Consider the following 72,089-nt stretch of genomic DNA (forward strand, 5'->3'; position numbering starts at 1 on the left):
TGTAATTTTTCCATTATTATATTCAATTAATATATATATATAAATAAATATATACTATGTTTTAGAAGCGTATTAAAGTTTATGTGGGAATTAGTTTCCGTACATAAAAAATGTTAGCAAGAAAAGGAGATATTGTGAACCTTTTGCAAGATGACAAATGTTTTATTTTGAATGGAGAAATAATTTTCATTAAATCAAATAAACTAAAACTTAAGATTTTCATTAAATAATTATATGTTAGTAATATTATTTTTGATTTTTTCTGATATTATAAAATAAATTATATATCTAACAAGATCCATTATGTATGCATTAAAATTGTATAGTAATATCAATTTAATCTGATACTATTTAAGATCAATAAATAATATATTAACTTTCAATTAATAGAAAATATCAAGTAATAGAAAAAACTTAAAATTTTGAAATCTTAATAAAATTATCTGTGACTATTGATTTCTTCCTTATATGTATATTTATCAAATACCAACATTTTGTATTTATTTTCTTTTGATTATATAAAATGTATTGCATTATTAATATTTTATTAAAAGTATTAATAATTTGATCATTTGTATTTATTACTATTTTATTGATTATATAAATAAATATGTTTAACTCATAAATTAGTTACATTTAGAATATAATTTAATACTATGATATATTCTTTACTTAAAAATGAATTTAGTAAAAGAATTCTAATATATCAAATTACACTAATAACATTGAATTACAAAAGAAAATTAATATTACAATATATATTAGTGAATATGTTCATCATCTAAAATACATTATAAAAGCTAGCTATGAATAATAAATTAGCTTCACAATTGAGAAACACAAAAACTTCTACCCCAGAAATGAAGAAAGTGAACCTTAACTTTGTTTTATTATCTTTTTTTTCTTGGTGTTGCCTTCCGTAAGTATACTACTTATACTACTTATTACACCAAAAAAAAAGGTATACCACTTATTGTTTTTTTTTGGTGTAAATGTTAAGTTAATTTTTTTTTTAAATCAAAAAAAAAAGTATACTACTTATTGTTCATTACACAATATGATATATGCAATCGTATATCTGTTTATACATGAATATACATAAACTTATGCTATCGAAATCTCTGTTCTAGAGGCGTTTGAGGTTTGTCATGTGGGAATTATAGTTTTCGAATGAAAGAAAAGTGGTAGTAAAAGTAGAGACTTTTATTATTAATACTTATTTTTACTAATTTTTTCAAACGATATATTTGACCCAAAACATGAAAACTAGTGGTGTAAACTAATCTTTATAAATCATTTTGTTTTGTTGACAATCCATGTTTGGACTAACACATTATTCATATGCATGACAAGATCTTGCAAATGGAGCGGACATGAATCATTTAGGGAAATGTAAAATTGACGTTGAGTGCTATCACATACCTAGTTGTCAATAGGTCAAGGATATTGCGACAACAACGGAGTTTGTAAGTGTCCTATATTACAATGTCACGCAAACCCTGACTGCCTTGGCATGCGTTGTTTTCCCAGAGCTCCACCATATTGCAACAACGGAGTTTGTAGGTGTCCTAAATTACAAGCGGTGGAGACGAAGAAACGCACAAATGGAGTCGACCTGAATCATCTAGGGGAATGTGACACTGACCTTGAGTGCTATACTATGCCTAGTTGTAACAGAGGTAATGGTTATTGCGATCAGAAAGACGGAAAGTGTAAGTGTCCTAAATAGAGACACAAATATAAATAGAGACACAAATAAACATGAGTAGAGCATATATGAGTATTATGTTCCCGACTTGAAGCAATTTGTATCAAACTGCCCAAGTATGATATATGTATCCAAGAAGATAATAAATCTCCTATATATTATTTGTGAAACGTTACAACTTCTTTTTGTATCCACATGTCATCACTAGGATGATTCTTAGAATTGTTAGAGAAATAGGTTGGTCCATCTAATTATATAATAAACTTTTTATTAAACTAACCATAAATTCATTATTAATGTCATTTATTATTTCCTTAAATAAAGATTACGGAATTGCCTAATGTGGGTAAAGTATATATGACAATTAATGATTTTGAATAATAAAGATCTGATAAAAACAAATGTATCTTCTATCAATTTCGTTTAATTTAAAACTATTAAAATAATTTTAAAAAAACACAATAACCATATTATAAAAATTTAGATTTTTCTGTATATTTTATATTTTGAATTTTTAAAAATGACTATAAATTATTAAAACTGTTAAAAGTCTCACATTCAAATTTTGCGATCCATGGTTTAAAATTTTTGTTATGACAAAATACAAATGATTACAAAATCATATAAGTAAAAGTCTAATTTATTTAATCATTAAGATTTAAAATATATATGTATATATATATCATTCTAAATTAAACTATAAACCATATTGAATAAATAAATATTTTAGTTTCAAAATTTACTTTGAATAATTTTTTTTGATAAAAGTTTTGAACTAACATTGATAAATTTTTTTAAATTATCAATTACTAAAATTATTGATCCCACAATGAAAATTTTGTTATCAGTAATTTAAAGTTTTTGCTATTAAAAATACACATGATAAAAAAAACATATGAGTAGAAAGCATCATTTTAAAAAAATAAAATAGACATTAATATTAAAAATATATTGTGTATGTTAATATCATTTAAATTTAATTACATATCCTACCAAATTTTTTAAAAAATGTTTGGATTAATAAAATTGATTTATACGTTCGCACCAATTTAATTATATATGTAATAGTTACTGACTTTTAATTATTTAATATATATTTATTATTTCATAATATGTAAGAATATATAATACATAAAATAATTTATATATATAATGTTTATTCCGCGCAAGGCGCGGATCTTAATCTAGTATATTATTAAAAGACTAATCATGACTGTTATCTTTAGAATCAATTTTAGTTTTTATTGCAGTTCTTGTTGTACCAATACATTCTCTAGACATAATGGTCAACACGATTTTACTTGACACTAAAGTTCTTGTCTCCTATAGTGTTGTGTTTGTGACGTTGGTTAGATTATCTGGGTTTGGGCCCGGTTTTGGGCAAAAAGAAAATCCGACCCGACGTTAAACCAGAAGAATCTTTTCAGTAGTACATTGTTTTTAGCAAAGACATTGTTAGATGGGATTAGATTCGCACTCTTCTATTTACGGCAATAAAAAACTAAGAGTTTCCTGACATAGAAGCAAGTTAAAATCCAAAAGTCAAAACAAAAGAGTACGAATCTAATTTAAATTTCTAGTGTGAATTCTACTCTAATGTCATGAAAGCTGGCCGTTGACGAGTAAAGTCTTGATAAGCGAATCTCAATACTGGATATTCTCCAAAATCTTAAACTCCTCCCATTTTTCATTTTTCTCCGATTGCTTCGATTTCGTTTTTGATTAAAAGACAAAACGGAAGTCACTGGTAATGTCCTCATTCTGCTTTGTCCGAATCCAATTACTTGAAATTCGATTCTTGTCAATTCACTAAGTGTTTCTTTTTTGAGTTTCAGAATCTTTCCCTCTTGTAGACATGAGAAACCACCAACCATCCGTTGCAGTCCTGGTGACTCTTGTAGTAGTATTATATCTTTGTGGAGGAACAGTGGAATCTCATAAAGACCAACCTTTATCAGGAATTGCTATCCATGAAACAACATTCCATCTCAATGACAAAGCTCATGTCAAAGCCTCTCCAACACTTCTTGGATCTAATGTAATAACCATTTAGATCCTTTCATACTCTTTGATGAAAAATTCCTAAACTTCAATAATCTGGCAGGGTCAACATAGTGAATTGGTGTTGGTGGAGTTTAGCTCTCCACACCCATCAGATGAAGATTGGATTGGAGTGTTCTCTCCTGCAGATTTCAAGTATATACTATTATATTAAAACATTCCTTCTCATGAACTAGAGTTGTATGTTTTTAAACACTTTTGTTGTTCCTACAGTGTTTCCACTTGTCCAGGAGATAACAAAATGGTGAGCCCACCTAGGCTTTCTTCAGCTCCTATCAAGGTTTGTCTTCTTCTCTCATAACATTGTTTCTGCTTTTTATCATTATCTCATTATCTCTTTACAGTTTCAATATGCAAACTTTAGTAATCCAAGATACAACACTACTGGAACCGGTTCCTTAAAGCTTCAAATCATCAACCAGAGATCAGATTTTTCATTTGCGCTCTTCTCTGGCGGCTTGCTGAATGTAAACACTCATCCACTTACAATTTTCTCTAGTTTTAAAGTTTTTTTGAAGCTAACCCTTTACTTGGTATTGTGTTAGCCCAAGCTTGTGGCAGTCTCAAACAAAGTAGCCTTTGAGAATCCAAATGCACCAGTTTACCCTCGCTTAGCGCTAGGCAAAGAATGGGATGAAGTAAGATCCTCTAAAACCCTTTTTGATTGCTCAATGTTCACTTAAAAGAAGTTGAAATGAGTTTTGTCTTTTAACAGATGACAGTGACATGGACTAGTGGTTATGGACTCAAGATAGCTGAACCTGTTGTCGAGTGGGGGGTTAAAGGAGAACGTAAACTCTCACCCGCTGGAACATTGACCTTTGCGCGCAACACCATGTGCGGTGCACCTGCAAGAACCGTGGGATGGCGTGATCCTGGTTACATACACACAGCTTTTCTCAAAGAGCTGTGGCCTAATGCCAAGTATACTTATAGAGTTGGGCATAGATTGTCCAATGATGCATTTGTGTGGAGTAAAGTGTATCAGTTCAAATCCTCTCCATTTCCAGGACAAAACTCTCTCCAACAAGTTGTAATCTTTGGAGACATGGGAAAGGTTTGGTACTTTGGTCTAAAAAACCATATAAGATTGTTTTATTGTTATGGTAGCCTGAATACCACTTTTGTTGCAGGCTGAGGTTGATGGCACAAACGAGTATAATGATTTCCAACGAGCTTCTCTCAACACCACAAAGCAGCTTATTAAAGATCTAAAGAAGACAGATGCAGTGTTCCACATTGGAGATATCTGTTATGCTAATGGATACCTCTCACAGTGGGATCAGTTCACAGCTCAGATTGAGCCTATTGCTTCCACTGTTCCATACATGATTGCAAGGTTTTGCAATTTTCATTACTTTCTAATTGGCTTTCTTGTAGGCATGCGGTTTCGGTTATTTCGGTTCGGGTATTTCAGTTTCTATTTATTCTTTGGCGACAATTCCACCAAAGTGAACAAAAAAAATTCGGTTCGTTTTTGGTTAATATTGGTTTTTAATTTTATTTCCGAAAAACCATTTTTTTGGTTTTTAGTTAGAATTTGGTATAATTTTCTAAAAACGAATATTTATTTGTAAAATTTGGTTATTTCGATTAAATTCTGTTATTATTTAAAAAAATTGAAATTCGAACCAAAAACCGAATCACTTTTCAAAACCCTATGGAACCGAAAGCTAAAAAATTTGGTTTGACTGGTTCAGACAAAATCCGCATGCCTACTTTCTTGTTTATGAAGTCCTGAAAATAGACTCTATACAGTGGAAACCATGAGCGTGACTGGCCAGACTCAGGATCGTTTTACCAAGGTTTAGACTCTGGAGGAGAATGTGGTGTACCAGCTGAGACAATATTCTATGTACCTGCTCAAAACAGAGCTAAGTTCTGGTACTCAAGTGACTATGGGATGTTTAGGTTCTGTGTGGCTGACACAGAACATGACTGGAGAGAAGGAACAGAGCAATACAAGTTCATCGAGCAGTGCTTAGCATCAGTAGACAGAAAAACACAGCCGTGGCTGATATTCTTAGCTCATCGCGTGCTCGGTTACTCCTCCACGTCTTTCTACGCGGAAGAAGGCTCTTTTGGAGAACCAATGGGGAGAGATAGTCTACAGAAGCTATGGCAGAAGTACAAAGTAGACATTGCAATCTACGGACATGCACATAACTACGAGAGAACATGCCCGGTTTACCAGGTAAACATACTGAACTATTTGAATAATTCTGATATTTCTGTTTATAAATAGTATTTTTAGGATATTTCGTTACGTGAAACTAAATATAACTCAATTTTTTTAAGTATATATAATATTTATTTAAAAAGTTCTAGTACTGGTTTTGGTTCGGTCTTTTTATTTCCAGAGATATAGAATCCATATAGTTACTTATAAAATTCAGTTCGGTGTCGGTTATGTACGGTTTGGTTCTTCGGTTTTGGATGGTTTGGTTCTTTGGTTTTGGATAAATGTGTGGTGTCAGACAGTTATGTACGGTTTGGTTCTTCGGTTTTGGATGGTTTGGTTTTTTGGTTTTGGATAAATGTGTCTAGGCCTATAGTGAACGGTGGTGATTCTTTAGAAAAACAGAACCTTTTAATCTTTATGTTGCTTGTTTTGTGTGTGTTAGAGTGTATGCACGAGTGATGAGAAAACCAATTACAAGGGTACATTCAATGGGACGATCCATATCGTTGCTGGAGGTGCAGGAGCTGGTCTTGCTGAGTTCTCTGATCTCCAACCGAACTGGAGTCTGGTCAGAGATTATGACTATGGATTCCTTAAACTAACAGCGGTTGATTACTCTAATCTTCTGTTTGAGTACAAGAAGAGCAGTGACGGAAGTGTCCATGATTCGTTCAAGATATCAAGAGATTATAGAGACGTCTTGGCTTGTGCTGTTGATAGTTGCCCTGCAACTACACTTGCCTCATAAACAAGAGAATCTTGTAACTCTTTGGTTACATTTGTTTCCATTGTTAAACTGTTGTAGTGATAACTCACATCAATTATAGTTACTGGCAAAATAAGAATCATTTAATCATTTAATGATTCTTGATGTTCTCAAGTATTTACACATGAGAATCTTGATCTTCATCAAGGTTTGAGATTTGGCAATTCATTCTTAAAGCCAAACCAAGCAGAAGAAAATTAAAAACATAAGACAACTAGAAGATGAAACAAGAAGACAAGATCCTTTCATGTCAAAACGTTGAAGGAGAAGTATTGACGACGATATGCCGAAGAGGACGATCAACATCACCACCACCACCGTGTTTAACAAACTCAGCAGGCGTCAAGAAACTACCATGGCAAATGCACATGATCCTAACCTCCTCTCCTTTACCATACTTGTATAGAATCCCATCGACACGTCTTCCGTTTGGACCGTGACCTTTGGTGAACACACACGGCATGTCGAACAAACCGGTAGACGAAGCCGTCCCTTTGCCTTTAGCATTCTCGTTCTCATTCCCGTGGCTTTCGCTGTTATTAGATGAACATCTTGTCACGATCTTGGGGCTTATTTGGTCACCACAACTGTTTGATGAACCTACAAGACATCAAACATAAAGTCTCAACACCAAAGCAATGTTACGACTAATCTTGAAAACCTACCTTGTTGACGATTCTTGTTGTCCAGCTCCGACAAGCTCGACGAGCTACCTCCTCCTCCATGGGAATCAACACACACTTGTCTAGGAGAAACCAAATGTCTCTGTAGAAACCCGCTTTTACTAGCGTTGACCCATCTCTCAGACTCAAACGACGCCGTTTGGGAGCTCTGTTTCTCGCATCTCCTCCTCTTGGCTTCCATTCTCCTAAGCGACTGCATCTCTTTCCTCTTCCTCCATTCCTCCTCCATCTCCGCCGGCAGCGACGTCGTTCTCGCTAAACCCACCGTGTAATTCTCCGGCTCGACCGCCTCCTTGTCAGCTACGATAGAGCTCTCAAACGGCATAGTGCTCAAAACAGAAGAAGATCGTTTAAGCTTCCTCGGAGCCTTGTCTACTCCGAACCGACCTCCTAAGGACAAACCAAGATTCAGCTCAACCGCTGTCTCATCTTCGCAGTCGGAAGTTTCATCTCTTCCGTCAACGTTTTCAGACATGAAGCCTCGTAACAGATCTCTCGGGAACTTGTTCATGTCAAGAGAAAGATTTGTTCCTCTGTTCCATTCCCTTGCTTCTTCCCCCATTAGATTACAAAACAACACAACACAAAGCAAATAAATAATAAAGTTTTTTTTTTCGTTTTATTTCTCAGATGATGAAGGAATGAAGAACTTAACAGAGACGGTGAAGAAGATGAAAAGCTTTATTTTGAAATTGACTAGAAGAAAAAAACCCTTTCGGACATTAGAGAAAATGAGAAAGAGAGACGGACGACAACCCCCTTGACTGAGAGGAGGCAAGTGGCCGCCGAGTGAACTGTCTCAACGACACGTGGCCGGTGGATTACGTCGGCGTTCCATAATGCTGCTTCAAGAAACGTGTCTTAAAGCAACTGAGTTCGCCAGTGTCGCGACACGTGTCCGCCAGTTAAAAAAGATCCGTCTTCTCTTTTGTCTTTATGGCTATAACATAAAGTTAATGAACTTAAGAAATATTACAGATTAATTAACACAAATTCAACTTGATTCCATATCTTAAAACAAGATTATTATTTATTGCCGATGATAATAATAGAATTTAAAAATGAGATTTTGTCTGCTAAAAAATTAATCAAAATTGCCTTAAACTTTTTGATTATGAAGGAATGATTAGAAAAAAAAAACATAGTATAATTGAAACATTGATAATTCTAGCGACTCGACAACGTCACTCACGTGGGACGGTCTGTAGGTCCCATGAGGAAGCAAGTTGATTGTGAAAAAGTGACGGAGAATAACACTTCCATTGTTTATAAGTAATTTAACTACTATAAAAAGGTGAAATCAATAATTTAGTAAACTAGAAGACTAATTGTAAAGTATTAAGCTAAAAAGTTTGATTATTGACTAATCTTTTGATGGAGAAGTGATTAATAACATAATAAGGTGATTAAGTCAAAAATGTCTTGAGAGTTTCAGTTTACTGAATCAGTGATAGTTAGCTGCTGGAGAATGAAATCTTATAAATTGAAAAAGAAGATTTGTAGAATCTTTTGGTGTGTCACTTTATTGAGTCAAGTGGGGACTGAAGGAGAAGATCTTTAGACATTAACCATATAAACCAAAAATGTCGCGTGTCATTCACCTGTTGGTTTGTGTCATTATAATGCAACTGAAGAAACTACTACATGATACGAGTGAAGAAGACCCCTTATCCACTTACCCATATCCAAGCCCATAAGGTTAAAGGCTTTGCCCATTTTTGTTTTTAAACTTTAGATTTTTTTTTTTTTTTGAACAAAAAAACTTTAGATTTTATAAATTGCATTATTTGGGGGTAATTTAAAAATGTTTATTGATTTGAGCCTACAGTTGTGCAACAGAACATCAGAAGAAAAAAATCTAGTATTACAATCAAATGATGAGTTCATGGATGTTTGAAACATACCTGGAGGACTAGTTTAAAAGTGTCAGCAGATCGAATGTCACAAACCTGATAACAGTTTCCCTTTAACTGTAAAATACTATAAAAAAATTGAGTATGTTCATATATAACACATAAATGAGGATACGTCTTAGAGATACATTTAATAACAGAACTCACCCTGTAACTTCTAACTTGGATAGCATCTTTCTTAATGGCACCAAAACCTTTGAATGTTTCATTTAGCTGCTCTGGTGTCATTCCAATCTACACGACATGCATTAATTCACAAATCTCAGTGTGTCTTACAGCTTAACTATCAAGAGTTGATTGCATAACTTAAATTTATTGAAATGAGTCCAAGAGAAGCAGAGAGTCAAAGTCAATACCTTGGAAGGATGGTAAGAGAAGCACAGAGTCAAAATCTCAGATCAGAGTGAGAAAAGGACACACACGAGTGATGACCATACAAGTGGCTCTTCTAGGGTTTTACTTTAGAAATCTCCGACGAGATTTGAGATTCTTGTAGGCCTTTTCTACAGTTATTTTTCTATATTGCTTGAAATGTTTTTGAGTACGTAATAGAAAATTGTGGCTAAGAATTCAAAATGTAGTTATTTATAAAATCAAAACGAGTTAAAAAAAGGGGAAGCCTAATTACAAAATGGGTAGAAGACCTCTATAAGCCCCCGGCGAGGATCGAACTCGCGGCCTTTTGCTTACGAAGCGAACGCAATACCACTATGCTACGGAGGCTTTTGGCACACACGATCATTTGTAATTAATTTATAAACTATGATTAAAACAAAGATGATTTATCGCTAATTTGAGTATTGTATTCAGTGACAAAAAAAATGTTTAAAAAAAAAACCAGTGACAAAAAAGGAGAGTATTATATTCAAATACATTATGTGCATCTACAGTTAAATAATGTCTCTGCATATTATACATTTCTTTGCTTTTATAAATATCTCAACATTTTTTTTTTCAGATCTCAAAATATTGAGGCACACATTTAAAATTTGTAACTAAAAGTGGACAGTTGGTTAATGTTTATTTAAAAAAAAAAAAAATGGACAGTGTGGTTTTTTATAAAGACGATAAAAGCGAACATACGTCAAAAAAGTATAGAAATACAAATCAATTCAAAAGAGAGTGAAATTTATGTTTCATTTCTATAAACTTTTTACATATGTCAAATGCAGATTGTGTTTTTCCTCCACAAAACGTCAAATGTGTTGATGTTTTATTATATTGTTTAACCTCTTTTCTCTTTTTACAATAATTTTACATATCTTTCTTCCAATTGCATTTGATTTTTCCTATATTTTTTCGAGTTGTTAATTTGTAAGGTAATTAAATCAAAATTTTCAAGATAATGTTGCTAATAATTATTTTAATCCAAAATTTTAAACTACACTATAAATAGCAATGATTACTAGCTTAACTACATTATCTTAAAACTTGATGATATTAATCAATCGTAAAGTTGAGATCGAAGTTGTCATACGTCTGAGAGATCTAAATGAATAAAGTTTCTTTCTAACTCGTGCTATTGTTTTTCAGTTCTTCTTACCTTCTTCCCTAAGTATATCTACATTGCATTTCCTATATAGTTTGATATATAATACACGTGAATGCCGTACGTTTTTATATACCTGATTTCTTTCAATTGAAAAACGTAAAAGAGGTATTATGCATTACTTTTATGGGAAATGGAAAATAGTCTCGTTAAAATTGTAGCCACATTTAACCAGCGGCATTGGGCTAGTGGTACTTGAGGGGAAAACCCCCAATACGGTACCCGCAGTTCGAGTCCCGCTAGCCACTCGGACTAGGGTTAAATCCCAAAAATACGTGGAGTGCCGTGGGCCTCGCGGGAATAGTCGGTTGACCACGGTCGCCGAAAACCCGCGGTTACCAAAAAAAAAAAAAAAAAAAAAATTGTAGCCACAACGTTGCTCACATTTAAAGAACCAAATACTTTCTATTAATCTTAAATGCGGTTAAAATTTATAATTATGGCCTAAATTTTGATTTATTGGTGAATGTAACCATGTAGAACAAGATCTTGCAAGTAGTATTAAGGCTGGAGCGACAATCTCAAATGATCAATATCAGAACAATGGTGCTAGTTGTAAAAAATGCCATTTTGGACCGAAGTGTAAGATAGATGCTCGACAAAAGGATCGAGTTATGCTTTGTAAAAGAGAACTCCAATGTTCGAAACGCAAAGGTGGATTCTACAGTAACCAAAGAATTTGCGAATGTGTCAAGTGAAATCATTGAGAGAATGCAAAGCTTTGTGTAAAGAAAAGTTATATAAATGATCGAAAAACAAAAATTAGAATGTTGATGTGCCTGCACGAGTCTCTGCTATATATTATCGGCCCAATAAATAACTATCTGATGGGCTACTGTTCGCAGAGTCCACAAATCGGAGTCAGGATACTGTTTTGATTGAATACGTTGAGCCACCCATCAAACTCACAAACCATTCACTTTCACATTCACCATCTAGATACCAAAGGATATTTTAATAGTTTTTGGTAAGAACGCGTTGAATTGTACGATTTAACAGCATATTAGCGCATGGGAAAAGATTACAAAGACAATAAAACTATAGTTTCATTTTCACCAACCCGCTAAAATATCACCAACACGATTTATTTTTAAACTGGTTTTTCATATTGTATTATTATACTTTTGGCAATCTTATACATTTATCGTATTGTTCTTTATTATCACCGTTATAACAGCGTAATATATCATGAAAACTATTATTGTTTGAAATATAATTTTCTAACATTTTCAATTTTTAACATATATACAGGGGCGGATCCACGTGGAGAAAAAAAATGGTCAACTGAGACTAGTTAAATATAAAAAAATGATAAATTAATTTTCGTAAGGTGCTTGAACTCTGTTGGTCGCAAGTCTCTTAAAACTCACTAACCCGAGGCACCCCTATTTATTCTTTTTATTATTTATTTGTTTTTTTAACAAATTATTTATTTGTTATTATTTGGCGTTTTCGGATCTAAAATTCAAAATTATGACTACAGTGAAATCTTCTTATGAGTCCGACTCTGTATATATAATTATATATATATTGTGAAAGTAGTACATCCATAAAATGATAATATATATATGTGATATTTAAATATATGTGCATGAGTGTGTTTATTTATGTAACCAAAAAGTAATCCATGTACATCTTCGACTACATGGCAAACAAGGGCAAGAAGAACCACAAGATGATGACAGGGGAAGAACTATATCAATTTGGTTATGCTCAAACCGAACCAGAAGTCATAACTGTAAGATCTCTCGTTGTCCCGACATGGACTTGATTGGCCTTTCACTTTTCATTTCCTTTCATTTTTGTTGTTCTTACTTATGCCTACGCGTCACCGTAAAATCATTTTGGGTTCCATAATGAACAGTTGTCAATAGTGAAATATTCTCCTGATGTTATGTCCTTTTCAACTAAAAATGTAGAACATGCACCTTTTTCCCTTAAACTGCTTCAGTGTTTTCAAAAGTCGTAGTTCTATTTCTATGTATTTATGTATTCTTTTGGTCAAAGTTTCTGGAGTGCATTGCATAAGCTGCTGACCAATAGTTGAACTAGTTTTTCTTTGAAAATAAGTAACCTCTTAAATGTTTGTATAAGGTTGGTTTTTGATGGGGCTGGTAACGTTTAATAACGTTTAATGTTTGTTTAAGCATACAGATTAAGCAGCACAAATGCAGATCAAGCGGATCATACAAGAAAGAAGTAGATCAAACCGATCAAATAATTTATTATAACTTATGAATGACAAAATCAGTTCAAAACTATACAACATATATTAAAACAATAAAAATTACACATAGATATCTAAACAAATATTTTAGATGTTATAGGATCGGCTGAAATGCCTGTAAATATTTTATAAGATACTTATACTTTTTAAATTTTTTTTTTAGGTGATTAAGATTTTCTTGAGAGAACCGGTAGGTTACACTAATATTGAATTTTTGGGTAAATTTACCACCGGAAAACTCTCTACCAGTGGATGTAAGATATTTGAAATAGTGATTAGTCATGAAAATTATTTGATTGTACAACTCAATAAATACACGTTCTCGGTAAAGATTTCATTTAAAATTGTTGTGTTTTGTCGGCAATTGAACGTCTTGCTTATAATTTTAAAACAACACAAATAGTATTAATATAAACTATAAAGCTAATCATTGTACATATAAATATATTTTAAAGTTAAATATTTGGAACAAAATTATTTATTATCAAAAAGAAAAAAAAAACAGATCAACACCACCAAATGTTAGCGGTTGAGATCTCATGCAGATCTCCCGTTTTTTCCACAAAAAAATAAAAATATTGAACTGCATGCAGATCTCCCGCTTAAACTGCTTTTGCAAACAAAAAAACGTGAATGTTGAATGTATTCCGGAAAAACTGCATGTGAAGGAAAACTACAGTTGTCTTGTCTTTCCATTCATAACTAGAGGAACTCTTGCTTGGCCATGCGTTTTGGGTTCAGGGATTTGCGTTAGGTTCGGGATGTATTATTATCTTTCCCCTATATTTATAAGATCACGCAGTTGTCCAAAAAATATTGAAAGGTTCTTTAACAAAATGTTTATTAGAGTATTGGGTTGTGTGTGTTTCTTTTATGCTCTGTAATAAGTTGCTTTTAGCAACATTGTAAACTATTTCAGAAAATGGCAATCTTGACATCTTATCCAAAAAAAAATGTTTGTAGTAAAAAGATTTTAGATAAATCATCTTAAAGCAATTTTTAACCTAGTGGCTATTTTCTAAGCCGACATAAGTAAAAGTTCACACTTCATGCAGTAAAAGGGAATTGTAAAATCACTATTGTGCATGTTTTCAAGTTACTATCGACACTATAGTAAATGTGAAAGGGAACTGTAGACTTCGCTGTCAAATACTATATAAAATACGAAACAGTAAATCAAGCAGTAGAAGTAGCTGAATGAAGCAGGCCTACGCTACACAAGACTACATAACACATTACAAAGCTTTTACGTATAAAATGTCAGCTTTCTTCGCTTCCTGTATTTTCGTTTTATCATCACTGCCTTTTGTCTCCCCTTTTAATCTCTTTTTTTTTCCCTTTTTTACATATCATAGTACAATTATTTGTTAATTTAGTTTTCCTCTACAGTCTATATCCTGTAAAACAATAAAATTAGCAATGTAAACTGTACAATATTTATAAAAAATTAAAGAAGCACAGTGATTTTACAAAAATTACAAGGACCACGCGAGGCCTTTAAAGATAAAATCACACGGCAAAGATTTTCTTTTACAATTATGATATTGATATTGACTCCACTACCGATCTGACTCCATATACGTGTCTCATAATTTAACTCGTTTGATTATTTCTTAAAATATCGAATTGTGAAGTAAAAGCTCGAACATGTGAGCACGCCTTGGAATTAAATGCCAGACGTATTAACTCCACCTTTTGATCTAAACTACATGTATTTACTCATATTTATGAGTGTAAAGCAAAAAGTAGAACTCGAATTATTTATTTAGGTTTTACATTTTGATTACAAAAAGCAAAAAAACTGCGTCAGTTCTGTAAAATTAGACTCATTTTATTAAAATACTAGAAGTTTTCATTGAATACTTCTGGCATTCTGAAAATTTAAATGTTTTAAATAGAAGTTTTGTTACCATTTCGGTTAAGTTTTCTTCATTTTCTTTTAGTAATATTATCACAAAAATGCACCAATAAAATACTAATACATCCGTACCATTAAAAGAGCTTTGATAAGAGTGGCAAGGACGGCTGTGATTCTCATTTCTATTCTCTTCTTTAGTAAGTATCCTTTCTCTTTTCCGACAATACTAAGAGCATTATTATCCAAGTTTTTAAAGGGTCTCTTAGATTAATTTTGATTTAAAACAAAATCAAAAATAAATATTAAAACAAAAGATGTATCTTATTTAGGGGAAGCAAGGGACGTTTTTTAATGTACACGTGTCAAATCTCCAACAAAATCAATCTCTCAAAAGCCATCACCACCTCCCATATCCTCTTCGATCTCCTCTCCGACACCATGCTTTTTGACCTCGACATGAGGTACTCTCTTCTCATGTACATCTCCACCCTCCGTCTCGACGCTTTACCTCTCCGCCTCACGATTTCCGAACTCCGATCACTCCCCAACGCCTCTTCCGTCCTGATCAATCTCTCTGCGCAATCCTCCTCCGTCCCGACCTTCATTGTCATCACCTTCTTCTCACTCGTCGCAATTGAGTTTCTCACCCTTCTTCTTCTTGGACAAACGATTGTTATCAGGAAAGAGAACCTGGAACTCAGCCTCCTCTATGCAACTCTGACAGTGACCCAAATCAGGTACGTTCTTTTATGGACTAAATTGATTGTTGATTGGCCGAAAATTGATTTGATATGCTTCAATCTGTCTCTGCTTGGTCTTGGATTGTAGATCATAGGATCATTGTAATGAAACAACTTGTTCTAATAATGTGGTTTTGCGATATTGTTGTGTTTTGTTAAACCAATGGCTAATTACCTCAAGTTCGATGTGTTTTGATCTTCAGACCTTTTTATGAATTGATTGGATTAGAAGGGTGAAGCTGATATCTCTGTTGTGCTGATAGATTCAGTGGCTCCGTTACTCTCAGTGGCGGCCAAGATTGGAAGGCAACGTTGAGGGTCCCACCTCTTGATACTCGTTATCAGACTGGTGCCTTCTGCATTCCAGTTCTTGAGAAAATTGATCCAAATACCAATGTTAGTATGCTTGTTTATTGTTAGGAACTCATATATTTGAGAACAAATATAGTTACAGTCTTGACTGTGTTTATTTTTTATACAGCCATGATTCTAGTTCCAACGCATGAGCTGGCTCTTCAGACTTCACAGGTTTGCAAGGAGCTTTCCAAATACTTGAACATCCAGGTTATGGTCACCACTGGCGGTACCAGTCTGAGAGATGATATCAAGCGGTTACATCAACCTGTACATCTGCTCGTTGGAACTCCTGGAAGAATATTGAATCTTACCACAAAGGGAGTGTGTGTTTTGAAAGACTGCACGATGTTTGTGATGGATGAGGTAAGCTCTTGTACTATATCTTCGTTTTGTGATTTATTGCTAAAAGCGTGATGAAAAAACTGTAGGATTACTGCTAAAAATAAGTTTTCTGATTGATTGCATTCTACTCTATATAAAATGCATTGCTATACTTACGACTTATGTAGTCAGTTTTAAAGTTTTAAATAGAAGTTGTTTTATTGTGCCATAAGCTTCAAAGTTTTTAACTCCTTACAAACTATCTTACCAGGTCGACAAGCTTTTGTCCGCAGAGTTCCAAGCTTTAGTCTGCAGAGTTCCAGGCCGACTATCCTCTTGATACTCAACAGTTTACAATGTGAGTATGCACATGTTCTGTTTCATGTTACATGTTCTTCCTTTGTTGTTCTTGTTATTGATTATGGTGTGTCATTACTTGCATTGTGAAGATATATCAAAGCTTATTCTCATTGATGTGTTGTTTTATCATATTCTTTTTTTAAGAACCTTTAAATAAAAGACTTGCAATGGAGGACATAAAAATTGAAAGTTCTTAACTAAGTCTCTTAACCAAATTTACTACTTAAATAGTATTAAAAATTAATTAAGAGACCCTTAATGGGTCTCTAGGTTAATGATGCTCTAAGAGCATGATTAATGGGAGGTTCTTAGGGTAGAGTTTTTGGCAGAATATAAGAATTCGTCTCTTAACTTTTAACTAAAAAATCTAAGAGCTGGTTCTTAAATAAGAAATTTAAGAGCCGGCTCTTAACTTTTTTAGTTGAAAGTTAAGAGACGGGTTCTTATATTCCGCTAAGAACTCTGTCCTAAGAATTCTCCATAACATTAATGCGAGGTTGATATTACTCCTTGACGTTAAACTGTTGTAAAAGTTTATTGGAGTGAAGTATTAAAAATATTTTCTGTGTGTTCTCTGTCAGTAACATGTGGAGACAAGGAATCATTTTACTCATGTTCATATTCGAGTGATTTGGCAGAGATTGGTGCGATGTTTGCTTCAATCTAGATACACGGAATATTGGGAGGAGATTGTAGCTCTTCTGCTGGATAATAGATAGGACCGTATAAGGATGTTCCTGCTGAGATACACTTTTCAAGCATCTGTTCATGCCTTTGGAGGGAAATAAATAGGTGTAGGCATGGTGAAAAAGAGCTTCCGTATACACTTTTGCCCAAAACCATTGACAAAATGTTGGAAACAGACTATTTACTATCAAGAGACAAGGAGATCATAAAGATAGATGCAGGGATGTGCGTATGGTTTGGATCAAGAGGATGATCTTGTCTGATTATCTCTCCCTGGTGAAGCTATTGAAGGGTAGAGGCTCGGTTCCAACTTTGTTCGGTATTTTATTTGACATCTATTACTTTAGCTCTTTGTTTGATGTTATTTCCTTTCCGCATGTATCTTGGTTGAGTAATGGGATGGATGATTTAGTGGCAAAATCAGCTATTTCATTGTTAAACTTCATTGGAGAATAAATTCTTTAAGTTATGAAATGAACGTGTGTTTAATAAAAAAAATATAGACGCTTAGTCAAATTATTTACATTTCGATCTCAAAGTTATTAACTGTACAAAAGTTTTGGATAAATTAAATCTAACATTTATAAAAAAAATATTTTCTATGTATGTGGCAGAAAATATCTTGACTTTGTTGCAAAATTATTTGCATGACACACCAAATCTTTAGCTTTTAAATTCCCACACAATCCATATGAATCACATTTTACTACATGCTAACGATTTTTCAAAAAATATTGGTACTGGTTAGAAACATTCCCAAATCATTATAATAACAACATATATTAGAGTTTTTTAAAGTTTCTTTTAAGTTCAAAAAAACAACATATATTAGGACTAAAAATTTTAACAAACGAATTTATTTTGTTGTCTAACACAAAGTTAGCAGATATCATTACAGTATAATTTTATCATAATACATGTTTAAAGGACGTCTATTTAAACATTAATACTCCCTCCGTTTCTAAATGTAGGTAGTTTTAGCGAAAAAAAAGTTTGTTTCACAATATAAGTAGTTTACATATTTCAATGCATCTTTTTCATTTATTGGATATTGTGTGATCAATGAAATAATATTAGGTTTTTAATAATTGGTTGAATTGATTGGTTAAATAATATTTTTTTTAAATAACAATTTTTTAAATATTAGTGATTTTAAGCAAAACTAGTTACAATTAGAAACGGGAGGAGTACGTTTTTAAAATGGTGATTTTCGAAACAATTTTGGAAATAACAAAGTTACAGCAATATCAAAGAATCACTCCATCATTCCGTGGTTTCATCAGTAAAAGTTAATGACTTGCCTTTGACCTAAAGACAACATAATCAATGCTAGTACAAACTTTTTAAAAAATAATTAATCCAACATTAACAGGCCAATAAAAAGTAAAGTAATTATTTTTAAAAATAATTAAAATATTAATGATGTACCAAGTGACCGTCTATTTAAACACTCTTTCCATGCATACCATTTCATATCTTCATAGCTCTCAACACTTCTATTTTCTCTCTCTTTCTCTCACATACACTTTCTCTCTTCTTTCATTACTCAAGCCTGAGATGTCTCCAGAACCTTACGTTCTGTTCTTTGACTCTCTCAACCTGGTCACCTTCGAAACCTTTGCTTGGCTTTCTCTCTTCATAGCCACAGTTGCTTTCATTCTCTCACCAGGTGGCCTCGCATGGGCCTGCACCAAGTCTTCCAAGTCTCGGGTTTCGATTCCTGGTCCATCTGGTTCTCTTGCCGTCTTCTCACGCTCCCACCCTCACCGCGTTCTCGCAGCGCTTGCCCAACGCTTTAAGGCCTCTCACTTGATGGCGTTCTCCGTTGGTTTTTCACGTTTTGTCATCTCCAGCGAACCGGACACCGCTAAAGAGATTCTAAACAGCTCTGCTTTTGCTGACCGGCCGGTTAAGGAGTCAGCTTACGAGCTTCTCTTCCACCGCGCCATGGGGTTCGCACCGTATGGTGAGTACTGGAGGAACCTGAGGAGAATCGCTTCAACGCATCTTTTCAGTCCGAGAAGAATCGCGGGTTTCGTAGGTGTTAGGGTTGGAATCGGTATGAAGATCGTGAAGAAGATCAAGAGTGTTGCTATGTCTTCAGCTGGTGGTGAAGTTGACGTGAAGAAGGTGATTCACTTTGGTTCATTGAATAATGTAATGACGACTGTTTTTGGTGAAAGCTACGACTTTGATGAGGTTAATGGTGATGGGTGTTTTCTGGAGAGGCTGGTGAGTGAAGGTTATGAGTTGCTTGGGATATTTAACTGGAGTGATCACTTTGGTGTTCTTCGTTGGTTTGACTTCCAAGGAGTGAGGAAGAGGTGTAGAGCTTTGGTCTCCGAAGTCAACACTTTTGTCGGCAGCATAATTGAGAAGCACAAGATGAAGGCGAGCAACAATCTCGATGGAGAGGAAAATGATTTCGTTGATGTCTTGCTTGGCTTGCAAAAGGATGAAAAGTTGTCTGATTCTGACATGATTGCTGTTCTTTGGGTAAGCTCTTTTACTAGTATTTGTTTTTAGGATATAAGTTATTAAAAATAATGTGTTTTTAATACAGTATATGTTATCTAAATTTTTTATATTTTTTTAATATGGGTTTTTGATTTATGTTTAGGAAATGATATTTAGAGGGACGGATACAGTTGCGATTCTAGTAGAGTGGGTACTTGCAAGAATGGTATTGCATCAAGACATTCAAGCTAAACTCTTCAAAGAGATAGCTTCCGTTACAAGTAACAACACTAGATCCTTGTCTGATTCTGACATCTCAAAACTGCCGTACCTTCAAGCTATTGTCAAAGAAACCCTGAGGCTCCACCCACCTGGGCCGCTCCTCTCGTGGGCTCGTCTCGCTATCCACGATGTCAACGTAGGTCCCAACCTTATCCCTGCAGGAACCATAGCTATGGTCAACATGTGGTCCATCACACATGACGCCAAAATCTGGACCGACCCTGAAGAGTTTAAGCCTGAGAGGTTTACTGAAGGTGAGGATGTAAGCATCATGGGTTCAGATCTTAGGTTGGCTCCATTCGGGGCAGGTCGTCGGGTTTGCCCTGGCAAAGCAATGGGTCTAGCCACTGTTCATCTCTGGGTTGCTCAGATGATTCAGAATTTCGAATGGGTTAAGGGTTCTTGTGATGTGGATCTCACTGAGGTTCTCAAGCTGTCTATGGAGATGAAGAAGCCGTTGAAGTGCAAGGCTGTTCCAAGGAATGTTTGTTTTGGTTGATGGATCCGATTATCTGTTGTATCGGGTCGGGTACTTGTTTTAATAACTACTACGGGTAGTCTCTTTTAATAATTAATAATTTTGGTTTGCGTCGGAAGTTAGGGTTTTGGCACGTTTTGTGTTTGCTTCAAGTAACGTAGCGTATCTCGTTATCGGCTTTGGTTTAGTGGCTATATATTCAATAATATCATATCTATAAATTTGATTAGTCAAGTTTATGCAATATGAATTGTTGTACTATTTTTCCAGCAAAGATCACGTACAATTATATTTTATTTTCCCCTCTCGGACAATTATTCAGTTATGAAAACCCGGATGTCATCTTATCCCATATGCAACTAGTTCCAGTATTTGATTAAGCTATTGAAATATTTCAACTAGCATATTCATCAACATTGAATTTGGCTCATCGGAGGTAATCCGAGAGAATATGTAAATGTAAATTTTCTTTCCTGGTTTTGTACAGTACTAGTTATGTAGCTATTAGGTCAGAGTTTAATGAGAACATTAAAATATACTGATAAGATCCGACATAATACAAGTCATATGACAAGGTTGAGTTTTGCTAGAAAGGAAACCGAGTAATCAAATGATCATTGATGAAAATTATCAGTTGGATCATGTGTTAGCATCTCGATCAAGATGATCCAGATTTCGAACATGTGAGTAAATCATTGGATATTAGGCTATTTAACTCACTATAATAAGATTGTAGATCAATGAGCAACTGATTTTCTCTTCTTACACATGCTGATCCATCATTACGACATGATCAAAAATTCCAACTAGAAAAGCGGGAAAAAAACCAAGGAAATACACCATAAATCTATTGTAAATTTGTGAAACTCAATGTTTTTACGCAAGTTTAATGGCTGCTTTCTTGATAAGATATTATTTTTCGAGGACTAAATTGTGAAATATATGTTTGATTTTCATTATATAAAATAAAATATATTTAGAAATAACCCGAAAAAATTGTAAGGCTTGAATTATTTTTCCGTTCGAAGCTGTAGTTGCGTGTAGGATGCTGAAATTCTAGATTTTCATTTTATATAGAAAATATCAAAATAACATTTAAATATGTAACTGAGAAATAAAGAAATAACAACTGTGATCTCTCAAAAATAATATTCCATTCATTTTTTAAAATAAGATGTTTTGCTTGAATTTACAAAAATTAAGAAATTTATTTTTAAAGAAATAATATTATTAAATAATATAAATTAAACCTAAGTTAACCAATCATAAATAATGCAGTAAAATATAATTGATTGACCGATTTTCATAAAAGCTAAAATATATTAAAAGTATGAAAACATCTTATATTTTGAAATATCAAAACTTTTTCAGAACATCTTATATTGTGAAACAGAAGAAAGTAATATTTATCTTACCTTTGAATTCGTATTTTTTTCACATCTGATATATCAAACGATTAATTAGATTATCTACAATAATTTCAAAATTCAACATTTACATTCTCATTTTTGACACTCTACATCATATTTTTTTTTCCTTCCACTGTATCATTTAATACACATTTAACTTTTGTACACTACGATAGTAACACATTTAGCTTTCAACATACCTATTGTAAGCAGCAGGTGGTAAGCAGTCTTAGATGTTAGGTCTCAGTCACGTATAACCCCTTAACTTTTCTTCAACATTGTTGTTTCTGTTGTTCTTGTGAATTGTCACATTATTAACAATATATTCAAAGGTACAAAAAAGTAAACTTAAAATATGCTAAAATGACGTAGAAAACCAACGAAACAGAAATTTAACAATCATAATTCGACATATTCTTTTACCAAAAATAATAATTTCGACATAATCCTCTCCTTGTTTTTTTTTCTCGAAGAATATTGTTTGTCCGATAGGAACTCAACACCATTTAAAGTTTGCACTAAAGTTAATACCTATCAGCATACAATGTTTAATGGATATATGGATTAGACCGAATTTAATTGTATTAATATATACTTCAAGATCGTATCCTCAACGTCCTCTTTTTCGTTCATGAATCTTCCATCGCTTATTAACTATTCATATTCATTAACAAAAATTCGTTAATGTGAAGGATCCCTGATTAAAATATACTCGAAGAATAAGAGTATATATGGGGAAATCCCATCAGTAAAATAAGAGGATGATGTTTTGGCCGTATTTTTGTACGTATCTCATTTTCCTACTTGTTTATATACAAAAGACAAATAATAATTATGTGCATAATTATTATGCTAATATAGCATACTGTGTTTGGTTTTATATGATAAATGCGTTTTATGTTTTGTAAACATATTTGAATAAGTCCAGAAAATGGTAATTCATCCATTGTGTCGGTGTTTGGATATCTTTTCATGTGATTAGTAGTTCGTCTACGTAATCACATCATATATAAAAGCTAAAATATCTAGATCAAATATCATAGTGATAGAGATAAATGAATTTGGAATGTTAGGAGCGGTGGCATATCTTTAGTATCTTTCAAATCATTGAAAGATTGAAGTTTAAGACTATTTGTTAGCCTTCAACTAAGGATTAATAGGCAGTATAATACACGAGGGTAGCTAGGGTTTTATGCTGGAAAAGAAAAAGACGTTTACCTTTATGATAAATAAAAGCGATATACTGTAATCAGTTCAACATGTTTGGACATGATAGTTTCAGCTGTATTGTATTCCAATTCGATAATAGCGTTGTTTAGGAGTCGCCGATGGTTCACAAAAACTTATATTTGGAAATAATACTAGTGAATATATATTTTACGTAAACGGTAGCATGTTACAACTTGCATGTATAATTAACAGCTGATATCGGAGATGAAAACATTTTTATTGAAAGTGCTAAACATCTCAGTAACAACATATAAAATAACGATATGTATACTTCTTAATATCCAATATATAAAACTTTACACTAGTCCAAAATAAGTGCAAGTTGCTTTCCTTCCCATCTCTTTCTTTCTTTAAAATTTCCATATTCCATTGAATCGATTCTTCGACTCCTTCATTATAGATATGAGTGATTCACCACCAAATCGAGAGTGGAACCAAAGAATCGATGTTGGACACAGGAATTGAAAAGGATGATTATGCGGTTGCTATATATATGCTTTTAGAAGATTCACTAATTTATTAAATCGTTGGATGCTCGCTTAATCAAAATTTAGGTAATATCTAGAATATATTTTCACAATTATGGTTCTCCCCTCATACACTAACCATACTTATTTGGTCTGGTATGACTAGTCTATTTGTTATACACTGGTTTTTTTTTTTCTTTGAAATACATACACTGCTTGCTTAGAAGTCATCTTTCAGACTTTAACTTATTTCAATATGACCGGATGTTCAGGATACACATTAATAATTCAAATTCTCACCTAGAAAGCAGTCTAAAACTACCTAAGAAAATCTGCCAAAAACAAATCACCCTATATAAGGGCATCTGATAAATGGTGGATTTTTTATAATGCTTGAAATTGTATCCAACTTTCACTGTCCAGTTTTTTAAATCGTCATCTATACCAATATCATGATATAACATAGGAAAATTCATGGGCTATGAATCATTAGCCCTCTTGGATTATATCTGCCTCTCATTGGGCAAGAGAATTGGATCCTCTGTCTTAGGGTTGTAGACACTAATGAGATCATTAATTATTCATACTTTTGTTGATTTTCAAGTGGCTTAATTAATGATTACGATTCTTTTTGTAAAGCCGAATTTAGATGCTTTTGTTAAAGCCAAATATTCACTTGCAACAACAATCGTTTTTATATATTTTAAAATACATTAAATCCCAAAAAGGCTATGTATTTTCTGCGCCACTCATTAATAGCACTCGCATGAATTAAAAATAAGTGTATACAATCTATACAAGTACATCGGTCACCACAGTATGGCCGAGTATGTAAATCCTTAATCGATCATTACAAAATATGATAGGAAATAAGTTTGGCTAAGATTACTTCCTGCGTTTTAGTGTGGAATAGATTCATGCTATGTAGATAAGAGTCATCATTTTTATATAATACTCACGGCTCCGTTTCGTTAACTTAGATGTTTTAGAAAAAAAATTGTATCACAAAAATAGATTTTTTGTATTTTTTTTATAAAAAGTTGTGATCTTCAAAAAAAATTAATTGACTTTATTGAATTACTATTAGTTAAAAATTATTGAAAATTAAAAATTATAGAAAATGATACATTTACTATATAATTTAGTACTAGATCTCGATCCGCGCAACCGCGAATTTTTGTTTTCATTTATTTTTATATAAACATTTTGTTTTCAATTCTAAATTGGTATATATTATAATATATTTGTGTCTATCAGTTTTTTAAAAATATCTTAAGTTTACGGTATATTTTTTCATTGAATAGATTGTTTCAAACTTTCACATGTATTTGTATCTTTTTCTATATATATATTTTGGATTATTATTTCATTATTAAAATCGTAACTATATATATAAAGATTAGTAAAATATTTTTTTACTGTCATATTCAAAAATATTGTAACATTTCACAAATTTAGAATTTTTTTAAAAAATTAAACTTTTCGCTTCACAGATTTATATTATCGAGTAAATAATTAAACATTTAGTTTCTATTTAATTTTTAAAAATAAACTATATAGTTTAAAAAAAAATTTCATTGGTTTAAGGTAGTAAATATTAATCATTGTTAGATAATATGATTTTTGTTATTTAAATTTATTTTTTTATAATTTTAAATTTTAGCATCGATAAATATTTAAATAATTAACGTATGGAGGTATAGTATTACAATATCTATTTAATTTATACTATCTATAAATCCAATAGATCATCTATTGTTTAAATCCAATTATTGATAGCCCAATAAAAATTTCTGGTAGGCCTAAAATTTAAATGATAAGATTAGAGATTAAATGTAACATGAATTTCTAAGAATAGGTCTATTAGGTCCATATCTTTTATAAAAAAAATCACACATAAATCAAGGTTGTGATTTATGTTTTAATATATAAGATGTTTTCTTAATATATAAGGAAATACTAAGAAATCTATCGTTGTGAAACGGATAGAGTATACGATAGTTTCTTTAGATTAACATGGGATACCAAATCTATGAAAATGCCTAAACTAATCTATTAAATAGAGATGTAGTTTATCCATAAATCTTTTTATGTATTTAAATGAGATCAAAAACCTGATTAAATATTTATGTAACTAGACAAATATAATATAATGGGACTGTTTCAAATCCGGGTCGTTTAACCGTTCAAAATCCTCCCACGTCAGTTAATATATGCTAATATTTTGTTAACAAAATGCATGCGAGGATTTTTATTTTGAAAGTTAAAGACTAAGGATAATAATATATAAATCCTTGTAATTATTATAAATTAATAAAATATGAGATGAGATTTTATACTTTAACAAATGTTTATTTTGGTCACTAAAGTTTCCTCTGGAAAAATATTTAAATTGCATATCTTATTATATAAAACTTGGTTTTTCAAAGTTGATAACTAATTTGATCGCGACACATGACAATTATATATTTCAAGATTGTGATATGTGTTAATCAATCTCATAATTAAAAATATATATACTGAGATATTAACAAAAATGAATTTTATTAAAAAGTAATTATAAATATTATTTAATAGTAATTTTTCTTTTTAGAAACACTAATCAAAAGATAATTGCAAAAGATTATTTGATAAAAAATTTCCTTCTGATATTGTGACATGTGTTTATATATATACATCTTATTATATAAAGCTTGGTTTTTCAAAATTGCTAATTAACATGATCGCGACATGTGTCAGTAAATTTTTTTAAGTAAAAATCACAAATCCTAAACATAAGAAAATTATTTAATAAAAATCATAAATTAAAACTAACTAAAAATAAGTAATTTAAAGCCTAAACAAAACAAAATTGTAAAAGTATTACTATTATTTTACTATAAATAACAAACTTTCCTTTTTATAGATAAGTGTATGTTAAAAATTATAAACCAAAAAATAGCTACAAATATCTTACAACTATATTTAGGTTTAATCTTCCACATATTATTTTCACAAAACGAAATATTATTTACGAGAAAAGTATTACCTAGGTATTTTTTTAAAAAAAATTTCTTGATACAACTCATTTTTTATAATTTTAATACATTTTATGATGCTAACACAATTTTTTTTTCAATTATGATGTGTTGTCGTACATGAGTATGTGTGAATATGAAAATATGTGTTTGTACGTATAAGATAAAATATAAAATCAGTTAAAAAGAAAATTTTATTAAAAATAAATTTGTTGTTTAATAATTTTAAACAAAGACGAATAATAGTATCCTACCAATACAAGAATTTTTTTAATGAAAACTATTAAATAAAAAATAATTATAAAATAAGTAAGTTTCCTTTTTTAAAATTCTAAATAAAATAAAATTTTAAAAAATGATTTTTCTTATAAATAACTAACTTTCTTTTTTCATAGATAATTTTATGTTAAAAAATTATAAACCAAAATAATTTCAAATATTTTATCCGATACGATTGTTACATGTGCCAATAAAAAATTAAATTTTTAAAGTGTCAATAAAAACCTGCCATTATGTGAAAATAACTTCTTTTTTTTTTCTAAAATCGTAAATTAAAGAGATTTGTGAAATAATTTTTCCTCTTTTAATCTTGACAAAATAAGATTTTTTTCTTTTAAAAAAAAAAAAACAAATCCTTACAAAAGATAATTGTAAAAGTCTATTTAATATTAATTTTCACTTTTAAAATTTATTGATAAACATGATACTAAAAATTATTTAATTATCAAAGAAAAATTGTTACAATGTTAGTGATATTAAAATACGAATTTTGAAAATATCAACTTTTTAAAATAGTTAATATTAACTGGAAATAATTGTTTTTTTATAGTAATTTTATTTTTCTAAGTCCTAAAAAATATTAAATTTTAAAATATTATTTAATATTAATTTCCTTTTATAAAGCCCTAAAAACTGTAAGAGAATAATTGATATATTTTTTAAATATCATAAACAAAAGAGATTTGTAAATTTTTAAAAAGTTATTTGGTAATATTTTTAAGAGAAAATTTGATGATGAACATGAAACTAAATATTACTCCCTCCGTCTAAAATTAGTATAGATAGGAATTGTAGAAATATTATTTTTTAAACTTATTTAATAGTAACTAGAAATAATTATTTGATAAAAAAATTATTTTACTAAAATTTTAAACAGAAGATAATTGTAAAATTTTATATGATAGTAATATTCCTTTCCTAAAATCCTAAACAGAAAATGTAAAAGAGTATTTGATATATATATATATGAAAAGGAACCCTTTTTAAAAAAAAAAATCGAAACAAAAATAAAAATTTAAAATTATTTAATAATAATTATGAAAATAATTAAGCATCAGATAAATTTAATAAAATATTTAACTATTAGATAAGAAAGTGTATGATGTTGTCATTCACTGGATTGGTCTTATTTAACTTTCAAATTTTTTTATTCTAATTCTTAATTCAGGTTGGGCTGGGTTTAAAGTTATAGGTATGAATGTTTTTTCTAGCACTAAGTAGAAAGTTGATAAAAATTCACATATATACTATGATTATAAAATACAAATATTAACTGAAATTTATGTGTAAAAACGAGTTTTTAATTGTAAAATAAGTCTCACACAATATGATATATGGTGTTTTATACATCTTGTATACATGCTTTTAAATTGGTTTTCAAGTCTTTATCGAGTCTTTCTAGTCCTTTTGGAATCATTACAGGTCTGGAGTTGCATTGGATGGGAGATGGACCAGCTGGAACAAAAGAGGCAGAAAACAATGCAATTTGGTGGTTTTCACGCAGAACAGTCAGATAGCGAAGCAACCCGAGTGACTGTTCCGAGTGAGTGTTCCAGCGGCAGAGATTTTTAAGGAAACTACAATCATTACGGGATTTGCCCTAATTATCCATATTTTCTCTCCCAGCCGCCTGTGGCTTTGATATATCATATTTTCTGTTTCTATTTATCATACTACGCTATTCTAGACAGAAGAAAACCATTGGAGACTTTTGTGCTTTTGGATTGTAAAGGGAGAAGGCCATCTCTCTCGATTTAGAGAAGAACCCCCTGAACCCTATTACTTTATTTCAGTCATATTTCTTGTTGCTTTATATCTCTGTCTCTGTGTTTTCTTGCTCCATGGCTGAGTAGTCACCTTGCTTAGTCTAGGGTGTTAGGGTGTTTAGATCCATGAGCTAAATACAAATAAGGATTTATGTTTTGATTGTCTCTATTCATGATTGCGCTTACTGCCTGCATTAAACTAGCTACTTAGTGCCTGATTCTAGGTTTAATCTAATCATCAAAAGTGTTTTAGGTTGCTAGAAATATCATGAATGGGCGATTTGTCCCTAACCAGTTAAAGTAGATGTTAGGGCAAATTGTGAACAAATCGAATCTGAACTTAATGTTTGTCTTCATACTCTAATCCAAACGACAGTTTAGGTCCGATCAGCGTTCACTTCATGGGAACAGGTCCGATCAGCGTTCCTCGGCCATTTCTACTCTAAGGTGAGAACAACTGCATTGAGGAACAAGATCACCTCCTTCAGACAGCTCACTGATGAGCCTTTCTGTGACACATGGGAGCGCTTTAATGACTATCGCAGAGAATGTCCTCACCATGGATTTGATGATGATTACCTCCTGGACATTTTCTATGATGGAGTGGACTGGAAATACCAAGGTGCTCTGAACTCTGCGAGCAATGGAGACTTCATGACTCAAACCACTGATGGAGCGTTTAAGCTGATTGAGAACATGGCTGCTAGCTCAGCTAATAAGAAAGAGGAGAGTGATTGCTCCATGAAAGGGAACAGTTCTGACACCCAGAAAATAGATGAGCTGACTGCCAAGGTTGATCAGCTACTGAAAAACAACCAAGGGCACGTCTTCAGCATGGAGCAAGCTACGGCCGGACATATTCAGAACCATAATGATATCTTGTGAATTTACATGTTTTTAACTTCTTATTCTTGCATGGTTTGGTCATTTGGAGCATCATTTAGGCACATTTAGGTTGCATATCATTGCATTTGTACATATCAGGTGTTGGAGAGCACCATGGATGAGTTAGAGGACCATTGGTGGGATTTTGAGTGCAATTGGAGTCCAAAAGAAGTGTTAAAAGTGATCATTGAGCGATCTCCCTATCAGAGCGACCTCACGCAGCGAGGTAGCGTACCCGCTCCATATGTAGAGCGACCTGGTGGAGCGGGGTCTGTAGCTCGCGCGTGTTATGAAGAAACGAAGCAAAACATTTGGAGCGGGGTTTGGCAGCGAGGTGGCGTACCCGCTCTGAAGCCAGAGCGTGAAAGATGAACACGGATGAAGGCCTTAAAAATCTCTTCTGAAGCTCAAAATTTGTGGAGACACTGGAAATTGAGTTAGCTTTCCAATAGAAGTGGTTTCAAGTCATTTGAAGCTGTATTGGATAAGTTATGATCGATTTACTATAGGTGTATCAATCCTTGCCGGGGACCACTTGAAAGTTGATGGGATTAACCAACTTCCCACTTTCTTCCACCCACCTTTCCTTTGCACGATTTTTCCTACTTTTCTGTATAATATTTGCTTTCTTATTATCAAAAGGGTGGGCAAGAAACATCATTATCCAACTTTGTAATAATTTAACTTGTCAAAACTCTCTCTCTTTGAAATATCATTGTTCTTAGTGTTCTTGAGCTGTTCTTCAATTGTTCATCATCTGTTCTTGAGTTTTAATTTCGTTTTGCTTGTTTAAATCCTTGTTTATCTTTATTCTCTGTTGTATCTACTTGAATATGCTTCAATCTATTATGAGATTAAGTGTTTTCATGGAGATTAGTGAGTAGTTTCCTTAAGAATTCATGGGTTAGGGAGATTAGAGTAACTTAGTGAAGATCTATGGTGTTATTGTATTAGATCCTTGTATGAACTTGCTTGTTGAGTATTCTTAATGCTTGTTTAGTCTTGATCACTCTAAACCTGATTTCTAAACACTTCTCATCAGACATGATTAGATGAAGTGTTTGAATCAACTCAACTAAGCTCTAGTGAGATTAGCCAAGGACACTTGATGTTAAAATTGCTAGATAGTTATTGAACTTGAACTTAAAGATTGCTTGATTGAATTAAGCCAAAGACATTTGATGTTTAATGATTTCTAAGCAAATGGGCATTTACCTAGACATAGGACTTGTCTAGAATTGTGTTTAGACTTAAGGGATTACTTTGATTGAAAGCTTGTCACCTAGATTGGATTTTAGTTACTTGAAATCAATTCCCTTAGCCCATGGATTCACTTGTCTAAATTGATCAAAACCTTGTTGTATTGCTCTGTTTGCTATTGTTACTTGTCACACACTCACAACTATTGAATCCGCTTAGCTTAAGAAATGACTTGTATTCTCACTGATTCACATCACTAGGACTGGTTCGACATTCACTCAACCCCCCTATACTACAACATTTGCAATAGGCAGAAAAACCTATTACCAAATTGGCGCCGTTGCCGATCCTAGTCTGATTGTGACATTGCGTTTGAGTCTTTGCTTGAGACTGAGTTTTACTTTGTTTTTAAGTTACTAATTATCTATCTTCATATATATTTGGATGACAGGTGCATGAACTTGAGAAGCAAAGGATCAACAAATCTTGCACCAAAAGTGGAGCTTAAACCTCTTCCCCATGGTGTAAGGGTATTACGGAGATGTGAGGACACTAACCTGGTGCTCAATTGGGAGAAGTGTCACTTCATGGTCAAGGAAGGGATTGTTCTTGGACACAAAGTTTCTGAGAAAGGAATTGAAGTGGACAAAGCCAAGATAGATGTCATGGTTGGTCTAGCGCCACCAAGAACGGTGAAGGATATAAGAAGCTTTCTGGGTCATGCCGGTTTCTATAGAAGATTCATTATGGATTTCTCAAAGATAGCTAGACCATTGACCAGGCTGTTATGCAAAGAAGCTGCATTTCACTTCGATGAGGAGTGTATGGAAGCTTTCAAAAACCTGAAGAATGCACTCATCAGTGCACCCATAGTTCAACCGCCAGATTGGGATCTCCCCTTTGAGATCATGTGTGATGCAAGTGACTTTGCTGTAGGAGCAGTCCTAGGCCAGAAGAGAGACAAGAAGTCACATGTGATCTACTATGCAAGTAGAACACTTGATGAAGCTCAAGCTAAATACTCTACAACTGAAAAGGAGCTATTGGCCATTGTCTTTGCATTTGAGAAGTTCAGAAGCTACTTGGTTGGGTCAAAGGTGACTGTCTACACTGATCATGCTGCATTAAGACACCTCTTAGCCAAGAAAGATGCAAAACCAAGACTGTTGAGATGGATTCTGCTGCTACAAGAGTTTGATCTTGAGATCAAGGACAGGCCTGGAGTTGAGAATGGAGTAGCTGATCACCTGTCCAGGTTGAAGGTGGAGTGTGGAATCCCTATTGATGACAGACTTCCAGAAGAGCAAATGATGGCTATTCATGCAGTGGTAGCTGTTTGTGAGACGGGAAAGAAACTTGAAGAGGTGAAGGCAGCTGATGAGAAGGGTCCTTGGTATGCTGATATAGTCAACTACTTAGCTACTGGAAAAGAGCCATTGAACCTTGAAGGTTATGCCAAGAAGAAGTTCTATAAGGATGTGAAGAGATATTATTGGGATGAGCCTTACCTCTACATACTTTGTAGAGATCAACTCTATAGAAGGGCAGTGGCTGAAGAAGAAATTGATGGGATCCTTACACATTGTCATGGATCATCCTATGGAGGCCACTTTGCTACCTTTAAGACGGTTGTAAAAGTCCTACAAGCTGGATTTTGGTGGCCTCACATGTTTAAAGACACCCAAGACTTTGTCTCAAGGTGTGACTCTTGTCAAAGAAGAGGAAACATCACCAAGAGGAATGAAATGCCTCAAAACCCCATCCTAGAAGTTGAAGTGTTTGATGTCTGGGGTATTGACTTCATGGGGCCTTTTCCTTCCTCTTATAGCAACAAGTACATACTGGTGGCTGTAGATTATGTCTCTAAGTGGGTGGAAGCAATTGCAAGTCCAACCAATGATGCAAGGGTGGTTCTAAAAATGTTCAAGAGCATAATCTTTCCAAGGTTTGGGATTCCAAGAGTTGTGATCAGTGATGGAGGGTCTCACTTCATCAACAAACTGTTTGCAAACCTCCTTAAGAAGAATGGTGTGAAGCACAAGGTTGCAACTCCTTACCACCCCCAAACAAGTGGTCAAGTTGAGATTTCCAACAGGGAGATCAAGTCCATTCTGGAGAAGATTGTGGGGGTTACACGGAAAGATTGGTCCATCAAGCTTGATGATGCATTGTGGGCTTATAGGACAGCTTACAAGACACCTTTGGGGACTACACCTTTCAACCTTCTCTATGGAAAATCTTGCCATCTACCAGTTGAGCTTGAGTACAAGGCACTATGGGCAGTCAAGTTGCTGAACTTTGACATCAAGAGCGCCAAGGAGAAGAGATTGATCCAGCTGAATGAACTTGATGAGATAAGACTTGAAGCCTTTGAAAGTTCAAAGATCTACAAAGAGAAAACAAAGGCTCTCCATGACAAACATATCCTGAAAAGAGACTTTAAAGAAGGAGATCAAGTTCTTCTATACAACTCCAGACTGAAACTGTTTCCAGGCAAGCTCAAGTCAAGGTGGTCTGGTCCTTTCAAGATTAAAGAGGTTAAACCTTATGGAGCAATAGTTTTGTGGAGTTCTGATGGAAGAGAGTTCACCATCAATGGACAAAGGGCGAAGCTTTACTTGGGAACCAAATCGGAAGACCTGGGAACTTCGGTTCCACTTTCCGATCCAACCACAGTCTAACCTAAAGGAGGCAAAGTCAAGCTAGAGACTTAAAACAAGCTCACTTGGGAGGAAATCTCAAGAGTATCCTTTGTATATATGTGTGAATGTTTTTAATAAATTGTGTGAACTATCCTTGTTTGTGTGTTTGTTTGTGTGAATTGTGTGTCATTTCAGTTTGGAAGGTGCTCAGAAAAAGGAAAGGATTCAAAAGAGGCTAGGAAAGAAACACAAGTGTTGTGGAGACATGCTCATAGCGACATATCCATAGTGACATGCTCAAGTCGCTACAGTCACAAGGTAAGTACTCTAATCCGGTTTAAATTCTCTCCACATCTCTAGTAATTTTTATTTTACTTATCATGTAAACCACTCCAAATTCAAAGTCACACAAGAGACTGTGTGATTCGAGTGTGGTGGGGGTACTATAAAAACTGATCATTTTGCTTGTTTTTATTTGGATGATTTGCATTTGACATATCAAGCACTTTGCATCTGTGTGGATTTTAATGATTTGCATTTTGGATTTTCTTGTGATTGTTAAAAAAAAAAAAAAAAAAAAAAAAAAAAAAAAAAAAAAGTTGTGAGTTTTGAATTATGCATAGGGAGCCATGATTGAAATTGCCATGAAAAGAACATATCTACAAGCATCTTTTGAGCCTTGAAAACTCTTTTTGAAACATGTTGCTCATATGATATTGACATTGTTCTTGAAACCAATTACAAACTGAACTTGATCATAATGAATTTAATCTCTCTTGCATATGGGCACTTGCATACTTGATCATGGATTTCATACACATTTGGGTTATCTTATTCCATGTCTTATCCTTTCATTAACCCAAATAGCACTCCCTTACCCTTGAACCCTTGCCATTCTTTGAAACCAATATTGATTTGTTGAGTGAGGTCTCTTATTGATAGCTTGTCATGTGCAAAATCTTGAGAGTATTGGGAGCGACATATGTTTGTTCTCATCTATTGCTAGCATAAGATCCTCATTTGAACTAGCATCTAGGATGGTGAGTGAGTTTGTGTGTTTTTAAGTTGTTATATCTTGGGTTTGAGAAAAGAGAAAAAGATCAAAGAGTGTCAATAAGAAAAGAAAACCAATAGGAACCAAGAAAATAAAAGAAGAAAAACTCTTAAGTGTGTCAATTAGAATTCCCCAAAGTAAAAAAAAAAAAAAAAATTAATGAAAGATCATAATGGGGAAAGAAAAAGAGTGTCAAGTTCTTAGTTGGTTGATCATGTAAAAAAAAAAAAAAGAGAGAGTTCACTTGGTGAGAAATGTGAGTGAAGTGTATATACTTGGGTTTTGAAATATAAAAGATGGGTAGAATTTGTAATCACTTAGGAAGAAGAGTAGAATGATGAGAATGAGCTATGTATGCATGAATTGCTCCTAGTCTTAGATAAATTTTGCATAATGATCATGCTCCTTGTTCTTGAGTGATTGCCACCATTAAAAAGATTGTATTTGAACCTTTCTTTTCATTCATAAAAGACCATTAATCTACCAAGCCAAGTGATTGAGATCATGTGCCCATTTGTGAGAATCCACCTTGTGTGTGTGTGTGTGAATGAATGTGAGAATTGGTTGAAGTTACTTGTTGATTGATGAACATTGCACTTTGTATAAAGAAATAAAAAGAGTTTGATAGGCATTGAGAAGCTAGACTGATAGAAAAATGACCAATGATTGTTTGCTATGATCATTTGGAATGTTGTAGAAGAGCTAGGATGTGTGTCTTTTGGCTAAGAGCTCCCTTTTTCAAACTTCTTCCTTCTTAGGACTTGAAACTTTACTTGAGGACAAGTAAAGGACTAGTGTGGGGGAGTTGATATCTTGTGAATTTACATGTTTTTAACTTCTTATTCTTGCATGGTTTGGTCATTTGGAGCATCATTTAGGCACATTTAGGTTGCATATCATTGCATTTGTACATATCAGGTGTTGGAGAGCACCATGGATGAGTTAGAGGACCATTGGTGGGATTTTGAGTGCAATTGGAGTCCAAAAGAAGTGTTAAAAGTGATCATTGAGCGATCTCCCTATCAGAGCGACCTCACGCAGCGAGGTAGCGTACCCGCTCCATATGTAGAGCGACCTGGTGGAGCGGGGTCTGTAGCTCGCGCGTGTTATGAAGAAACGAAGTAAAACATTTGGAGCGGGGTTTGGCAGCGAGGTGGCGTACCCGCTCTGAAGCCAGAGCGTGAAAGATGAACACGGATGAAGGCCTTAAAAATCTCTTCTGAAGCTCAAAATTTGTGGAGACACTGGAAATTGAGTTAGCTTTCCAATAGAAGTGGTTTCAAGTCATTTGAAGCTGTATTGGATAAGTTATGATCGATTTACTATAGGTGTATCAATCCTTGCCGGGGACCACTTGAAAGTTGATGGGATTAACCAACTTCCCACTTTCTTCCACCCACCTTTCCTTTGCACGATTTTTCCTACTTTTCTGTATAATATTTGCTTTCTTATTATCAAAAGGGTGGGCAAGAAACATCATTATCCAACTTTGTAATAATTTAACTTGTCAAAACTCTCTCTCTTTGAAATATCATTGTTCTTAGTGTTCTTGAGTTGTTCTTCAATTGTTCATCATCTGTTCTTGAGTTTTAATTTCGTTTTGCTTGTTTAAATCCTTGTTTATCTTTATTCTCTGTTGTATCTACTTGAATATGCTTCAATCTATTATGAGATTAAGTGTTTTCATGGAGATTAGTGAGTAGTTTCCTTAAGAATTCATGGGTTAGGGAGATTAGAGTAACTTAGTGAAGATCTATGGTGTTATTGTATTAGATCCTTGTATGAACTTGCTTGTTGAGTATTCTTAATGCTTGTTTAGTCTTGATCACTCTAAACCTGATTTCTAAACACTTCTCATCAGACATGATTAGATGAAGTGTTTGAATCAACTCAACTAAGCTCTAGTGAGATTAGCCAAGGACACTTGATGTTAAAATTGCTAGATAGTTATTGAACTTGAACTTAAAGATTGCTTGATTGAATTAAGCCAAAGACATTTGATGTTTAATGATTTCTAAGCAAATGGGCATTTACCTAGACATAGGACTTGTCTAGAATTGTGTTTAGACTTAAGGGATTACTTTGATTGAAAGCTTGTCACCTAGATTGGATTTTAGTTACTTGAAATCAATTCCCTTAGCCCATGGATTCACTTGTCTAAATTGATCAAAACCTTGTTGTATTGCTCTGTTTGCTATTGTTACTTGTCACACACTCACAACTATTGAATCCGCTTAGCTTAAGAAATGACTTGTATTCTCACTGATTCACATCACTAGGACTGGTTCGACATTCACTCAACCCCCCTATACTACAACATTTGCAATAGGCAGAAAAACCTATTACCACATAACAAGCGACAACTGCAGAGCAATCAGCAAGCTGTTCCAGCTAACGAGAACAGTCAACCAGATGAGCTGCAAAGTCTGGGTATGATGATGCAACAGCTGTTGCAGGGTCAGCAGGTTCAGGCCAAGGTGTTGAATCAGGTAACCACAGAAATTGACACCAGGATGGGCAACATGTTCACTGAGCTGAATAACAAGTATGACAATCTTGCGATCCATATGAGAAAGATCGATGTTCAGCTTGCTCAAACAGTTGAGAGTGTCAAGAGGCAACAAGAGACGCTCCCTGGAAGAACTGATAAAAATCCAAGGACTGAGCACTGTAATGCAGTAGAGCAGTCGTTTGCTGAGACTATTCTAGTCGCAGAAGAGAACACAGAGCAGTCTGCTAGCTCTGAAGTGATTGCTCCTAGCGAACCTGCTGAAACTCCACCAGTCTGAGTTTATGTTCCTAAGGTTCCCTATCCAATTCCACCTAGACATCTGATGGATCCCATTGGTGAAGAGCAGCTGATAGGTTTTAACAAGATGGTGAGAAGGCTTCCTAAAGAACTTGCATTCGAAGATGCTCTGCAGATTCGTCCATTGCTCCAGTTCTTTAAAAACTGTAGAGAGACTCAAGAAGAGATCAAGGTCCTCTACACCAGAGCACTGTCTACGCCAGCACTGAAGGTATTGCCTAAGGTTGATGATCTTGGAAAGTTTGTTTTCCCATGTTCCATCGCAGGAACAACCTTCAAGGACGCTCTTTGTGACTCTGGTTCTTGTGTGAATCTCATCTCAAAGGCTATTGTAGACGATTTGGGTATTGCTGATGTTGAGCGTTCTCAGCTGACCCTGACCTTTGCAAACTTTTCCAGAGCAGTCCCATATGGAACCATCCGCAGCCTTCATGTTCAAGTAGGGGAATGCATTGTTCCTGCTGAGTTTCAAGTTGTTGAGATCAACAAGGATCATGAGATGCCTTTGATATTTGGAAGGACATTCATGGCTACTGTTGGAGCAACCATCGATATGCCCAACAAGAGAGTCTGCTTCTCCAACATCAACAAGAAAATTTTCTACAAGGCTGTACCCACCAGATCTTCCTCATCACACGCCTCTTGCATCTCAGTGTTTGATGTAGAAAAGCTGAAGGTTGTTCCAGAGAAGGAGCATGGTGATAAGGGTGAGAGCAGACTGTTATTTGATGAAGATCCTAGCACTGATCCTACTAAATTCAGAGGAAATTCAAGGGTGAAACAGAAAGTCCAGAAGAAAAGGGTCAAGGGAGATCCTACAATGACTTTGATACCTCTCAAGTGTGATGGGAACTCCATTGAGTATGAGGTAAAGTGCAAGGGTACCTCTAAACCTTTCTCTAAAGTCAGAGCTATTCTCACACATGAGCTGAAGGAGAAAGGAAAAGCAACTGTGAAAGGGTTGCTGAGCAGAGTTCTGAAGTTGAACATGTCTGATTGTGGAGCTTGTTTTGGAACAAGTCCTCATGATCAACCCGACTGATCCCTGTCACCAAGTCAAGCTAGTGACTTAAACCAAGCGCTTGGTGGGAGGCAACCCACTGGTAAGTGTAAATATAACTTGCTTTTGTTTTTGGTTGCTTATTTTCGTTTTAGTTTATTGAGTTTCAGGTCAAAAAGCATAAAAATTCGAGATACTTCAAAAATTATGGGTTGCAGAAACGGAACAACCTACCCCCTGAAAAGAGCGGTTGTTCCAGGCGACCATCTGACGACAGAACACCCAGAATTTTCATGGAGTGCCTGCTCCACTCAGGTAAGTATCTCGACCCAAAAAAAAAAAAAATGTTTATTCTTGTTTTCACCTTCTCTCTGATTTATTACCAGGGACGTTGTGAAGTAAGTCTGGGGGAGGGTTTTCGTCGTTTACTAACTCGTTTCTTTCTTTTGTTTTTCTTTTGTGTCAATTTGAGTCAGTTTTTATTGAGTCAGTCAAAATTTGTGGGAATTAGGCCCTTATTCCGTGTTGATCACTGACCACCTTGTGCTTTAGTTATCTTATTCAGTGACCTTAGCAGTGGCGAAAGACACACATGTGGACCTGGAACACCCTGACATATCTCACTTGATTCTCCAGAAGTTCTCAGCCGATCAGGTTACACTGGGTAGACTTAACTCCACCTTACTTGAACCTAATCTTGACTGAAATCCTTCTTGTTATGGGCATTAGATCAGGGAAACGAGAACACACTCAGGACTTCTTATCCTTTTTATCCATCTTGCTGATCCTGAGTGGCTAGCTCATCTTTAGCTAGTTCCCACCCTGTACCTTAGATTTTATTCCACCTTCATGCATTTGTTTTTCAGTGTCATATGTGCAGATATGTGCAAAAAGGTCGGAGAGGAAATGATCAACGCAGCCTCCTACTCGTTACTGCTCCAGAAATTATGGCAGAAAGGAGAACAAGCAGATTAAGGGAGCAACCGCTCCATAACCAATGAACTGCGCAAGAGCAGGGGTGGAGAACCAGGATGGTTGCGAAATCAGAACCACCAGTGGCACTCAGAACGATCATGTATGACCTCCTTCTTTGTCACATCACCATATCAGTCTTCAAAAAAAAAAAAAAAAAAAAAAAAAAAAACCAAAATGAGGTGATGGAGAAGGGGATGAGATCAAAGAAATATGAGCCACTGGAAAGATCGAGCAAAGGAGTGGGTACCAAAAGGAAAGTGGAATGCAGAACAATCAGTTGCATGTTCCGTCATCAGAACAGTCGCACCAGATAGAGCAAAAACGAGTAGAGGCTGTGGACATCAATGGATCTATCCTCTCTTGTCATTTTGTGTGATATCCTGCATCTTCTTCAATGAAATGGTAGCCCCTAAACACTTTTAACTCCACCATTAAATAGCCTGTTCCACACCTAGACCGTCTACCCTGAATGATGCCTGTGATGAGAAGCTCACGCTACTCTTAAATGACTGTAGAGAGTTCTGTCTCGATAGTGTTGCTTTTTCAGGTTTGAGATGAAGAGTATGGAGCCGATTTTTGAACAGCAGTCAGTGGGGTTCCGGTAAGGGTGTGTTGTCCTAGTTTTACTGCTTGTATGGTTCAGAGATTCGTGGTTAAAGTATGGTTGCTGAGAATAGGAGAGTTCCCACACTTTCAAACCTTTCTCCCTGTTCTTGATACTTGACATTGTTTGAGGACAAACAAGGATCTAAGTCTGGGGGAATTGATATATGGTGTTTTATACATCTTGTATACATGCTTTTAAATTGGTTTTCAAGTCTTTATCGAGTCTTTCTAGTCCTTTTGGAGTCATTACAGGTCTGGAGTTGCATTGGATGGGAGATGGACCAGCTGGAACAAAAGAGGCAGAAAACAATGCAATTTGGTGGTTTTCACGCAGAACAGTCAGATAGCGGAGCAACCCGAGTGACTGTTCCGAGTGAGTGTTCCAGCGGCAGAGATTTTTAAGGAAACTACAATCATTACGGGGTTTGCCCTAATTATCCCTATTTTCTCTCCCAGCCGCCTCTGGCTTTGATATATCATATTTTATGTTTCTCTTTATCATTCTACGCTATTTCTTGGAGAAGAAACCAGACCTTAGAGTGGGAGACTTGAGATTTTGCTACTTTGTAAAGGGAGAAGGCCATCTCTCTCGATTTAGAGAAGAACCCCCTGAATCCTATTACTTTATTTCAGTCATATTTCATGTTGCTTTATATCTCTGTCTCTGTGTTTTCTTGCTCCATGGCTGAGTAGTCACCTTGCTTAGTCTAGGGTGTTAAGGTGTTTAGATCCATGAGCTAAATACAAATAAGGATTTATGTTTTGATTGTCTCTATTCATGATTGCGCTTACTGCCTGCATTAAACTAGCTACTTAGTGCCTGATTCTAGGTTTAATCTAATCATCAAAAGTGTTTTAGGTTGCTAGAAATATCATGAATGGGCGATTTGTCCCTAACCAGCGAAAGTAGATGTTAGGGCAAATTGTGAACAAATCGAATCTGAACTTAATGTTTGTCTTCATACTCTAATCCAAACGACAGTTTAGGTGTTAGAATTGCTTGATAAAAGGGGAGACACCACGACAGTGGGTCAAACTTTATTTGTTTTTCGAGTTCTAGACTTGTTTGAATTGTTCCTTGAATAGTTATTTGGCTCATGATCGTTTTGACACCGGATCCATCGCCCTAGACTTAGCATCTTTTATAATCTTAAACTTTAATTAATCTTATTACTTGCTTGTTACAAAACCTTAATCTCAAAACCCCATCATTGTTTTAGCTTGATATTGATCTCATAAAGATAAAGTGTAATCGTTGGTCTCTGTGGATTCGATCCTAAAATGCTACATCGACATACCATTTGATTGTGGTAGTGTGCACATTAGGTTAATTGGTTTGCGTATACACGTAATATCACAACATATGTAAAAACAATCCTAAAAATATAATAAAATAATTTATTTCTTTTTTCTTTATTAAATTAAAATATCAAACAAAACTCGTTGCAACGCACGGGCTTATATCTAGTTAATTATATAAAGTTTGGTTCTTCAAAGTTGCTAATTAACTTGATCGTGACACATGGCAATTATGTATTTCAAGATTGTGACATGTGTTAATCTATCTCATAATTAAAAATATATATACTGAGATATTAACAAAAATGAATTTTATTGAAAGGTAACTATAAATATTATTTAATAGTAATTTTCTTTTTTAGAAACACTAATCAAAAGATTATTGCAAAAGATTATTTGATAATAATTTTTCTTCTGATATTGTGACATGTGTTTATATATATATATATAAAATAATAAGATAATAATTTTTTTTTTTGAAAAAACCTACTTTTAAAAATTATTTAATAGTAAAAACGATTTTAAAAAATATTTAGTAATTTGTTTTAGAAATTTTCCTTTTTCAAAATCCTATAAAACAGATTTGAATTTAATTTATTTAATAAAATTTTTATTTTCTAGACTTTTAATGAAAATATAATTATAAAAGATTATATTGAGTTTAGTTTTTCAGAATTGCTAATTAACATGATTGTGAAACATGTGAGTTATATATTTATAAATGTGATATGTGTTGCACTATATTATAATCAAAAATATATATACTAAAATAATAAAAACATTTTTTTCTTAAAAATTAATTAAAAATATTATTTAATAGTCTTATTATTATTATTATTACTAATTTTACTATTATTATTATTATAACTATTGTTATTATTATATTTTATTATAATGTGTGTTTTAAAAGATACTAAAGATAGAGAATTATAAAAGATAAACATTAACTTTTAAGAAAACAATGTTAAACAAAAACGAATTGTAAAAATCCTACAATTACAAGAAATTATTTAATAAAAACATGAAGAAAAATTAACTTTAAAATAAATAATATTACTTTTTTAAAAGCATAATTAAAAGAAAATTGTAAAAGTATTCTTATTATTATATTATAATTAAATAAATTTCTTTTTTTAATAGATAATTGTCTGTTAAAATTTATGACAAAAAATAGTTACAAATATTTCACATCTATATTTAAGCTTCCATATATTATTTTGTTAAAACAGAATAGTATTTACCTGAAAAATATTACCGGAGTATTTTCTTTTAATTTTTTGATACATCTCAACTTTTTATTATCCTTATTACATCTTATGATGCTAGCATAACTTTTAATTTTGTTGTTATTGTCGTACATGAATAGGTGTGAATATGATAAATATGTATTTGTATGTATAAGATAAAATATATAAATAACTAAACAAAATTTTTCTATTAAAAATAAAATAGTTGTATAAAAATCTAAAAGAAATCAAAAAATTAATTTCCTTTTTAAAAGTCTAAATAAAATAAAACGTAAAAGTAATATTATTTTTCTTATAATTAACTAACTCTACTTTTTAATAATTTGTGTTAAAAAATATAAACCAAAATTAACTTCAAATATTTCAACTGATATGATTGTGATATGTGTCAATTAAAAAATTAGATTGTGTATATGTCAATAAAAACCTCCATTATGTGAAAATAACTTCTTCTTTTTCAAAATCCTTAAATAAAAGAGATTTTTGAAAGAAAATTATTTTGTAATCTTGACCAACTAAGAATTTTTTATTTTCTTTTAAATCGTGATTTGGGAGACTTGTAAAATTTTATTTAATAGTAATTTTACTTCAAAAATTTAATGATAAACATGATAGTAACAATTATTCAATTTACAAGAAAAATTGTTAAAACAAATTTTGAAAATTGCAACTTTTAAAAATAGTTAATATTAACTGGAAATAGTTATTTGATAGAATGTTTTTTTAAATCCTATACAAAATATAATTGCAAAACATTATGTAATATTAATTTTCTTTTCTAAAATCCTAAAAAACTGTAAACAAATATTTGATAGTTGTTTTCTTTTTTTATAAAAAAAATCCTAAACAAAAGAAATTTGGATAACATTTTTAAGTCCTAACCAAAAAAAAATTATAAAAATTTATTTGGTATTATTTTTAAGAGAGTGTTTGATGATGAACATGATACTAAAAATTATATAATTAAAAAAAGAAGTGTAAAATTAGTATTAATACGATTTTTAAAATTGCAATTTTGAAAATATTTATTTATAACTAAAAATAATTATTTGATAGCAAAATTTTTGTTTCTGAAATTCTAAAGAGAAAAAAATTGTAATAGGTTATATGACAATAATTTACCTTTTCTAAAATCTTAAACAAAATTGTACAAGAGTATTTAATATTATTTTTTATTTTTTAACTGTAAATAAAATGAATATTTATAAAATAAAATGTTTTCTTTTTTAAAAAAATCTTAGCAAAATAAAAATTTAAATACTTATTTAATAAAATATTAAATTAGTATATAAGAACATGTATAATGTTGTCATTGATTTGATTGGTGTATTTAACTTTCATTTCTTTTTACTCTTCATTTATTATTTTGGATTGTGTTCAGTTTAAATGTTTATGTATAGTATTTTCTCTAATCCTTAATATAAAGTTTATAACAACTCATCTATGCACCATAATTATAAAATACAAATATTAACTTTAACTTATGAATGAGAACGGATTTTAATTATAAAATAAATCTCAAACAACATATGCAAAAAAAAATCATAATACTATAACAAAATGATTTATTATGTTATGGTTTTTATTAAATTAAAACATCAAACAAAACCCGTTACGTTGCAACGGGTTCATGTCTTGTTTATATAATATAACTGTGTATTAGGGACCGGTAGTAGTACAAAATTGTATAAATGAATACTTTTAAAAATCAGTATAAGAATATTATATTGATACATTCATCTAAATCAAATTTCATCTCAAACAAAATATCATCTAATATTGTATATACTTAACCAAAAACAAAATTCTATCGGATTACAATATGATTGTGTAGGGACCGGTAGTAGTACAAATCTTTATACTACAATAGTTATGTTGGGAATTTTTTTGGGATAAATACCTCATATATATAATTCTTCCTTGACGATGCAAGTTCTTCTTTAGTATTCAACAACTTTAAAGTGTTTTTGAAAATTATATACGTACTTTTATAATTTAAGAATTCTGCCTTTTCCATATTTCAATCAATATATTATTTCCATAATTTTAGAAACTTATGTAATTTTCTATGACATTAAGACCTTTTCCAACCCACCTTAATTTCTATCTCTATATTTTCTCCTAAAATAGAGAAATCATATAATAGAGGTGAAAATGCTCAAATGTATATCTCTATAATAGAATTTTTCTATTTATAGGGGAAAATATAGAGATATGCTATTTTCATCTCTAAATATAGAGATAAAAAGTAACTTTCCTCTATATTTTTCTTTAAAATAGAAAAACTCTATTATAGAGGCATATATTGGAGCATTTTCACTTCTATTAGAGATCTCTATTTTAGAGGAAATTATAGAGATATACACCTGATGCTCTAACGGGCTCTTTAAAAAAAGGCAGCTTAGTTTAAGAAGCGAGCCATTTATATATTGACAGTCAATGGGCTAATTTGTGTATGGGTTAGACCCAATCCATTTTGCTATTACTAAATCGGAAACAAAATGAAAGATGCGTTAAATAGATGAATTATCTCATATTGACTTATATATATGTAATTACATTTATATAAAATAACAGGTTATTAAAAAATTTAAAATAAGCCATAATATATTTTATAAAAATATAAATATTATAGATCAATGTTACATGTAAATTTATCTCACATAACTTTATGATGACCATTTTATTATTACAATATAAAAATAATTCAAAACGAAAATATTATTCTGTGATGTAGTGTATATCCTAATTTAATGATGGCTAATTTCAAAACTGTTAATATCATTGTTGACAATCATCTGAATATATATCCGGGATAGCTTGATCACCCAAAATAATAGATTTTGTTCTTTCAAAGTTTGTTAAGAAATAAAAAGGGCTACACACCTATATGGCTATATTACATACAAGTATACAACACAAGAATGGTCAACTATTTTATTCGCCATAGTGCTACGACCATACATATGAAACTATGCAGTAATGGAAGGGGGCGGTTAACGGCATGCATTGGTGATCCATCCACCAAAGTAAATAAATGGCTAAGGAAAAAAGATAAATATGTAGCTTAGCATTTGAAACTTTTTTCTTTTATTGTGACGTAATAATGTACCCTGGTTATGTTTCGCATTTATAAAAAGAAAATCTAAACGATACATTTATAATGTATTCCTTCGTAGGAGAGTCTACTTTTACATTACCAAAACTAGGTGCATAGTCTCCGCGCAAGCGCGGAGTCGGCTACATTATAGGTGTATTGTATAGTTTTGTTTACGGGATTTTATTGTTTTTTTGTCTATAATGTGATTGATGGGACTTTGGATATTACATAGGTTGATGAGTTTAATATAAGAATGAACGACGAAGTCATATGTTGATATTTTTATATCTTATATGTTCAAAGTTGAGGGTGATAGAACTTGTTAGTGTTTACTTAGGTAGTTGTTTGTATATAAATCAAATAGTGCATGGAAAAAGATAATAAATTTGGATTTAAAATGTTAGGATTTCAAAATAAGTGGCCTTGAATATGTGGTTTAGTCTAATACTGAAAAAACTGTTAGGACTTCAACTCCTTTTTTTCTCTATGTCGGGAATGTGGGCACTAATTTTCCGATTCATGTAGGTAAAATTGTTTATTAGTTTGTGAGATTGAAAAGCGTAGATTGATTTTAAGCATGATTAATGAGAGGTTTACTTGCATCAGCTTCGTCTGCCGTGGGTGTTGAGTTTCGTCGGCGCCAGATGATAGACATGCAAGAGAGAAGATCTGAATATGTTAATTTCGTGTTTTGTTTTTTCTTCTCTCGTGTTTTGTGGGTTCCACTCTTTGCTCAGGTTGTACAAAAGATGAAGTCTGGCCAGACCGTCTCACTTCTCTGAAGTATTCCCTTGATTAACCTCCCATCAACATCTATCTTCTGATTCTGTCTTGAAGTCGAGGAGCTTCCAGAAAAATTAGCTTCCATCTGCTGTTCCGCTTGGAATGGAGAGTTCTGAAATGCCGCATAAAAACATATTGGCAAATAACTAATGATTGTCAACAACTATCACTATACTAAATAGAAAATAAATCAAGATTTTTTGTTCTGCACAAACTAAAATCTTACAACAGGGTTGTCACGGTCTTTTTTCAGGAGCAAGATCTTTTTCTTCCCAGAAACCATAGTCAATGCAATTCTTGGGAGAGAGCTATCCATGACAGAGGCTAAAGTTGCGTAGATGAAAAAATAGATCAGAAACACAGTAGATTTTTTCAGATAAAGAAAATATGGGATAAGTTGTTGACTAATTACCAGTTTCAGTTGTTGGTATGTCATTCCACTTGAATTTGCCTGATTGTAATCTTGCTTGGAGCTGCCAAATATGCTATGTTTACCAATTTCTAGGTTTGTGTTCGCAATCACTTGGAGCACCTAGCAACCTCAAAATGATCGACTTTCACAATGGAATCTGCTTTCAAAGATGGCATGTAATGATTAGCACGTCCGACGGGAGTAAACCCATGAATCACGGAATCTGCAAATAGTATTATTCAACAAAGAATCAGGAAATCAATTAAAACAATTATGTTAAATAAGTGTGATAGATCGAAGATTAACTTACCTTTTCATCGAGGAAAAGAACCGTGATTCCCACAAACTCCCTGTCTTTCTTGAAGTTCAGGGAATCCCAGAAGCGGAGGAAGCCAGAGGCTATGCTCTGACTACTAAGACCAAGACGGAGAGACTCGAAGGTTGAGTGACGGACGCCGGGACGCCGGTTTGACGAACTGGAGAGGCAGAGAGAAACATTTTCTAGAAGATGGTTAAAGCTAAGAGGAATCAATGAGTTTTGTGGAGATGCAGATTGGGTTCATCAAAGATGAGAATCATATATATATGGTTTACAGAGGGGCTACAAATCAGGAACATTTATGATCAAGCGATTTAAGATGGAGACATGAAGAGTTCAACGGTGAAAAAATAGATTACGAACATACACACGGCGCAACTCTGTAACTCAGACTTGTTTGAGACAATGATGAAAAAAACTCATATTAAACTACAACAATTTACAATATAGGAAAACCATAATTGTTGCAAACTTAAGCTTTTTCATATAACGTGATGAATCTCATTTAAAAATGAAATCCATAACACACTTGTAGGTCCGATCCTCAGAGGAAGCCGAAGAAGCAAGGGCTTCCGACCTTCATAAATATATATTAGGTTCGGCCATCAATGTACAAAGGTATTAGTTAGCTTAGTGGTATAAATGTTGGTGTTTATATTTCAATAACCCGGGTTCGAGCTATGGGCTTGACACTTTTTCACACTTTTTAAAAGTGGAGCCCACAAAACGATGACGTGGCGCGCTGAGGAATGAGCAAAAATTGATCTATTATAATATAGATTTTAGATATAACAAAACAAAACAAAGGAAAAGAACAAAATTGAGGATGATTGATTATTGATTATTGTTTAAGCTTTAAATTTTACCTATATCCGTTAAAATTATCAATCATGCATTATATTGTTTTTTAATACAATCAAAATTAAAAAAAATGACTGTAAATATCTTATTTTTTAAAGCAACATTTTAAACCGCTCAATCAAAAACTCTTACAAACAAAATTTTATACTAAATTTTCTATAGTTATATTTCAATCAGTCACACCATTTGAGAGATATTGACAATAAAATAAAATATTTAAGAAATATCTGCTTACACCTCACACAATTCTTCCGGAAGTTCTGATAGATTGCAGACATCCACCCGAAATCGATCGTCTTATACCTCGACCAACTTGGTTCTGATAACATGAAATAGTTTTGAATAGAATTACTTGTTTATTATGATAGCAATAGCTCGGTATTTATACAACGTAATGTTCCTAAGTTGATAAGGACTTATAATAAAGTTATCAGTATCTTAAAATAACTAGGACTTATCTCCAGTATGTTTTGCAAACTGAATTAAAAGCTAACTATAGTCAACTAACCTTATGAAGTACGTATTAACATTCTTCAACACACAAACATAACTTTGGAAAATAAATTGGTATTCATGTTCGTCAGGCACAATCACCAACTAGGAAAATAAATTAGCATAGCAAACTAGTTATGGAGTGAACTTAAGCGTGTGGGCGGTAAATATTGGATATCACCAAATTAGGTTTCCAATGCGTCCATGATCATATCATATTCGGTGTTATTAGTTTGGTTCATTTGGGTGTATATACAAAACGGAGTCGGTAATTAGGTATGTATGCCGTTTTTGAAAATATTTGCATATGTGGTAAAATGTTGGGCTTGGTCTGGCGATAAAACTCTCATCCCCGTATGAAGCACCTGGCTGGATAGCTTGTCAGAAATATGTCTGGTGGAAGCTTACGTCATAGCAAGGGTGTAATTGATGAAAATAATACAATTTTGTAAAGCATGAGCTTTCGAAAGCTACAACTAAAACAAGCAAATGGATTGATTCTTACAGTGGATACAGATTGAATTGATGATGAAGATGATGACAACGAGTCACGTTTCTTCCCAGGAAAATAATACCAAAGGACCTCAGAGCATCAAGCCAGATAATCTGATCGGTGGAAAATGTTGGGTTTTACAGGGGTTCATATAAGAAAACAGAGCAAAACATTGAGATTAGCCTTATGTTTTTCATCGATGATATGAAGAGATAAATTGAGATTGAAGAGATATCTGATTTTTTTTACTTTGGTTTCTTGCACATATTGATTATTGTTGTTCCAACTGTTACACAGGCATGCCTATTGTATTTCAGATATGCAATAGCTATGTCAGAAGTAGCTAGGGGCAATTAGGGAGTTATGGAAAAGTGAACAGTCGATTTCCATATAACTAATTTAGGTTCTTTTTATAGTCATCTGGTACAAATTTTCTATTAGTAGTTGATTTTTGTCTGAAAATAGTTCAAGCTATTAGACAATGTACAATGGTTTTAACACTCTTTATATTCAATACTCTATTTTTCTCTTTTTAACATTCCACATAATCTTTTTTTTCTTCCACCTTATTTATTCAACACCCACTTCAATCTACATATCTATAATGGTTTGTTTTAAAAAATTCAACACCTTACCCCACAACTCTTAATTCATATTTTTGCTTTTTACAATTAACTTAAAAACTAAAATAACATAATTTTTAATAATATTTATTTTAAATTATTATATTTAGCTTAATTTTTAAATAATACAAAAATCTGTATTAATAAAAACAATAAATAATACAAAAATCTGTATTAATAAAAACAATGGAAATTAAAAACATATTTTTTTAAGTAATATATTTACCAATTTAGAGGATAATTCGGAAAAGATGATGGCATGAAGAAAGTTGGTGAAAAACCGTAACTTGGTATATTTTGAGGTTGGTTGGAAGTTTGGTTTTGAAATTGATAATTGTTGGGATTTTGGAAGTTAAAAGAAAAATTAGAAAAGTTTTGGGTGTTGAAAGGATTATTATTGGGATCCATTTAACAAAAAAAAGTTTAAAACACTAAGATAGTTGATTATAGTGAAAAATGATGTTTTTTTTTCTGTATCCAAACAAAATGAGAGTAGTCTCTATTTATAGATAAAAAAATTTTGAATTTTGATATAATAAATGGATTTGAATTATTGGGTGAAGATAAAATAAAATGAAATCTGCACAGCCAATCAAAAGACAGTATTTAAATCTAATTTTTTTTTTAAAAAAAAGCGTGTATGTCCGCATGCGTGTGCCCAACAGTTTCAGTCACTTATGTTGCGACACGTGACTGTTCGGGGCCACAATTTTTTGTTCAACAGCTGAAACTTTCTATAGTTTATTGAATACACATAGGTTAACATAAAAATTTAACACCCTCGCTGCTTATCGTTCAACTGTTGAAAATGAGTTTCAACACCCTCTTTGCTCCGTACGTTGTTGTAAATATTATTTTTTTCATCTAGTCAAAAGAATCTTAACAGAACTAGAAAAAGACTACACGACACTGCAAATTTATTGTTGTCAATATATTACGTGATTTTCTTTAACATGTCATGTCGACATTAAGTCCTGAAGTCGATAGTTGAACCCTGTAAATCATATATTACTTATTATTATCTGCATTACAGTTTTTCTCTTCTTCTCAATTCAATTTGGAAAGAAAGTTATGTGAAAAAGGAGTTATGTGTCCCACAACTTTGGGGAGATTGTCTGGTCTTTTTACATGTCAGGGAAGCAATGTGGTGTTGTGTCCATGTGCAAACAATTTTCTACCATTTGTAACAATCATTGTACTTTATTTTTCCTGTTTCCTTGTATTTTAATTTTCAGTTTGGTTTACACTTTGATTAATATAATAAACGTAATAGATCATAGAAACATAGTTGGTTATTCGGTTATCTAGGAAGATAAAGTTAAACAGTTAGTGTTAAAAAAAAAAACTAGTTAAACACTTCAAATTCACCGGTTTAGTACACCTATATCAAATATGTACACAGCATATTTTACACTTTTCACACATATTAATAAAACATCTAAGAAATACATAATTTTTTATGATTATTTTTTCCATAATTTTAAACCAATAAAAATCTAATAAGTATAATTAAGTTTTTTTTTAAAAAAAATTGCAATTACTCATAATTATTTGATAAAACATGCATTGAAAATACAAAAAATATATATTTTAAAACAGTTTTTTCTCTCTAAAATATGTATTTTATGAAACGGAAAGAGTACTACTTACTCCGTTTCAAAAATGTATGTTTTACAGTTTTCAAACTTGTAAGAAAACATCTTAGATTTTGATTATGAGTGTAACAAATCAAAATTTAATACACAATTAATCTCTTCAAAATTTACGGTTTACCATTATTATCTAATACAAATGCATTGAAAATATAAAAATACATTTTTTTGAAGTAACTGTTTTTTTAATAATTCAGGCTGAAAAATCACGGTGGAAAGCACTAAAGAAAACTTCTTTTAGAGAGATGTGACTTTTTTTTTTGGGCAAAAGAGGGATATGACTATGTGAGCGCAATAGGAGAGAAAGGATTTTGATAATATCATCCCACACAGTGTATATGTGTATAACATTATGATAGGATGGTGACATTAAATATTTCTTTAGCAAAGATAGAATTGTGCTGGTACTAGTCACCATCAAGCTCAGTTGTAAGTGGCTCCTTCACATCTGTTCCAAACATACACCTATATGTATATACATAGCTTTGGAGTGTTTTTTTTTTTAAACACGGACGAATACGAACGCGTCATGTATATGAAAAATCAGAAAAGAAGTCTCATGCAAGGAGCTCCGGAAGTTCAATACTTAGATCGGCAATTCGGCATGTATATGCCTCACGAGCTCTCCTAACTATAGGTGTTTAATGCATGTCAAATAAACAAATCGTTTTAAAAAAAAACACATCGCTGTTAAAGTACATATTAACAAATACATTGTTAATTGTTATTAGTTTTTCAGTATACAGATGATTTGTATATATGTCAAAATTACAACAAAAAAAAAAATAGTAAAACCAAATGAATGTAATTCAACTGACAGAAAGTTTTGTGAACAGAATGAACTTGTAATCACTAGCTCGAGTGTCGACACTAGAGAAATGTGAAACATAAAGTGTTTCTCATCAAATTTACAATCAGCCGGTATCAATATATATATATCTGTTGTGAAATTAATGGAAAAATTTATCATTATTCATAACATAAAAATTCTTTATATAGGAGATTACACCGTCATAGATAAATGGAAAGATTACAAATCATAACCTCTTTGTTATGAGCCATCCACGATCTAGTTCGTAACACTCCCCCTTGGATGACATAACCATTTAGAGCTTGTAAAGTGCTTTAATGTTGCATCATTAAAATCTTACCATGAAAACCCAATTGGGACAAAACCATGGTGAAAGAAAAAGAGTACAACACACATTACTCTCCCTGATTTGGACATTACTAAAGGTCCCTTGGACCTCTCCAATTTTCTGCAATCCGTGGGTGATGAAGATCTTGGGCAGAATATGCTTCGTTCTCGAACATGATAGTTGGTTCTTCTTTACCATCGGCCATGCCACAATCTGAGTCATCGACCTCAAATACGCACACACGAAATCTTGGATGATGTTGCTGTGATAAGCGTGTACCACCATGTGTAAAACATAACCTGTCTGAAAACAAATCAACAAAACCAAATAACCCCTCTTTGGGATGGTTAGTATAAAGTAAACCAAAATCAAAGGCTTCTTCATCGTCATTCTTATGGACCAATCAGATCAGTGTCTAAAACAAGACTTCTGTATCGTCCATCTCAGGATTAAATGGACTTCTTTATCGTCCACCTTTGGACTGAATGGATCAGTGTCCAAAACAAGTGATCTCACGCCCATATACTAGATAATGGGTGAGACTGGTCCATATTAAATCTCTTGAGTACCCTTTTCTGTATATACTATTTGATGCACAAGGATTTCATTGTTAATGTACTCAAGCTGTAATCCCAAACAAAACTTTGTTTTCCAAGATCTTTCATCTTAAACTCTTTCTTGAGATATGCAACTGTTTGGAAAATTGTATCCAGAGGTTCCTAGGATATTCAGATCATATACTTTGATGATTATCAATATTGTTCTCGAGAACTTGCTGTACTTTCAATTCAATACCCTCTAGTACTTTCATTATCCAGTGGACCATATAAATATGCAGTCACTACATCAACTTGCTGCAAGTCTAATTTTCTCTCTTATATAGCCAGACTTATGAGAAATCTAAAAATAGTTGCATCCACCACATGAGAGTATGTCTCCTCATAATTTATTACTGGTCTTTGTGAGAATCCTTGTGCAACATCAGCTTTATATCTCACGATTTCTATTCCTCACAAGACCCTTTTATATTCACTGGTTTTAACATCATATGGCGTCTTAATCATATGGCCAAATACGCCTTTCTTTTTTAAACTATTTAACCCCACGTTTCCATTCAATCCAATCTGTTCTACGAGTGCGTACTCTTATATTGACGTGGGTTCATGATCATCGCTTATATTCATAAATTCAAGTGCTACCTTGTATGCAAATAAATCATCTTAGGTCGACATTCCTTATTGGTTCCATTATGTTCCAGACATGATATAATCGATTGAGATTCATTATTATCAGGACCTTTAATACTTTGCAGCTTGGCGTCCCAAGCTACATTGTTTGGTACCTGTACCTTAGAGCCGGCCGACCTTATCTCCATGTCTGAGATGGTTTCATTAGTAACCTCGAATTTGGATTTTGATTATCATTTTCTGCACCTTTCTTTTGTTTCCGAGGATTCTTATCTTTTGGAACCTATTGGTCTACCATGTTTCATACGTTGTCTAGACTCTGTAGCAACTTGACTGTGTCTCTTCTTGGACATGAAATTTGTTGGTGCTTTACAAGATGGTTTATATATGATTTAGTCATTCTTTTTCGGGTCAACAAATGTGTCTGGCATTTGATTAGCTAGCTTTGTAAATGTATAATCTTTGGACGTCTATTTCACATTCTTTAGTCCGAGGATCTTGCCAAGACATTGATGGTTGATTCCATTCTATTTCTTTTACCATTCTTTTTCCAGCTTTATTATTTTTCTCCTCCTGGTATTAAAATAATCCGTGTACCTTGCCTCAAATGTAATCACCCATAGTTGGCTCAAAGTACTTTATTATTGTGGGAGAATCATATCCAACATATATCTCCATCCTCTTGTTGAGGTCCCATCTTAGTTTTCCGTGGTAGAGCAATTAGTACATAGACATCACATTCAAATGTCTTATGATGGGGTATGTCTGGCTCTTGACCCGTTAATAATTGTGATAGGGGATATTTATGCTCACTAAATGGCCTGATGCGTATTAACGTAGGTGCATGTAAATTTCGTGTGGCCCAAGCTGTGAATGAAAGTTTTGACCTCATAAGTTATGGTCTATCAATCAGCTATTTGCATTTTAAAAGATTTCGGCTAAGCCGTTCTTGGTATGGATATGTATCACAGAATTGTCCACACTTACCCCCATGGACATACCATAATCATTTAAACGCTTGGGACATGTATTCACCAGTATTATCTAGACATATAGTCTTTATTATGAAAAAGGGGCTCGTAGCCGTTTTACTGGTGATGGCCTAATGAGTTTCCCTTGTGTACATGCTACACATGTGAGATTCTTTGGGATAACTCTTCTTATCTTTTAATGTGTGCCTTTTGAATATCAATTTTCGCATCATGTTTGGACCAGGATGGCCAATCCGGTCGTGCCATAAAGTGTATATTTTCGCAGGTTTTTAGCCTCTATCATACTGATATATGCATAATCTAGGTCAGTAGAGAATGCAGGTATAGTCTTTAGGACTTATTATGGCCTTGGGCGGTTTTATACATATATCTGAAGGAACTCTTTGTTTCCTTCGCCCATTGTTTCAATATGGAAAGTATTCATTCTTATATCTTTAAAACTCAATAGGCTGCTCTTGCTCTTAGAGCTGGGTGAATATAAGGCATCACTGATTTCTAAATGCATACCCTTAGGCAATAGTATATTAGCCTAGCCATAGTCTTCTTTCAGACTGATGATACCTGCTTGAGTACTTATATTGGTTTTTTTCAGTGTACTCATATAGAAAACTCATTCATTCATTTAATCTAAGCAGACAATGTAATAGAAATAAATTCAGGGAGATAAAAATCAGAGAAAGCATACAAGCAAAGCAATCACACAAGTTTGATGTCGAAATCAGATTATCAACTTGATTCTTTCAGGCAATAATAAGTCTCATATTCCATAAGATCATCTTGATCATGTTCGAAATTATTTTCACCATCTTTATAGACCAAGTGGGTTTCAGGATTCTTCCCTTTCAGACTCTCTTTGGGAGTCCTTCATATCTTAGCCCAATGGTTCCCCATTCCACATCTATGGCACACTGATTTGGTCGAGCTTTGTGGTTTAAAGGATATACCACGGCCACTACCTTGACCATGGCTCAAATTGGGTTGATACACACGGCCTCTGCCATAGTGATTCCCACGGCCAAATGTGTTATAGTGGCCATGGCCACGTCCTTTCCACCCTCCACGGCCATGGTCGTGTGGTCTATCATTCTAGACGTAGTTACCATTTTTTTTCTGCGGCCTTATTGGTATCAGGTAATGGGGTTAATCCAGGACGTCTCAATTCACTATTTCTCATCAGTAATCCAATATTTTGCTCAGCTAGCAATATACTCATCCACAGACTTATAGTCCTGGATTCTGGGATTCCTACAATCAAATAGGGCCTTTGGTAATAACACCGTTCTTTGGTGATCATATCTCGATTTTCTAGAAGATTCTCTATAGTCAGATACTGATCTTTGAGACTCTTAATAAGATGATGGCTAATAATTAATATTGCCATGTATCAATCTTTCTCATTTGGCATTATCGTCTTTTGTGATTCATTCACCAAGTCCTTTGACTTTAGGATAAACTCAGTATCCAGTGCCCATTTCAAATAATTATCTCCTGAGAGATTTAGGGCAACAAAATCCAAGTTGATTTTCGACATTTCAAATCATATATCAATCAATTTTAGATCTCATAAAATATTTAACATACGGCCATAAACAAGACATGCTATCAAGTCAATACATTCTAATAAGCAAACAAGCCACACAGCCAAAGGTGATATAATGCAATAATAAGTCACACAGATTTATCAAGCAAGGGTATCGACCAAACAAGCAATTTCTATTTGTTTTCATGTGGCCATATGGTTATATTGCAAACCTAGCATACTGATTCTATATGTACAGGAGTGGAATTATGGAACCACAATTTAAAACAATCAGATCATGCAAATGTGATAATAATCAGATCATGCACATAACATAAACATGTTGTTCAGGATGATATATGATGCAAACTGGCCACACGGCCAAGTAGATATGATGCACTCATTCTTAGCAATCAGATTCTATATGTGCAAGGGTAATATTAAAACATTCAGTCAAGGTTTAGCAATTAATCAATCAGTTTTAGGTATGAGATTTAGCTAGACTAACAATCAAATTCAATTAGGTTTTATCAAGACTAGCAATTGGATCAATAATAAAAAATAATCAAACGGATTCAAGCATTACACAATTTAGGGTTTCGATCCAAAAATATGGTTTCAATCATGAAAAACCAAAACAATCAGTTTTAAGGCTGATTCTATCAATTTTATTAATCAGTTTTAGGGTTGACATTTATCAGTTTCAAGGCTGATATTAGCAAGATGGAATCAAGCAATCTGATTTTAGGAATACGCAAATTAGGGTTTCGGGTTTCAATTCAAAACTAGAGTTTTATCAATCAATCATCTTCTAGCAAATAATCTTAAACCTCAGAACATTTGATTATATCATGAAACTATCATCCTAGTATAATATGAAACCTCAAAACATTCAATTCGTATTATGCAATACACGGATTCTATTTTAGGGTTTATCAATTCGAATTAGGGTTTATATTATAACAGATTCTAACATGCAATATTAAACCTCAAATAATTCAATCAGGTTATAAAAACTATCATCCTAATTCACACGGATTTAAACCTCAAAGAAACATTCAATCAATCAAATAAAACAATCCATGCACACGTAATTTAGGGTTTACAGATTTTAGGGTTTCACTTTGAACATTAGTTTATTCGATTCTGGGTTCTTAGAGTTTAGGTATACCTTAAACCTTTGATGGGTTGAATGGACCACCAAGAGAATGAGCTTACGTGGACTGGTACAAACTGGAACCTTACGCGGACTGGTCCAAACTGTTTCCTTGCAGTCCACGAGCTGGGATCGGGTACAAGTTGAGATCGAAAGTGATTAGGGTTTATCGATAGAGAGAGAGAGAGATCGATGGAGATTCAGATAGAGATCGAAAACTTAGCTTAGGTTGAGCTGATCGGGATTGTTGGTACGCGAGCTGGTACTTGCAGTCAAAGAACTCGTAGATCTGGAACAGTTTGATCAAAGACTGGAACAAGCTAATCGTACAATCTGGAATAGTTGAGGCGTACTGAAACTTGCAGAGATCAGTCCACAGATCGATCTTGTTGAGATCAGTGGTCAAATACAGATCAGGGTCATGATCAAAGAGAGGTGATTGATAGAGATTAGGGTTTTAGCAATGGAGAGAAATTTAGGGTTTATGGTCGATCTTTTAGCTTAGAGTTTTAGAGATCAATCGTGCTGATAACGTGTTGTAAAAGTAATGAAAAAGTCTATCATTATTCATAACATAGAAATTCCTTATATAAGAGATTACACCGTCATAGATAAATAGAAAGATTACAAATCATAATCTCTTGGTTATGAGCCATCCATAGTGTGGTTTATAACAATATCTAACTTTAACGAAAATTTTAAGCAAATTATATAATTATGTGTACTTGATAAATGTTGTTGTAACCCTATATTAGGCCTTGTTAATGTTAGTACATATGGTTCTATGTACGATCACGAACTATCCATTTATTGATTGGTTAAAAGATTAATTATTATAAACAAGGTTTTGCTTTGATAAATATGGGTAGATATTTTTATAATGTTGCGTTGATGGCAGACCATTATTGATCAATATAAAAACTGATGAAAAGACATGATGAAAATTTGGTTGAAAATCAAAGATAATGTAGTTTAAGATGTACTATATAATTGATCCCAGTTGATTTTCTGACCCTTAGATCATTTCCAATGAAGTTTTATTTTTTGTTTCATTTTGAATAAAATTTTATTCAAATGATACTTCTTTTCTTGCATTGAAATGAAGAAACGAATAGTGTCTTCAAATTTAAATATATACGGTTCACATTTTCATTTTTTTGAAATGAACTTTTTAAATTAAAATTTTGTTATTAACTTTTACTTATTCTTATTTTTTCTAAAATAATTCATATGTGTTATTAATACCCAATTAATTTTAAAGATTCAATCATTACTTTCATCTAATTGCATGTTTACATCAAAAATCATGGAAATATAATTTCTAAAAAACATTAGCTCAATTATAATCAAAGATAAATAGACTTACTTTTTGGTTCAATTTACCTTTGTTAATCAAATTACTAGGAACCAATATCTGTTGATGATTCCTTAGAAAAAGAAGCTTTATGAATGGTTGATGCTTTTATTGCCCTCACCTAATTTTTGTGTTTGGAGTTAATGAAAGATATTAAAAAAATTATTTATATAAAAAATATATATGATGTTCTTTTTTTATTTATTTATGTTATGTAATAGTATTTGTGCTAGATTGCTGTGTTTTTTGACATCGTGCTAAATTATTGTTAAAACAAAATAATTGGGTAACAGAAGTAAACATGAAAAAAATGAAAGGTGTTAATAATAACTAATAATAATATAGAATTATAATATACTTGAAATATTACATTTACAAAATAAAATAGAACAAACCATTGAAACAATTGTTACTTTTTTTTTTCATTTTGAAAAAATGAACTTTTAAGATAGAAATGAAACTAAACCATTGGAGATGCTCTTAAAATATATAACTCTTGATCTAGCGGTTTATATGAATCTTTTTAAAAATTGAGAAATCAGACCCAAAATTCAAAACTATATGGGAGAAATTTTGAAGTGCTTATTCAAAGTTTAAAAATTGTATGAGACAAAAAAAGTTTTGGTTAGTAGAAAAATAAAGTGTTTTAAGTATTTATCTTAAAAGAGTGAACATTCGACCAGAAAAAAAGAGTTACCATGTGCTCGTATTGTTTGTTTGTTTGTTTGTTTTTTGTTTTTTTTGCAACTATTGTTTGTTTGTTTGTTTGTTTACAAAATAGAAGATTGAATGGTAAAATTGTTCGTTTGTTTACCAAGTAGAAGATGGAATAGCAGAATACAATGGAGACATAGTAACCTAATTTATTATTTGCGACTCTGGGTCGGGTCCTTCGTGACTGAAGTCCTAAAATGATGAAAAATCCAATGTTGGGCCACGACGATACAATTACACCTTGTTAAATTTATAAGGTTAGATTAAAATGGAGTTTTCATAATTAATTTATTAAAAGTAAAGAAAATGTATAAGGTGTATATATTACCAAAATGCCAAAGATGTACATATTGAACAAAAAAAAATGTATAAGGTGTATATTATCAAAATGCCTAAGATTCGTGAAAAGTGGGGCACAAAAGGTTAAGTGTTGATGCGTCATGCTGTGGGGCTTGCGATACACCATCATAAGGAGCCAAACACTATATACATACTATAAAACTAAGACTCACCTCTATCGGTTAGATTTTTTTTTTTTTCCATCTGAAAATATTCATTCACCAAAGACTACAACCATTGTTACAAACTAAAGCCCACAGAACAGGCAACTAGAACCCACACAGGAGCAGTTTATATGATCAAAGAACAAGAACACATACATTACTGCAAAAGAAAATTCCAAACCCCCCAATGATAGTAGTACACTAAGCTTGCAATAGCTTCTGAACGAGATTTATCGTTGTCGCCCTCGGTCCACCGAACGATAACATCAACCTCTACAACACCGAGAGCACACCTCTCCAAGCCAACGAAACCAGACTTTATACCCCGGCAAGATACATCCACTCTAGGACCACATTCTCTTCCGGATACTGCAGCGACACAACTTCTTTGCATCCAAGCTACGCCTCAATAAAAGCCTTACAAAGAACACCCCAATCTCAACAGATTTGGAGATCAACGAGGTCAAACCCGTCAACGACAACCGAACACATAAAAGACCGGCAGCTACAGACGGGAAAGCGTTCACACCATCATCAAGAACCCGAAAACACTACAAGCTTAAGACCAAAAACCACCAGAGGGTCCACTAATTTTCCGAGAAAGATAACAGCCAAAAGACTATCTAAACTTCATGAAAAGCACATAACTAAAAATAAAACTAGATCTACTTGCTGGATAAGAAGTCGGAACAGAGCCCACAACCTTCAGAGACGAGATCCACAAAACTCGCTTAACCACCACATCCACAACGAACCGATTCAGACAAAGAACCAAGGACGAGTGTTTCACGCGCTTCACGCGCCTACACGAACCGGACCGTGCGGTTAAACCGAGGCGGATAGATCTGAGCCCTCAGGATAGGAAGCCACTGGTAGGGTTGAGGGAGTTACTGCTGCATCATCACCTCGTCAGATTTGGGGCTCACACACCAACATCGAAGCGGAGCTCAAACGGTGGACCGTTGCTTCATCATACAACAAGGAGACCGAGGATCTTGCAAAGAAACATAACACAAGGAAAGGCTCAACGCCGTGGCTCGAGAGCCAACGGACCCTGGCCCGAACAGAAATCACCGGCTGAGTTTTCTTCTTTGAGGAGAGAGGAGGGACCTCTATCGGTTAGATTAAAATGGAGTTTTCGTAATTAATTTATTAAAAGTAAAGAAAAAATAGAAGAAAGAGAGTGATACGGTGTCTGCAGAAATATTTTCGGAACCCTTTAAAAATCTCGGAGCATGATTAACCTGGGATTCTTAAGATGAGATTTTTAGCAGAAGTTAAGAAACTGTTTCTTAACTTTTAACTAAAAAACTAAAAACCGGTTCTTAAAGTTGTTTCTTAACTTCTGCTAAGAACCATACTCTAAGAACCCCGGATTTATCATGGTCTCAACATACAATGTCACGTTTTAATTGGTTTAGTTTTAAAAGGGAAAAGAAAATTTTAATTGGATAACAAAATTGTATTAAAACATTAACAGAAAATGGTTGAGAACCTTTAGTAGATCTTAGGCTGCTCTAATATGTGGTTGGTAACACCTATTAAAACATAAAACATTACATAGGCTCTGAATGGTAACATTAGATTGAGCGGTGCGCGACAAACGATATAGCTGCGGTGCGGTTAAAACTGTAATAAAAACATATATATATATATATATATATATATATATATATATATATATATAGTATATGAAAGTTTTGTTACTATTAATTACAGTACGGTGCGAGGCGGATCGTAACATTCAGAGCCTTATCGTGTGTTCATCGAGAAGAATCATATCTTCAATCAGTAGATTGATAAAAAAAATTACATCTAGTTAAAACAAAAAAACAATAATGAATCCATTCAATTGGCTTGTATAATGAATCAATCCTTTTTGTCCGTGTTCATGAGTTCTATATACATGGCAAATTTCTGGCTAATTATGAGCATCGTCCGAGACTCAGAGTAATGATTCTCTAATCCAAAAGTAAACAAAACATTTTTTAAAAATATCAACTGCTCATGAACTTATATTGTTTTATATAAAAAAGTCATTTTCTATTTCTATGATGTAAATGCGTTTAATTTGTTAAAGTATATAATGACTTCAACATTTTTATTTGTGTTTTCTAATAGCATGAACATTAAGAATATTTTATGGATTTTCTCATAAAATAAAGAAACAAAAACAAAAAGGAAGAGAGAATAACCGCTTCTGTCCTGAAAATTTCTTGAATATATGTGAGATCCTTTTTTTTTTTTTTTAACTCTGAGAATTCATTGCAGTACGAAACATAGTATCATCCAAACCAAAAACAGAGACACAGCAAAATAAAACTCTAAAAACAGAGACATAAAACAGAGCCTAAAACTCATCCATGTCACAACCATCTCCCTTCCTCAAAATACTGCATCTTCTTCACTCCATATCCAAGAAGACAAAGACCATCCTTAAACCAATCTCCTTTCCACTTACATATCCATCAAAAACATCAAGGATACTCCACTTATCTTCGTTACAAGCTCACCCTCTCTTCATCAAAGACCTTTTTCAGCCATTCCGGTTCTCCTTGAGCCACATAGGATTGTATACGCTTCTCAGTTGTGACACTCCTTTTTTTTTTTTGAGAAAACAGTTGTGACACTCCTTGCACTCCTTGCTATCATGAAAGCACATTTATTTTCCCCTCTTGCTATAGACTTCACCTCCCACTCACTCAACCTGCGTAGAACAGCAAGGATCTCGACACCAAAGCCCCTAAAGGCTGGCCAGGCTCTTGGTCTCGTTATCACCTGTCTTTATGTGAGATTCTTTTTTAAATTTAGTTTTCATTTTTAGTGGCTAATGCCAGATCATTAAGAACTCAATACAATCATTATATTTTCGTGGTCAGTACTATTTTAATATTAAATATTTTACTAAAAACTCTGCTAAGTATATTTCCATAATGATAGTCTATGAAGTTCAGCATTTTTGTTTTCTTTAATTCTATTTGTTTGGAATATATATGAATGGGTGAGCAAGGATCAGATATCCAATTTTTTAAAGAGTATTTGTGATCTATTTTGTTTTATTCAGATCAATCATTTGATTCGACATCATTTAGGTATTCGGTGTTTCTGAAATTAGATAAATTATACAATTTCATTCGATATTTGATTTAATTCGTAAAATAAAAATTCAAAAAATTAAAATGTAATGAAAACAATAATATTTTATTATAAAATAATAAATTATGATTTTTAAAAACCATAGTAACTTAATAATGAATTTAATGAATAAGAAGACTGTAAAACTTGGGTTGATAAAAAAATAATTAAGTTATATATGTCGCCAAAATTGTAGAAAATAGTTATACAATATTTTTAAATTTTTATAAGTAAAAGATAATTATAAAACTTATAATAGTGCCAACTTGTATATGTGAAAAATTATAATTAATAATATTATAAAACTATGTATTTATATTTAACAAATTGATTATTAATATTTATTATGTTTTATAAAATTACAGATATCCTTGCTTTTTTAGATCAAATCGATATGGATAATGTATATTTTATCCATCCCTATTTGAAATTGAATGATTATTAAATGTTATTAGATCCCGTCTAAAATTTTAAATGACTACTTCTACATGTACTTTTACATTATTAATCTACTTTTAAATATTTTTGTAAGTTTACTACTTAGAAACAAATTGGAAAGATTGACAAAATAAGTAAAACTGTATCTGAATATATATATATATATATATATTTTATTTATTTTTTCAAAAGATACCGGATACTATTGCATTAATTATTTATTAATAGCTGGATATTATTTCAGTAAACCTCATTTATCCATATATATTTATACATCTTCAAATAGATTTTATAAAAATAGGAAAACTAAAACGAAGTCATCCACATTATGTCGGGAGCTTCTAGGACAAGTGGTCTGCGTACCACGTTAACCTCCCAGGCATTTCGGATTTGATCCGCGCCTCGGCTGATGGGCCAACTGGGCCAGCCCATTGTAGCCCATTAATAAGTCGAAAAAAAAAAAATCCACGTTACTTGCAAATTGACATGCCACTAGAAGTGGTTGGTCCATTTGTCTTTTATGAACTGACAGTTGTTTGGTTACTCGTTTTGGATTGCATATATTTTATTTCTTTATTTTACTCGCATGTATAATTCGAACTATTTTATTCGATGAAAACCCCCCCCCCCCCCCCCCCCCCCCCCCCCCACAAGAAATACCATCTCTCTAAATACCCCTTTTATTACTTATCATCTCGAAGTTTTACCAACGATATGCACGTGGAAACACAGATGGTAAAACTTCTTTCTGCTGATTCTTCTTGCCTCCGAAGAGACCTTTTGTTAATTATTATAAGGCAGATTAGGATGTCCCTCGTTTGTGTACAGCCTACATATAATTCATATATATATTAAGAATGTATGTAGATGTGGCCTATGTGTTGGATATGCAATTATATAATCATTGTTATTGGTCCTTTGTACAATCTATCATTAACCTGATTTACTCAACCTTCTCCATCCCTCCTCTGTAACAATCTTATCCTCCTCCTCTTTCCTGTTAGGTTTTATTCTAATTTCTTTTGGTTCTTGATTAACAAGTTTCATGTTTATGTTATCTCTGCAATCGAGTTCTTGCTGTTTGGTTTGGTTTGGTTTTGATTATATGACATATATCTATATTTATTTATTTATTTCTTATTGCTGTCTTCTGTAAATTTTAAATGCTGATTATTGGATTGGTAGTTAAGATGGATTTGTTGAGAATTAACCAAGATCTTCTCTCTGTTTCTTTTCAGTACAAATGTTTTTATTTATTTTACTTCTCCCAATCCAAGTCTAATCTCTTTCTTATGTTCAAGTTGTAGATTCATATATCCCATTTGTTATTTACATGTAGAATTGCTGAACTGGTGACAAAGAAGAAGCAATATGGCACTTACTTGGACTCATAAAGACAGAGGTGAAATTAGGGTTCATGAGAATTTGGAGGAACTAAGCATAGACTTGGTAGATTATATAGCTGAGATATCAGAAGCCTCAATTAAAGAACATGGTGTTTTCTGCATTGTGTTATCAGGAGGTTCTCTCATCAACTTGATGGGGTAATTACAAATCTTTTACCAAAAAGTTTTTAAGTCTGTTAAAATCCCATTTTCAGTTTCCTTGACCGATTTCCTAATGTATTATTCAACAGAAAGTTGGTCGAGCCTCCTTACAACAAGATTGTGGATTGGGCTAAATGGTATGTTTTTTGGGCGGATGAGCGCGTGGTAGGTAAGAACCATGACGATAGCAACTACAAGCTCGCCAAGGATACTCTCCTCTCTAAGGTCAGATGTTTGGATGTTTTTTTAATAACTTAATGGATAGAATAATCTTGACGCTATCTGCTTATCTTCAATATTGACATTTTTTCCTTAATCCTTGCTTGCTTGAGAAGAAAACACACAATCTTGGTCAACGCAGCTATGTGTGTTATTATGTTGACTTTGTTCAAATAGTTGCGGCATTATTTATTTATTGTTCCTTTTCCAGGTAAATGTGTTTCCGAGACATATATGTTCTATTAACGATACGGTCTCGGCTGAGGACGCTGCAACAGAGTATGAGTTCGCTATCAGGCAGATGGTAAAAACACGAACCGTGATTGCGTCTGAGAATAGCGACTGTCCAAGGTTTGATCTCATTTTGCTTGGGATGGGCTCTGATGGACATGTAGCCTCCCTCTTCCCGAACCACCCAGCACTTGAGGTGAAGGACGATTGGGTTACATTCCTAACTGACTCACCTAAACCGCCACCAGAGAGAATCACATTTACTTTGCCAGTCATTAACTCAGCTGCTAGTGTTGTTGTGGTTGCAACCGGCGAATCCAAAGCCAATGCTGTTCACTTAGCGATAGATGATTTGACCTCACTAGAAACCTCTCCTTCCCTGCCTGCTAGGCTGGTCCAGCCAAGCAGTGGGAATCTGATCTGGTTTATGGATAAACCAGCAGGATCTAAACTCGACGGGTTTAAATTCTCTGAGTAGAATTTAGATTATCTTCTTTGTTCCAAAAAGCAAATGGTTCTTAATATCATTGATGACCCATTTTGTATGAAGAGCATCCGGTTTAAAAACATTGATTTTTGTTTTAATTTTTCAAAATACCAGATCAAGTAAAGTATAACAATAACATGGTTAGTACTTAAACAAACTAATCTCAAACTTAATGAGGTAATAGTGTTACACACTCATGCGAAGATCGGATCGTTATTCGACAGGACGAAGGAGCGTGAGAGAAATCCGACAAAGCTTACTTTCAGAGTTTCAGTGGGAGTTATCTTCATGGCTTAGAGCTGGCTTACAACCTCGGCCTCAGCTCTGGCCATAGGAACATCTTTGATATATGTATCTTCTTCCATCTCGCCTTGTCGGTCTTGCTCCCGTTTCTTCAATCTCTCTTTATCTTCATTCATTTAAAGATAATGGTTACAAAGAAGATCAACATAGTGAGCTCGATCTCCATTTTTCATATTTTTTTCTCCCTAACATTCTGAGTTTTAACCGTTTTATCTCTTTTTTAAAAAGAAAAAAAAAATCCTCAAGAGATAGGTCCGACCCATTTTATTAGAAAACTATGTCTTAGAAAATATATGAAATTATTAATGACCAAGAAAACATCTAATTTCTCTAGTTCGCCTCTAATTTTATTAAGCAGTATTGTTATGTATGTGAATTATTGTTTCAGAAAGTAATGTTCGAGTTCTCAAAATTCTCAAATCTAGTAAGAGTTTGCGTAACACTAGTCATCCTCACTTACTTACGCTAAATTATAAACTAAACTGAATTATAAAAATAAAATAAAATATTTTAAAAATTCAATAACCGAAACAAACATAGAAAGTTCGTATAAAATTGAAATTAAATTGTCATGTTCCAAAACATCAAACCTTCAAATACTTGTTATGTTCACCTTTAAGAAAAAAAATATAAGTAAATAATAGGATAATCACTCAGTGACGTATTGGAAGCTAAACCCACAAATCCAGAGACCCGAACATAGCACTAACACCCAATCCCCTATATATTAATTGAGGAACATTTGAAAAGATGTAACCTCAATTTTGTATTAATTAAAATATGCCCCAATGCATAGGTGTCACTCAATTAGGTAGTCAATTACATTCAATTGAAAAATAAGTAGGTCCACATTCGATTTTTATATGTTGTTAGATACATAAGTTGGTCAAACTATATGATATAATGATATGATATGTTATTTTCTTTCCTTAAATCAAACCTACGGAATTACCATAAATGACTAATATATATATGACAATTAATGATTTTAATAATAAAGATTTGATAACAATTTATATCTCCTCCATCATTTTTTGTTTAATTTTATATTATTAAAATAAATTAAACAATCAAATTAGCTATAAAAGTAAAATTTAGATTTTTTCGTATATGTTATATTTTGAATTTTTAAAAACGACAATAAATAACTAAAACTATTTAAATTATTATGTTAAAAATTAATGATCAATGGTTTAACATTTTTATTATAAGAAGATACACATAATTTTAAAACCATATGAGTAAAAAATATCATTTAATAATAAAATAAATATATATATATATATAGATTAAACACTATATACCATAGGATTACATAAATATTTTAATATTAAAAGTTTCAATGAATTTTCAAGAACATTTATAAATTATAAACTTATTAAAGATTTCAGATTGAAAATTTTGTTATCGATGATTTAAATATTTTGTTATAAAATGATATGAATGATCATAGAACTGTATGATTATAAATTCTTATTTAATAAATAACTATATAAAATATACTATTCTTAGAAAAATAGGTTGGTCCATCTTAACTTATATTACACTTTTTATTAAACTAACTATCGAATTGATAAATAACGTACCAAAAAATGTTTTGCACTTTCCTTAAATAAAAGCTACGAAATTACCTAATATGATTAACATATATGTGAAAATTAATTATTATGAATAATAAATATTTGATAACAATTTTTGTATCTTAGTTCTTTTTAAAAATTTTATATTATTAAAAGATATTAAAAATCACATTAAATATATAGTAAAAAACATTTATATTTTTTTATATGTTATATTTTGAATTTTTCAAAACGTCTATAAATTATTAGAAATTTGAAGATCACCACTCTTAAAATTTTGTGATCAATAGATTATTTTTTTTGTCATAATAAGTTACAAATGATCATAAAATTATATTAATATGAACTTTTATTTAATATTATAAGAAGATACACATGATTTTAAAACCATATGAGTAAAAAATATCATTTAATAAGAAAACATATATATATATATATATAGATTAAACTATATACCATAAGATTACATAAATATTTTAATATTAAAACTTTCAATGAATTTTCAAAAACATTTACAAATTATAAACTTATTAAAGATTTCACATTGAAAATTTTGTTATCGATGATTTAAATATTCAGTTATAAAACGATATGAATGATCATAGAAGTGTATGATTATAAATTCTCATTTAATAAATGACTATATAAAATATACTATTCTTAAAAAAATAGGTTGGTCCATCTTAACTTACATTATATTTTTTATTAAACTAACTATCGAATATTCGAATTGATAAATAATCTACCAAATATTGTTTTTGCACTTTCCTTAATTAGAAGCTACGAAATTACCTAATATGATTAACGTATATATGAAAATTAATTATTATGAATAATAAATATTTGATAACAATTTTGGTATCTTAGTTCTTTTTTAATTTTATATTATTAAAAGATATTAAAAAAATCACATTAAATATATAATAAAAATATTTATATTTTTTCTTATATGTTATATTTTGAATTTTTCAAAACGTCTATATATTATTAGAAATTTGAAGATTCCCACTCTGAAAATTTTGTGATCAATAGATTATTTTTTTTGTTATAATAAGTTACAAATGATCATAAAATATAACGCATATGAATTTTTATTTAATAAATATTCAAACTAAATAAATATATATATATATATATACTAATGATTTAAAGCAACAAGATTGGCTGATCAATTTAGTTGTCCAGTTGAAATTTTTCAAAAGTATGTGAAAGACTAAAGTCAAAGTAAATATGGATTTAGAATAGTAGTTATATTTTACTAACCAAAATACCGAAAAAAACCGAACCGAATCGAAACCAACCCGATATCTGGATTGAACACCCCTAATCCAAATGAAGCCAAACTATTGTTTCATTCTCCAAAATATAATAAAAATAATAACTTAATTTCGCGCAAGGCGCGGATCTTATCCTAGTAATATAGTATTAACATGAGCAAACACGCCATCTAGTGTAATCTCCTGTGATTCTACACTTTGGGCCATTCCATGAGCCGAATAAAATCGTCGTGAGAGAGGTTGGAGACTCAGAACTTCTCCGCAAACTCACATTTTCCATCGGAGAGCAGCCTTGTTATTATCTTTACTTCCATTACGAGGGATATAGTACAGACGAATTAGATTCAATATCAAACTAAAAACATATTACGCAAACATATTACACTCCGAAAAAGAACTCTATTTTAAAGTTTCCAAAACTCTATATTTGAAGTTTAAAAGTGTTTTTCTCCAAAAGCAAAACTTCAAACTCAACTTCAAATTAAAACTATTTATATTTTATAATATGGTCCGTATATTTGTCATAACTAATTTGAATTCATAAAACTTTTGTAAATAACTAGCATATATATAAACATATTACAACAATATTAATTAATAAAATATTCTATTAAATATAAAAATTTAAATAAAAATAACTTAATTAATATTAAACTTCAAACAAAATACCATATTATTTCATAAAATTATTTTCGTAATGCATATATGATCTATTAGTGCATTTCGAAGTAAAAGTGGCTCTCCTCATTTTTACTTTGTAGGTTACGAGCTAAAAGTTGTTGAAATCTGGTAATATTGATATTTTTAAATACATTAGATCGGAACAAGAAAGTAAAAGAGAAACATAAAATATTGCTAAAATATTTATTTATTTTTGATGATATTAATACTCGTGAATATATTTAATATGAAAAAGAAAGAATTGTACGAAAAAGATATCAAAAACAACAACAACAATGATCATCAGTTACACAAAAAATTTGGACAATGTTTGAAAATTTGAAGGTTTCGGATCAAACTTACCTGACTATTAGTGTTGTTGTAATATTTAAATTTGTGTAATATTTGTGTCTTCATGTTATTTTTAAAAATCTTTTTGTTAACTTTTTTTTGTATATTATTGTTGTCTAAATCTAGCTTAAAATATTTTAAATATTATTTTAAAGTTTTATTTAATTTAATGTGTAAAATTTAAAATCTGTAAACAAAAATTATATTAAAATATTTATGAGATATAATTTTTTAAGGATTAAAACAATAAACAAGAAAATATTTATGAATCATAAAGGTTATGTGTGATTATAGGGATCAAAATACAAATAGAAATATGAAACTTCAAATTTGAAGTTTTGAGTAGTGAAACTTCAAATATAAAGTTTCAATCCTCGAAACTTCAAACTTCAAATTTGAAATTTAAATTTTCCTTTTGAAGAGAAAAAAACTTCATATCTAAAGTTATAGAATGTCTTTTGGAAATGCTACGAGATAAACAAATTTTGTATAGGTTACTTGACGGAAGTGGCATTTATGAACAAAACCTTTAAGGCATGAAATAAAATATCTGAATGGAACCCTCAATTTATGGGTCTCCACTTCCAAAAAATAATTTATATTTTGTTTTTTGAAACATAAAAATCAGTTGTATATTTACAGTTTTAAAACATTAAATGTAGAATGTTAAGTAGAAAGAACAAAAAACAATGTCTGTTTGTAGATATATTAGTAAAATATTAGATGGATTTCATATTATTATGAATTATTTATGAAAATTTTTAATAATTAAATTAAGATAAATAACTGTTATTGCTACAATTTTATTATACTTTAAAAGCGCATAAATTCTGTTTAAGTGTTTTAATTCGAACCTTTTAAGATTTATTTGTTAAATATTTAAATTCAGATTTTTATTAAAATTCACAAAATAGATCATTTTTGTAAATTTTTTTTTTTTTCAAACATGGTCCCGAAAATTTCAGGTCTGACTCTGTTTAGGAAACTAGAATAATGATCAGTGTGGAGAAGTATATTGCACAATTATGTTAACAAATAATTTGTGCATAATTATGGAAATAATATATCACGTTAATTAAGCCTTTTAGCCTTATAGAGAGTATGTTTAGATAGATAAAATATGTAAAAAGATAAATATTTTTGGGAAATATTTTTAATTCTTTTTAAGACTGTTATTTATCCCAGTTACAAAAAAAATATGTAAAAAGAGAAAGATAAATAAAAAGGAATATTATAGCATCATCCATTTCTAACATCCTGGAAATAAATAAACAATTAAACAATATAAATATATTATTATTTTTTACAAAAAAAAATATAAATAGATTATTATGCACCCATCATATATTGCATTGACTATTCTTCTCGTCTCAAGCGTGTAAAAGAGACAAAATATTATTGAGTGAAGATAAGAACATCGACATTGGCGATGGCGGCTAAGTTAGCATTCTTCCCACCATGAATCGATGCAGTAACCTGCAAAGGTTATTAGGGCCTAGGGCAAAAATAATTTATTTTCTATTAAATATGCATATTAATTTTTTTAATATGAACCAGAAAATAAATTGTTTTCTTATCTTATATTTTTTAAAATTATTTTTAAGAAAAATTAGTCTTATGAAAATTAATGGCAAAAGTTATATTTTGGTTACAACTGAAAATTATATATATAAACTCAAATTATATGCAGGAAAATGTTTTCGACATTCAAAATAAAAGATATACAGTAAAATTAATATTCACAACAACTAAGCAAAAATGGTCATATTATTGAAAATTATAGTTTTTATCATATTATCATATATTGATTATATGATTTATGAATATGGAAGCCCGAGAATGTACTAATGTGAGAGGGGGCCTGGGGCCAATGCCCCAAAATTGATAAGGTGTGCACGGCTCTCAATCGACGGGGAAGATGAGTATATCGGCGGACATGTAGAGACGAGGAAATTGAAGTGGTGAAGATAATGTTAGAAGAGGGAATGAGATCGTGGGGTTGTATGTAAAGAATCCAACGGCTAAACTGATCACCGTTTTGTATTTTC

The 72,089-nt window shown here is 32.3% G+C and overlaps 4 protein-coding genes and 2 non-coding genes across 9 annotated transcripts; 3 read left to right on the top strand and 3 right to left on the bottom strand.

Annotated features, from left to right (window-relative positions):
* The first annotated feature begins 3,213 nt into the window (after positions 1–3,213).
* Positions 3,214–6,807, top strand: LOC106416009 (probable inactive purple acid phosphatase 1). The gene is made up of 10 exons (XM_013856831.3): positions 3,214–3,455; positions 3,544–3,746; positions 3,813–3,904; positions 3,983–4,049; positions 4,114–4,236; positions 4,315–4,407; positions 4,485–4,826; positions 4,903–5,108; positions 5,528–5,963; positions 6,394–6,807. Exons 2-10 carry the CDS (start codon positions 3,564–3,566, stop codon positions 6,697–6,699), a joined length of 1,848 nt encoding a protein of 615 aa, XP_013712285.2. The 5' UTR covers positions 3,214–3,455; positions 3,544–3,563; the 3' UTR covers positions 6,700–6,807.
* LOC125591308 (ninja-family protein AFP2-like) lies at positions 6,783–8,281 on the bottom strand. Its single transcript, XM_048765296.1, has 2 exons — positions 7,383–8,281; positions 6,783–7,317 (listed from the first exon to the last, which is right to left on the bottom strand). The coding sequence occupies exons 1-2, from the start codon at positions 7,960–7,962 to the stop codon at positions 6,968–6,970; spliced, it is 930 nt and encodes a 309-aa protein (XP_048621253.1). The 5' UTR covers positions 7,963–8,281; the 3' UTR covers positions 6,783–6,967.
* A 1,683-nt stretch (positions 8,282–9,964) lies between these two features.
* Positions 9,965–10,036, bottom strand: TRNAT-CGU. The gene has a single exon. It is a non-coding gene; the product is annotated as a tRNA-Thr (tRNA).
* Positions 10,037–18,878: 8,842 nt separating this feature from the next.
* Positions 18,879–20,934, top strand: LOC106412358 (cytochrome P450 78A5-like). The gene is made up of 2 exons (XM_013853281.3): positions 18,879–19,908; positions 20,033–20,934. Exons 1-2 carry the CDS (start codon positions 18,970–18,972, stop codon positions 20,648–20,650), a joined length of 1,557 nt encoding a protein of 518 aa, XP_013708735.1. The 5' UTR covers positions 18,879–18,969; the 3' UTR covers positions 20,651–20,934.
* An 8,322-nt stretch (positions 20,935–29,256) lies between these two features.
* Positions 29,257–29,363, bottom strand: LOC125592155. The gene has a single exon (XR_007328003.1). It is a non-coding gene; the product is annotated as a small nucleolar RNA R71 (small nucleolar RNA).
* A 32,658-nt stretch (positions 29,364–62,021) lies between these two features.
* Positions 62,022–65,970, top strand: LOC106394445 (probable 6-phosphogluconolactonase 1). Of its 4 annotated transcripts, none has more exons than XM_048765299.1 (4): positions 62,022–62,601; positions 64,726–64,930; positions 65,023–65,158; positions 65,364–65,970. In XM_048765299.1, the coding sequence occupies exons 2-4, from the start codon at positions 64,758–64,760 to the stop codon at positions 65,859–65,861; spliced, it is 807 nt and encodes a 268-aa protein (XP_048621256.1). In that variant the 5' UTR covers positions 62,022–62,601; positions 64,726–64,757; the 3' UTR covers positions 65,862–65,970. The 4 variants fall into 4 exon arrangements, with proteins under 4 accessions (XP_048621256.1, XP_048621254.1, XP_048621255.1 ...); XM_048765297.1 differs by lacking the exon at positions 62,022–62,601 and adding an exon at positions 63,980–64,121; XM_048765298.1 differs by lacking the exon at positions 62,022–62,601 and adding an exon at positions 64,165–64,390.
* The last annotated feature ends 6,119 nt before the right edge of the window (positions 65,971–72,089 follow it).

The sequence above is a fragment of the Brassica napus genome, chromosome C8 (assembly GCF_020379485.1).
Source record: "Brassica napus cultivar Da-Ae chromosome C8, Da-Ae, whole genome shotgun sequence".
Lineage (NCBI taxonomy): Eukaryota > Viridiplantae > Streptophyta > Magnoliopsida > Brassicales > Brassicaceae > Brassica > Brassica napus.

Coding starts and splice junctions, on each gene's coding strand:
- LOC106416009 (XM_013856831.3), top strand. CDS start 3,564: ATGAGAAACCACCAACCATCCGTTGCAGTCCTGGTGACTCTTGTAGTA. Junction 3,905..3,982: donor TTCTCTCCTGCAGATTTCAA/GTATATACTATT, acceptor TTGTTCCTACAG/TGTTTCCACTTGTCCAGGAG. Junction 5,109..5,527: donor GTTCCATACATGATTGCAAG/GTTTTGCAATTT, acceptor GACTCTATACAG/TGGAAACCATGAGCGTGACT.
- LOC106412358 (XM_013853281.3), top strand. CDS start 18,970: ATGTCTCCAGAACCTTACGTTCTGTTCTTTGACTCTCTCAACCTGGTC. Junction 19,909..20,032: donor ACATGATTGCTGTTCTTTGG/GTAAGCTCTTTT, acceptor ATTTATGTTTAG/GAAATGATATTTAGAGGGAC.
- LOC106394445 (XM_048765299.1), top strand. CDS start 64,758: ATGGCACTTACTTGGACTCATAAAGACAGAGGTGAAATTAGGGTTCAT. Junction 64,931..65,022: donor TCTCTCATCAACTTGATGGG/GTAATTACAAAT, acceptor ATTATTCAACAG/AAAGTTGGTCGAGCCTCCTT. Junction 65,159..65,363: donor AGGATACTCTCCTCTCTAAG/GTCAGATGTTTG, acceptor TTCCTTTTCCAG/GTAAATGTGTTTCCGAGACA.
- LOC125591308 (XM_048765296.1), bottom strand. CDS start 7,962: ATGGGGGAAGAAGCAAGGGAATGGAACAGAGGAACAAATCTTTCTCTT. Junction 7,318..7,382: donor CAACAAGAATCGTCAACAAG/GTAGGTTTTCAA, acceptor GATGTCTTGTAG/GTTCATCAAACAGTTGTGGT.